We start from the raw sequence: 62256 nt of genomic DNA, 5'->3' as shown, positions 1-62256 counted from the left end.
GAACAACGCCACTCCTCCCCCCCGCCCCTTAGTCCGTGATTGGTGTACGACCGAGAACCCAGGCGGGGCAAGTTGGGAGAGAGCAACAGTCTCCCCGTCCCGCACCCAGGTCTCGGTCATGCACGCCAGGTCTACTTGCTGTTCCATGACGAAGTCCCGAAGGACCATCGTCTTGTTGTTAATAGACCTGGCGTTACAATACACCAATGAAGGAGAGGGGTTCATCATCCGAGCCCCACTGCTGACCTCCCTTGGGATGGGTCGTAGGCTGGAAGGGCACCGAGCTTTTCTGTTTCTCAGAGCCCTTCCCTTGATATTCTGCCTAGACCCACCGCTATACTTTCCCCTCCCCAAGAGCACCGGAATCTGCTGCGCCGGCATAGCTGTAACCACCGGTCAATTCCGTAGTCACTACTGCTGGTTTTAACTACAATCACCAACAGACGGCTTCCAACAGCGTAGGTCTGATCACGTTTAGTCAAAAATGGTCCTTACTCTGACCCCCCCTACTTTATACTAACTGGTTCCCTGCAGTACAAAAAATAAAAATAATAATCCAATAGTTCACTAGTGCACAGTATATAGCCCCGCTCTAACCCCACCAGGTCTAATCCTCAACCACTCCTAGGTTGATCTTCTAAAGACCGCTGCTACCCTATACCCCAACCTGCCCATTCATAGAAGGGTTATTATCATTACAACTTCATTCACAGAATGATCGTTAGCTTAATACAATAACTGAATTTAAAACAAATCGTTGCTAACAAATTAAACAGTAACGGTAGTAACAGTTCAACTTATCATAATTCATTCCTAAAAAACCTGGCAATCACAACCAATCATTCTCATTTAGCTACTGGCACTAGCGTCCCACCATCCATTCACATCCATTCTTCCATCCAGTACAACAGGAATCACTATCGGGCCCACTCATTAATTTCAAACAACAACCCCACTTCTCTCCCTAAATCACAGATCTTATAAGTCTAAACGTTCCCAGGCACTCCACACACTGGTATTCAGGCTCTGTCAGTCTTCGTCCTCTCTCACAGGACCACTCCACCACCACAGAACAGTACAGTACAGTAGGGGGCTCTCTCGATCTTGACCCTCTCTCACAGGGCCATACCACACCACAGGGCAGTAGGGGGAGGGGGAGGGGGACTCCCTCGTCCTTCGCCCTCTCTCACAGGGCCACTCCACCAGTCTTCGCCCTCTCTCACAGGGCCACTCCACCGGTCTTCGCCCTCTCACGCAGGGCCGTTCCCCTGCCACAAAACTGTGGACCTGACTTCGTCTCCCGACCTCCCAAGGGGCTCTGCTGGTCATCCTACCCCATCCACCTCCTTCGACTGCGCCCCAAAGCAGCGGCAGTTCCCTATCGACCATCAGCCGGCCAGGGGTCTCAAGGTCGGGGGGGGGCTGCTGTTCCGGGCGACTCCACTGGCTCGCTCCACCTCGCCGCGAGCTCACCACCGCCAGGGCCGCCAAACACCTCGGCAGCCGCTTCACACTCCCGGCGGTCCCAAGGTGTCTCCCTCCGCTGTTTCTGGTCCAGGGCCGTCCAGGAGCTCCGCCGCCGCCTCCACCAGTCACACCTCCGCGTCGGCCCGGGTCCCGTCACCCTGGGCCCTCTCCTGACAAGCCCCAACACCGGCCGCCGCTCCAAGCTCCGAGCCCGAGACCACCCGGGAGCTCCGCCGCCCTGCTAGTCGCGTCCGAGGTTCCGCCGCCCGGAGGCCGCTCTCGGCAGCCGCGCCCCCCTCGAAGCGCCAGCCGGCCGCGTCTTCGCCCGAGGGCCCACCGCTGCTCCGAGGTCACCCAGGGGCTCCGCCGTCGCCTCCCCCGGCCGCGCCTGAGGCTCCGCCACTCAGGGCCTGCTCTCAACGAGCCGCGCCCCAGAGGCGCCGGCCGTCAGGGGCCCGCCGCCGGCCGTATCTCTGCCCGAGGGCCCGCCACACGGCACCACGCTCCACAAGCTCTGCAGGCCGCCGGCCCAGGGAGGCTCCGCCGCCAAACCCTGCGGCACTGGCGCTGGCGCTGACACAGGTAAGGGGATTTGCAGCTTTCCCCCATATACCGGGAGCCCAGAGTTTTAATTCGGCCAGCTCTGGAGTGCCCAAACGCTGTTTCTCGGCACATTTTTTAGATTTCCTCGGCGGGCGTGCAAGCACAAGCACCCCGCCGCGCCGCCATCTTAATTTGTTGTTGTTGAAACTCAGTATCCCAAAAACTAAGATTATGGCATCCAACCCCATCACTCCTTGGCAAATAGAAGGGGAAGTTTTGGAAGCAGTGACAGAATTCACATTCCTGGGATCCAAGTTCACTGCAGATGGTGACTGCAGCCATGAAATTAAGAGATGCCTGGTCCTTGGGAGGAAAGCTATGGCAAACCTAGATAGCATAATAAAAGGTAGAGACATCACCCTACCAACAAAAGTCCATATAGTCAAAGCGATGATATTCCCAGTAGTAATGTATGGCTGCAAGTGTTGGACCATAAGGAAGGCCAAGCACCGAAGAATAGATGCTTTCAAATTATGGTGCTTGAGAAAACTCTTGAAAGTCCCTTGGACTGCAAGGAGATCAAATCAGTCAATCCTAAAGGAAATCAACCCTGACTGTTCCCTAGAAGGCCAGATACTGAAGCTGAAGCTGAAATACTTTGGCCACCAAATGAGAAAGGAACACTCACTGGAGAAGACTCTGATGCTGGGAAAGATTGAAGGTAACAGAAGAAAGGGATGGCAAACGATGAAAGTGTTATTGATGCAATGGACATGAAATTGAGCAATTGGCTTTAATTTAATTTGGCACAAGGAATAAACTAGTTATCTGTGGCAGCAGCAACATTGCAGAGAAAGACCCACAAGCATGCAAAGATTACTTCCATCTCTCCTGCCAGATCCTACTTGCAATTTCTTGCTTTCGAACTGCTAGGTTGGCAGGAGCTTGAACTAGAGACGGGAGCTCACTCCGTCATGCGGCACACTCGGGTCTCGAACTGCTGAACTAGGATCAGTGTGCTTTCTTCTGTGAGCACTTCTCCACTGTAATTCCATTTTAGTAGTGTAATTTGAAGTTCACATCCAGTGCCAGTGAAGGCTACTTCACAAATACATTTATTAGTTGTACACCAGAGATGTTTACGTGTACAGCTAAAAGTTGGAAAATGTACTGTGACTAATCTATACTTGTCATGAGTGATGGATGCATATAATCTGTAAACTGGACTTGGACAATCCATGGGAGGGATTTTAATAGCTTCTATTTTAATATTACCTATTTTACTCATTTTGTTTTATTGTACTTTGATAATATATTATTATTTTACCCGTTTAATATTATTTTATATGTAAGCTGCCCAAAGTTCTTTTTAAAGTAGGATGCTAGTAGAAAATCTTGATGTTACTAAAAAATGTAGTTTAGGGATTCACTGATTCACTGTAAGTACAAATGCAGTACACTAGACCAAAATAGGAAAAAAATACACCAATACTGTTTAATGAAGTGTAACTTACCAGGGCAGATATATCGGAGACACTGTGGAATGGTCACCAGTGCCTGCCAGCAGGTGAGGGATACAACAAAAGGAGAAGGAAATTCTGTCCTCTCCTCCCATCCCTATATCCTTCTTTCAGCCATGTCTCCAGGTTTTTGCAACTGAGTCTAGGATATATTTGGCGGAATGTTGGCAGTAAATCCTCTTGCACGCCATTTCCATGGAGATAACTTTTAAAGACATCAAGAACTACTGGAGGTTCCTGTGCCATTTGTACTCTGTAAGCACTGCTGATAAGTTGCCCTCAAGACATCCTTCTATAACTTGGTGTTTAAACTTGCTTTCTCTGTAGCAAACAAATGGATTGTGTGGATTGTGAAGGGATCATTGTTATATACATAAAATAACCACAGATCCACTTATATTTCAAAGCATTTCATGTATTGCCAAAGAATCCTAAAACTTTCAGATAACCCTATGATTAAAGATGTGTTAAAAATAGACTCACTTGTTCATGTTACAGTTTATTTCATTCTATGATAGTACACAGAATATGAAGAATTGAGCTGAAACAGGCGGTTCCTATTTGCAAACTAAATGGCTAGCCCAATGAATAATAAAGTATTATTTTATTGTGAATTTGTAACAAGGACTTTTTACAAGTTTTTTATGCTAAATGACAAAGTTCTGCAGTCTAGCATATGTACTAAAATATTTTAGGGATAAAATAAATTAATCCTTGTCCATTATGTAATGCTCTTATTGTTTTCCTGAATTGTGAAACTATTGCACAGACATACAAAGAAGATAATCAGCTAATCAAATATTGAGGGTTTATTTAAGCTGTTGTTACTACCACAGCAAGCGTTCCATGATATCCTGTGGGCTCATTATATTCTGTGCAAATAATTTGAAAAACTTCCAAATAAATCAGAAAGCCGTAAATTTCTGTGGAGAGAACATAGGACTCTACACAGGATGGAATTCATATGTCTCCTTCAGTCTAAAGTGCTTCTGCACATATAATGGGACCTCCCCCCCTTCTGTCACAGCTCCTAAACTGAATTAAAGATTGCCCCCACAAGTTCTCTTCATTTTTAGGTGACCCCATAACTCCCCTTTCTGTCACGTATAGAAGTTCCCTGTGCAACTCTCTAGTTCCAGAAAGCTTTATTAATACAGATTCAACTATATTCCAGATCAGTATCCAATGTCTCCATAGTTACATTTCAGATATTGTTTTATTTAGAAGACATATATTGTCTGCAACAATGATAAAAACTTGAACCATGTAGAACTAGCATTGTAAATTACAGGTTTTGGGATTATTTGATACATTATGTAGTGCAAATCAAATTTAAAAATACTGACATTCTTGAAGGTTTTATTTTGCACAGCACGGAGGCGTAAAGATTAGCTTGCTCCAGATGATTCTACTAACAGTCCTCTGCAGCAAAGAGTTTTGCAGTACTAATGTTTCTCTGTTGTTCTTATGTACTCATAATGGTTTATTTACTAAACCACACAGTCACGGTTCCTTTGAGGACTTTGAGGTTAAGGACGGCTGGAACATAATGGCAGTAGGTCCAAAATGTTTATTCATTTCATCCCACTGCTTCCAAGAAGCATTGAACTAGTTATTTTACAATGCCTTTTTACTGTCCGCTGTCCATTTATCTTGAGATGGTAATGCTGATGTTAATGCTTACTATGTACATATTTTAAGTGTTCAAAACTTGCCTTCACCCTTCAAGTGCCATCAGAAATTGACCATCATTCAAAAGGAAATGGTATTCCGTGTGTTCTCCTGACCATGAGAAGAAAGGAAAAACATATTTAAAACAATTCCTTTCTGAAATTGTTAATGATTTTGGAAAGTCGGCTTTGGGTTTCCATCTAGTGTGTTACAATGCAACCCTTAGGCATGTTTACTCAGAAATAAGTTCCACTCAGCTTAATGGGGCTTACTCCCTAATAAGTGTATTTAGGATTGCAGCCTTAGTTACCAATTTTTTAAAGGAACCCTGAAAAACAGGATTGGAAATTTCATTATTATGCTGCTTATAATTAGTTATTCATTTTTTTCATGAAAAACTCCCTCGTTGTGTTTAATAACTTTTCCCAAGCAAAAGGGAAAAGAGCTCCAGTTTTACCTGATTTATATAATAAGCTAATTTCATAACATGTCTCTGCAGTGAGGTGCAGATGCACTGAACAAATGCATAGGGGTCATATATGGTTTATGTTAGGGAAAAGCATTTTTAAAATTATAATGCTATGCTTTGGCTATATTTTTTTCAGTCAACTTCAGAATCTATTGGAATGTCCTATAAACCATCAGCCGCAGAAGTATCTTCCTCTAGTTCTTGCAGCTCTCAGACCGAAGGTTATTTTGACAACAAAGCAACTTGTACTTCTCTCAAAGAACTTTGTGTGCAGTGGTATCTGCCATCTGTGGAGAAATCATCAAAAGGAGAGACTATGGTATGCGTTCAAAATAAGAACTGCCATGATACTTACTTTTGAATGATGTGCGTATGCAGTAAAATTTAAATGCAGGGGGTGCTGGATGCTGTATTATTTTCTAGACAGATCAAACATTAAAATTGAACTGTTCTTTTTTTAAATTCTACATTAATTCAGCTATGATGTAAGATATTCCAGTTAATCTCTTCATATCCATATGCTGATACTGCTTCTTAGGTACTTGAAGGATCACCTCCATGTATATCAATCTGCATGAACCTTGAGGTTGATGAACCCATCTTATCCTTAGTGAGGTTGACATTTACTTGTGGGAGGACCCTTTTGGCTGCCTCAAGCTGTGGACTCTCTCCTGGAGGTGAAATTGGCACCATCCCTGCAAATTTTTTGAGCAAGCTTGAAGCTATTTTGTGTTCTGGAAGATTTTTGAAGGGCTAGCTGCAATTGTCTTCCTGTATAATTGGACTGCATTTTTAGTATATTTTATGTTGTATTTGACTTCTGCCTGAGAAGGCAGAAAGATGAGATTGTAAATACTCATAAATAAATAAGATGAGGAATAATCACAAATCAGATTGTAGATAGGGTCATTGACATTTGTGGTCTGTTCCTGTGTAGTAACACTGTTGCTGTTTTTGTAGGGGAGACCTAGCTGAGTGCTTGCAGACGTTTGCTTGCAGAAGGTCACAGAGTCAGTTCCTGATACCTGTAGTTAAAGGATCTCAAATAGCAGAGCTGAGAGGGACCATTGCCAAAGACTTTTGAGAACTAATGCTAGAGAAGACTGTGCTGGAGGTGATGAATCCAATAGTCTAATAGTATCAGGGAGAGAATCAGCATCCATTGTGTTATGTCTGCTGACCGCCACTAGGTGCCAGCGGTATGCAACCCGAACTTGGTTCCTTTAGACAATAGGGACTAGGAGCCTAAGCTTTCCAACTCGCACCTATCAGAACTGTGGCGGGAAGTTCAAACCTTCCAATGGGACTGGTGGGTGTGCCCCTGGGATTGTATATAGTTGGCTGCTCTGGCCAGTATTGTTGTTGTTGTGTTGTGTACAGTAAACTATGAGCTGATAATCACTGAGCGTCTGTCGTTTCTACGCGTCGAACCCAGTATGCAACAATGGCGATGAAGGTGGGATCTCGTTGAGCAGGCCGGGTTGCTGGGGCGCCAGAGGAAGACCAGGAATTGCCGCTGCTCCAACTGATGAGCACCAAAGGCGCGCAAGCCGCTTCCCTGCCACAACCACGCAGCATGATGGCAGTCACTCCGGGAGCGGGACTAGTCCATCCGTTTGACCTGAGCAAGCCTCATCACTGGGAAGCCTGGGTCGAGGGACTCAAGTCCCTCTTGGCATTTTACGAGGTCACCAATGAAGGAAGGAAGAAGGGCCTCTTCATCAGCTCCTGCGGCCCTGCCGCCATGGAGCTGGCTCACAACTTGCTCGCTCCCACCAAGCTGTCCGAGTCCACATTCGAGGACATCATTAAGAAGCTCCAGGACAACTTCGTTCCCCAGCCATCGGAGATAGCGTGCCACATGGATTTCCACTCCCAGCAACAGCAATCGCGTGAGTCCATCGCGGTGTACCTGGCTGAGCTCTGCTGGCTCGCCTCAGAGTGCACCTTCGGAGCCCAACTCGACACAATCCTCCATGACAGACTGGTATGTGGGCTAAGCGACGAGAAGCTCCAGCGGCGGATCCTGGAGGACGAGAAATGCATCCTCGCATCAGCCCTTGCCACCGCCGTGGCTTGGGAGAGGTCGCACCCTGTTGCATCGACCACCGCACACTGGACCAGCGCTGACCCATAGACCAAGTGGAGGAAGAGGTACATTGGATCCAGCATTCTGGCTGGAGATGTGACTCAGGACCTGCACCATGCCAAGGAGTATGGTCGACAGAAATGTGCCAAATGTGAAGACTAGCACGACCGAAAAATGTGTCGCTCAGGGACACGGTATGCCGGAGCTGTGGCTGCAAGGGCCACATTGCCCGGGCCTGCTGTTCCTGGGGGTCCTGGGCCTCATCATCGCAACCCCAGCAGGACTGTGGATCTACCGCTCACTATGAAGATGACGCATCCCAGGAAGAGCTCTACCTCCTTGCCAGTGAACTGGAGGCACAGATACTTAGACTCCCCAGCCAGACCTCAGCCCCTAAAATCCAGGTCCGGGTCAAGACAAAATAAAGGCCCAGGACAAAATAAAGGCCATCGTGGAAGCTCCCCTGCCCCAATCCAAGGCGGAACTCCAGGCGTTCCTGGGCCTTTTGAACTTCTACCATGTCTTCCTTCCCCACAAGGTGGCGGTAGCTGAGCCCTTGCATCACCTCCTGGATAAGCAAGCCCCTTGGACTTGGAATCCCCACCAGGCTGCCGCTTTCAAGGGGGTCAAAGCGCTGCTAATCTCTAATAAAGTCCTGGCGCATTTTGATGAATCCTTGCCAGTGGTTCTGGCTTGTGATGCTTTCCCCTATGGCGTCGGTGCTGTGTTGCCCACCGGCTCCCAGATGGGTGGGAAGTGCCCGTCGTGTACTACTCCCGGACACTGTCGGTGGTGGAGAGGAACTACACCCAGAACGACCGCGAGGGTCTAGCTATAGTGGCAGGCGTTAAGAAGATCCATGACTTCATCTATGGCCGGCCCTTCACCATCGCCACGGACCATTGCCCACTTCTAGGCCTCTTCGCTGTGGACCGTCAGATGCCACAGGTCCTCTCACCATGGGTCCTCCGGTGGTCCATTTTTTTTTGTCCGGCTACAATTACACCCTTGAGCACCAACCTGGGAAGGCTATGGGTCATGCTGACACCCTTAGCTGCCTACCCCTGCCATTAGTCAAGGCCGACCCAGCACCGGCGCACCACGTCCTGCAGGTCGAGGACCTCCCAGAGTCTCCCCTTCAGGCCAGGGACGTTGTTTGCCACTCGGCCAGGGACCCGATCCTCTCCCAAGTTCTGGGCTGGGTGGTGAGGGGGTGGCCCATGGTCACAGCAGGCCCCAAGTTACCGGCCTACACAAGATGCTGGGATGAGTTGTCCGCCCTTAAGGGATGCTTGCTATGGGGGCAGGGTGGTCGTTCACAGCGCCCTGTGTGATCATGTCCTAAAGGCCCTACATGAAGCCCACCTGGGGATAGTTCGCATGAAGGCCCTGGCCAGGAGTTACATATGGTGAAGCTTGGGTGAAGCGCTGCCAAACGTACCAAACCGTCTGGCCGTCTCCACCGAACACACCCACACAAACTTGAGAGTCCACCAGGACTCTGTGGTCAAGGTTCCACATCGATTTTGCCGGACCATTCCATGGACTGCTATTTCTGGTCATGGTCAACTCCTACTCGAAGTGGCTGAAGAACAGCCCTGTCTTCGCCACCTTCTCCAAGATCAGTATCCGGGCCCTTCGTCGGATCTTCGCGACCCACGGGCTGCCAGACAGCATCATCTCGGACAACGGGTCGGCGTTCACATCCATAGAGTTCCAGGAGTTCCTCCGCAGCAACCTGATTAGACACATGATGTCTGCCCCGTTCCACCCCGCCACCAATGGACAGACAGAACGGATGGTGCACACCGCTAAAGAAGCCTTGAGTCGCCTGACGGAGGGGGACTTGGAGTTCCGTCTGGCCCGTTTCCTCTTGGTGCAGTGGATCACTCCCAACCTGATCAACGGCCAATGTCCGGCAGAACTCCTGATGGGCCGGCGGCCCGCAATTCTCTTGGACTGACTACACCCTGATAGGGCCCCGGAGTCGTGCAGTCTGTCCGAGCAGAGGGAGGTGCTGCATGGGTTCTTTCCGGAGGATGCCATATACATCCGGAACTATGGTCAAGGCTTCCCATGGCTAGCTGGCCGAATACTACATGTCACTGGTCCCGTGTCCTACGAGGTTTCCATGAAAGATGGCCAGGTCCTGCGGTGGAATGTCGACCAGCTGAGATGGCGTCTGCTCCCATCTTCAGAGAATGCCCCACTCCAGGTAACCTTGACGCGGACCTGCCAGACGGCCCCAATGTCGAAACCGCAGATGGCACTTCGCAGGAGCAAGCTTACAGGCTGCCTGCCTCTGCACCGGTGCCAGAAGAGGCTCCTCCACCTCCGCAGCTGAGCCCTCCAGTACTGCCACCCACCAGGGCTCCCGATGCCCTGGTTCCTGCTCCAAGGCATTCCACGTGAGAGCACCGACCCCCAGCCTATCTCAAGGACTATGTCACCTAGGCTGGGCTCGAACTATGGGGGGAGGGGTGTTATGTCCGCTGACCACCACTAGGCGCTAGTGGTATGCAACCCGAGCTTGGTTCCTTTAGACAATAGGGACTAGGATCCTGAGCTTTCCAACTAGCCCCTATCAGAACTGTGGCGGGAAGTTCAAACCTTCCAGTGGGACTGGTGGGTGTGCCCCCGGGGGTTGTATATAGTTGGCCGCTCTGGCTGGTGTTGTTGTGCTGTGTACAGTAAACTATGAGCTGATAATCACTGAGCGTCTGTCGTTTCTATGCGGAGAACCCAGTACGTAACACATTTTGTCATAGATAGTCAAGATTAATTTGCATTGATTGCACAGGTTCTGTAAAACTGGGTGTTGGTGGCATTCAGAAGCACATCAGTAATCAAGGAACTCTGTACCTTTGAAATAAGACAATTACAAATGCCTTGCACAAGTGTGCTGGTATAAATTATTGATGGCCTCCCTTAGATTTGCCCTTTCTATTGTGGCTTGGTGGACAATGTCACTACACAGCTTCACAGAAAACTTTCTGATGTAATAGAGAATGTGCAAAAGTGTCGTGATGTAATAATTTCCTACTGTCACTGTGTTTCATATCACAAGGATTATGCATATAGAGAAATCAGTATAAGGAAAAACAACTGGTTCAAAGCATGCCCTGATCTTAAGACGACAGCCATTTCTAAGCAAGCAAAGGATATGAAGACTACAGCTGGCTTACTATGTGGAATGCATTTGAAGAAATACGGTTTATGTAGAACCAAAGAATGATGAATTTGTGTTACAATATTTTTTGATCTCATTGGAGTTAATCAGTTCATCTTCGTGACTTCTGTGCAGGCACCCATGGGACTGTGCTTCCACAGACTGGCCACGGAGAGGAGCTAGTAAGCTATATCAACAAGTTTCTTGAGTCCCAGGAGTGCTCCTCTCCCTTCAGCGTGCCTCATATAGTTTCCTGCCCAAATGGTCACATGATCTTGGGGGGAGCACTTCTCCCTCAGTTCTCTTCTTGCCACTGTAAGGAGACGACAGCTTTCAGCAAGCTGGACATATGATGTCCCAGACTGACTGGCTAAAAATCACCTCAACTTTTTGGTGAGATGGCACTTTTTGAAAAATATGAGGGCTGTGGTGCTAAAATGGCACAAAATAATGAACACAGATTGTGTCTCGTGCCTTGGAGAAGGCCATGATATGGCTTCGTGCTCAGCCTGCCACCACCTTAACTCCTAAGGCCAGGGAGGGAAGAGTGGCAAGATTAAAGGCAGCTTTGTGGGAAAAGGCGTTGGGAGCCACACAACTTACTGTAGAAAATGGCGAAGCAGGTTCTGAAGCAGTGACAAGGGCTCCTTCAGTGAGTTCCATACATCCACCCAAGACAGCTTCCCTAATGCAATCCAGCTCTGAGCCACCTGCCAAAAAGGCGAGAAAGAAGTTAAAAAATGCCACAAGTCGCTGGCATGTTCTCTGTGGTCTGCCATCTCAGTACTGACCATTCCCAATATCACCTTCACAACTATCAACTTCTCCTTGAGGTCAGAAAGCTTTCCGCATGCGACACTGGCATCGGGAGCAATCTTGAGACTGACGTACAGTTCTGAAAGGGCCAATGTTGACACCCCCTCTCCAGCAATCCCTGAGTCCAATTGATGCCGAACTCTCCTCAGTGCCAAAGACTCCATCACTGTCAAGATGGCACCAGGGATCTCCACCAACGTTGGACAAAGATGTCTTCAAAATTCAACCTGCACAGCCTCCTATGCAGGAAGCCAGACCGTTACTGAAACTTGCATACATCGACATCTCCAATGTTTACATTTGTTTAAAGAATTAACAATGTTGCACAGAAACAAGCTAGTGCAGACTGAAAACAGCAGATGGGTAAGTCACGCCTCTCAATGAACAAATACAAAAAGCATTGTTTCCAGACGCCAACTGTAAAATACAGATAAAAACCTTTCTCATAGAAATCCAAGCAACTGACAAGCATCTGGATTTCCGCCCATTTCATGAGGTCTTCTTCAGAGTCGCAGTTTCCACTGCCTGCAAACTTCTGTTATTAGCGATCATCAGTCTGTAATACTTCAACACAGTCTGGAAACAATTCTTTTTGTATTTGTTCACTGAAAGTTGTGACTTACCCATCCGCTGCTATTAGTCAGCACTAGTTGCTTTGTGTGCAACATTATTAATTCTTTAAACAAATGTAAACATAGGAGATGTTGATGTCTGCAAGTTTCAATAATGGCCTGAATCAATGAGTGTATAAAACATTTCAATTTATTTATTGATGTAATAGTACAAGTATCATTTGCTACACGGTGCTTGTTGTTTTCCTTTTTACAGTTAGTCTAATTACATCACGGTCCCTTTATTTTTGTTTCACACAGACAACACAACGGCAAAACTTTATATAAACAAATGGGGTCACAGGATCCATCAAGCTATGCATAGAAGCATCACAAATTTGGCACTGGGCCATAGAACATGATGTCCACCTCTCAGCAATTCATATAGTAGGGATACACAGCACTCCAGCAGACATCTTGAGCAGTGATGTCTCTGTGTCCCACGAGTGATTAATCAAAATCAAGCATCTCATTCCCAACTTCCAGAAGTGGGGTTTCCTGGAAATAGACCTGTTTGCTTCTGCGGCCAATGCCAAATGCAACCTTTTTTGCTCCAGGGCAGCAACAGACCACAGTTCAACGGGAGATGCGTTCCAGTGGCATGGCCACCTTTATTAGATGTTTCCTCCATTTGGACTCCTCCGCAAAGTAGTGGCTAAATTTCAGACAGACAGACAGAACACCCTGCATTCTCTTAGCCCCATACTTGTCCAGGAGAGTGTGGTTCCCTCTGCTATGGCACTTAGCTCACATACCCCTCCCTCAAAAGGGCACCCTCCTCCTTCTGCTGCTAGGCTGGGAAGGGGAGGAGTGCTCCATCGCCTCATTGCTGCTGCCCTTTACATCACCCACCCTGGGCACAACAGGGCACCAGGCAGCTTTGCTGCCGCTGCGGCCAAGCCACTGGGCAGGTGGGGAGGGGAGGGGAGGGGAGGGAAACCACCGAAGCAGCAGGAGGTGAAGGGTTAAAGCAAAGTGCCCAAGCCTGCCTTGCAGGGCTGGGTACAGAGAGGCAGAGCTGTTGACTGACAGAGAATGGCAGTGTTGCCCGGCTGTCTCCAATGTGTGTTCAGCCACGGGCGAGGTGGGGTTAAACATTTTCCCACATGTGGCTTTTCCCCTCTGAGTTCGGACCAGGGTACACAGCTCTCCTTTGACCATTTCTGCATCATGGTGATTAACAGTAGGCGACAGAGTAAGGAGGGAGGGCATCGAATGTTGGGAAGTTTGGAAGCCTGAACTGGTGCAGCGGGGCTGGAGCGTTGTCAAGTGCCATGTTCGGTATTCCAGTTCCATTTCAGCCATGAAAAACAGGCACCATATGAAAGCTTAAAACGTTTTTCTTTTAGCAGTATGGACCAGAGCCGGCTCAGGATGAGTCCTAAGATGGGTCTTCTGCTACCCTCTCTACCTCCTTTCCTTTGGCAGCCCCTTGAAAAATTTGAAAGCCCCCTGAAAAATAAAATCCTAACAATGGTCCTGCGAGGCACATTGAAGGGAGGGAGAGCACTCCTGGGACTCTAGAAACTTCTTGATATAACTTGCTAGCTCCTATCCACGGCTGGCCTGTGGAAGCGCAGTCCCATGGGTGCCTGCACAGAATACCACTCGATGAACAGTGGTTACACGTAAGTGCAACCTTGTTTTACATAGGATCCACATATATTATTAAATATCACTGACTTGAAAGATGTGTTCCATGTTTATGAAATCAGGTGTTTTTGGAGTAGTGCTGTTCAATGGTATAATGAACTAAAATGAGATTCTCAGGACTGGTCCCTTGACAATCCAGATACAGTCCTACGGAAAGCTCTCCCTCCCCTATCAATGACTCTAGATGTGCCAGAGGCCAGCAAGGAAACAACAGGGTCCAAAGACTTCCAGTGGCAATGGAGAAGGCCTGGATGTTGTTGGCTCTTAGATACTGCTTTCCACATTCAGTTGTGCAACTAGTAATGCAGCAGACTAGCAGCTGTTTATATATTTGAGTAATGCTTTGACAAATTAATTTCTTTTAGTACTGTAATTGCAGCATATCAAAATGGGATGGGCAAAAAAAAGATATTACCCTTGAATCGACAAGTGTATTATATTGTGTATATTTTCTTTTTTCCTTTAGGTTTTGTTTGTTTATGCTTACAATGTAAAACCAGTCAAAATTATCAGCATCACAAGTTTCCATTCAGCCAATGTGTTTTGTGGTTATTTGTGGATTCCACTGAATAGGTAACTTTGTCCAGTCTTTTCAGCCTTTGTTGCATGTTTCATTGTACATGATAGAACATTTTTATATGCTTGCTGTGAACAGTTATATCATATATTGGTCAAACTGCATAGATGTAATAACTGTTTATTAGTATTTGAAAACAATGGCTAGCATTCAAAGAGCCCCATGTGCACGTGGAAAGCACTTTCACATTTCCAAGGGGGTTGCTGGTTCCCCCCATCTCCCACATCCCCATCATGTTGTTGTATCTACCACTTTCTGACTTTTAGGCTTGGTCTTTTGAGGGTATAAAGGGCTTCAATTGGATGAGATGGCTGGGGTGGACACAATAGACAAAATGTAAGACTCTATTTCATATATAGCTCCTTTGATCTCAGCTAGGAGGGACCCAAAAGGGAGATTAATTGTAACTGCTGTACAGTTGGCAAAATTGAGAAGTAGTGACATGAAATAAAACAGAACAAAATAATTAGGGTTGGTATTAGGTGTCAGAAATGCTGAAAGACATGATAAAAAGTAGAGACATCACCCTGCCAACAAAAGTCTGCATGGTCAAAGCAATGGTATTCCCAGTAGTCATGTATGGCTGCGAGAGTTGGACTATAAGGAAGGCTGAGCGCCGAAGAATAGATTCTTTTGAACTATGGTGCTGGAGAAGACTCTTGAGAGTCCCTTGGACTGCAAGAAGAACAAATCAGTCAATCCTAAAAGAAATCAACCCTGACTGTTCCCTGGAAGGCCAGATAATGAAACTGAAGCTCAAATACTTTGGCTACCAAATGAGAAGGGAGCACTCACTGGAGAAGACCCTGATGCTGGGACAGATTGAAGGTCAAAAAAGACGGGGACGGCAAAGGATGAGATGGTTAGACAGTGTCACAGATGCAACGAACATGAAATTGAGCCAACTTCGGAGGACGGCGGAAGACAGGAGGGCCTGGCGTGATCTGGTCCATGGGGTCGTGAAGAGTCAGACTCAACTGTGCGACTGAACAACAACAAAAATCTAATTGTGAAATAATAATGTAATGGTAGCATCTATGAGGCTAGAGTGGATGAATTACTAGAAAACCAGATGAAGGAATATTGCAATTCCAGTACAAGAGCCCTTCTATGGAAATGTCCAGAGATTTTCTAATGAGAAACCTAATCTAAATTGAAAGACAAAAGTGTGGTATTAAAAAAGATAGTAGAATCTTAACATCCTACATTGGAATAAAGAAATAATTATAAATAGGAGAGGTTTGCTTATGTTCTTGTGAGATTTAAATGTTACTCCAGCACCATGGACAACCCATGGAACAGCAGCTTGCTTGTGAAGAGGTCTTAAGGAAGCCTTCCTAATACGGAAAGCAATGAAAAAGGAAAAGCCCATTCAGTCTGATGTTATTACTCAGTGAATTAATTTTACTATAATATTCAAAATATCATTCTACTAACAGTATTCTATTATTTTAGTGTTGTTGCTGTGCGTGAAAAATTGTCCAATCTGAAACAAAAAATTGAAATGTTAATGCACTCAACCGTGAGTTCTCGTCTGATAATCGAAACACACAGTTTTCTGTCACCAGAATCCCGTAGTACTATTGAAAGAGTGGTGATTGATAAAAAAACTGAGGTACATAATTTTTCATAATTGACATTCCTTAGATATAATATTTGGCATTTATTTTTGTCTTAGTGAACTTGAAAGTTGGGAAGAGACCTAAAACCCCACACGTGACAACTTTTATCTGCTTCAAGGCACAATTAGCCACTCTTAAGAACCTTAAGAATCTTGTATTTGCTTACTTACTCCTACCTTTTGTATTTGTTGGCATGTGCAGTACAGATTGCCCTACTTTGCTAGAGTCCTTCTTTCTCAGGGATGCTCCTGGACCATAACTTCCTGTGGACTGTTAACCCTGGCAGTGTCCTTTACCCTCATGTTTCCCTTAGCTTTGACTTTGCTCAAGACTGGGCTTCCGGAAGAGGGGGGAGGGCACCGTCCTTAAAAGTGCTGTAAGTCTGTTATATTTGCTAGGGCTTTGAGTAGGATTTAAGCTGCAGGCATTTTCTTGGACTGGGGATGCATGGGTAATTGGATTTTATTGCATTATGGATGGTTTAATTTAAAATTGTAAGCTGCCTTGAGCCACAAGGGAAAGGGGGGATATAAATAATTTAATAAATAAACATTTCTCTTCTGAATTTGCCTGCAGATTTGTCTCATGGTGGCTAGAAAACAGAACTACTTGAAAACTAACAAAATTTTCCTGATATGCTTATCCTCTTCAGATTCAATAAAAAGTATCCTGTACAAAAGTATAGTTATTTGTTCAGTATGTAGCCACCATTAGTATCATATTAAAAATACAGAGTGGGATAAAAAAGTAGATTGAGACAGAAATGCTAGCTGCAGTACTCTTTGATAGACTGGAGGTACTGGTCTTTGTGTCCAGATCAAGCTGGGGCTGTGGGCAGCTGTATGCAGACCAAGACAGGAGTGTATGTTTTTCATCTACAGTTCCCTGATCAACCTAAATTCAAATCTGTTATTATTTTGCAATGCATTCAATAACTGTTTGCCCGTCTTGGTATGAGATGGTCACTGGTTTCTAAAAACAGAAATATGGCATAGAAGCAGCCTAGAATTTCTTATTTTAATTTTTTTGTCAGCCCCATTTTCCTAGTCTTATTAACAAGCCTGAATAAAGTTTTGTCGCCAAAGAAATCAAGAGACAGCCCAGACCTTTCTGTGATGTGCAGTATTGCTACTGCATAGCTGTTGCTTGATGAATGCCAAGGCAAGCAGACGTTTATTTTCAAAGTAGGAGACCTTTATCAGGTGACAGTTGTTCCTCTGTATCTATTATAATAAATGATTAATGATGCACATGCTGTCATTTCTCCTGATGGATATTATGACAGCACAGACAATAGCTAACTGTTTTCATTACTGAAAAGCTATATTTTGAATGACTTGAAATACCAAATCAACTAGTCATATAGTACAGTAGGTTTAAATGGAAATAGCACTACTTTTTGAAGCTGTTTTAGGTCACTGGGAATTTTATACACATTTTCCGTATTCACTGACTAATCATATCCTAGTCTGAAAGTGCAGCACCATGATGCAAAAGGCTAGGATGAGATATGCCAAGGCTGTGCAACTGGAATGGCAGGGGGAAAGGGCTGCAGTGGTATGGCAGGACTCGTGGGACTATCTTCAGCAGCTAGGGGTTAGTACACGGGCACTTTTAATTATGTCAGAACACAAATAAGAATCTTTGCAATCCGGTATTTTAAAATCATATAATAATTGCATTTGTTCTCTTCCTTTGATACATTCAGGAAATGGTCAGGCAGTGTTTATCAGAAATCAAATCCTTGTTGTCCATTGGTCCAAATCAACCAACTCCAATTAGTGAGGTAAGTTATTGAGATAATTTAAAAAAACCTCACTGGAGAAGACCCTGATGCTGGGAAAGATTGAAGGTCAAAGAAGAAGGGGATGGCAAAGGATGAGATGGTTAGACAGTGTTATCGAGGCAACGAACAAGACATTAAGCAAACTCCGGAGCACAATGGAAGACAAGAGGGCCTGGCGTAATGTGGTCCATGGGGTTGCGAAGAGTGTGCGACTGAACAACAACAAAAACTATTTTACCAAATTGTATACATCTTACATGGAGTGGTGCAGAGAAGAGCGATGAGGATGATCGGGGGGCCTGGAGACCAAGCCCTATGAGGAGAGGCTGAGGAACTTAGGAATGTTTAGTCTGGAGAAGAGGAGGTTGAGGGGCAACATGATTGCTCTCTTTAAGTATCTGGAGGGCTGTCACTTTGAGGCGGGCAGGGAGCTGTTCCTGTTGGCAGCAGAGGATAGGACTCGCAACAGTGGGTTTAAATTAAGGGCAGGAAAGTGCTGGCTGGATATTAGGAAAAACTTTTTTATAGTAAGAGTTGTGGAACAGTGGAATCGGCTGCCTAGGGAGGTGGTGAACTCCCCCTCACTGGCAGTCTTTAAGTAGCGTCTGGACAAATACTTGTCAGGGACACTGTAGGCTGATCCTGCATTGAGCAGTGGTTGGACTAGATGGCTTGTATGGCCTCTTCCAACTCTATGATTCTACATCATGTTTTTCTTTATCATTAGTTTTTATTAATACATACATCTACATCCAAAAGTTACAAAAATATTTGTATTGGCATGATTATTTACTCCATTTCTTTATTGCCTGCAATATTACTGCCCTTCCTTAGGCAAGGAGTAGGAAATAAAATAAGTGATGTTAAAGGTGCAAATTTGATATGTTATTTCAGTAAATATTCTGGGATGATGCTTTTTAAATTTTCCCCTAAAACTTTTTAAAACTGACATTTCCTTTCCTTACTAGACTCAAACACATCCCTAATGGTTTTGCCACAATAATTGCTAACTTCACAATATCCTCTTTTTCCTCAGCATTATTTCTTGGAGAAAGTAAATATCCCTTTTCTGACCCTGAAGTAGGGACAAAGTAGATAATGTTGCATATTGGATAGTTTCTGACTCTTCCCAAGCTGTGCGCTCTAGTCCCCAGTGCAGGTAGGGTAGGCTTCCAGAGGAATCATCGCTCATGCTGTGGTGGTAACTGCGTTGCTGTTGTCCTTCTCAGGCCCTGCTTGCCACTGATACCCTCCTGACAGCCTGTTGGTCTTTCCTTCTAAGCTCTTTCATGCGCACAGAGCAGTAGTCTCTCCCTCTTGTTTAAACTGCTGACCAATGACAATATTCCTCACAGGGCCTGTCTTGGGACTGTACCTGCAGCATTACACATTTACATTTCTCATTCTGTTAAAATAATTTGTTTTGCTTAGCTCATGGTGGGTTTTTTTCTCCTTTTGGCAGATTCCATTTGACATCACTTTACCAGCAATAAACAATTTATGGAAATTATTTGATCCAGCTAATGGTTGTGTGATAACAGCAGGGAATATTTTCAACTGGATAGTTTCTTTGCTCTCTTAAGTGATCTTTACAGAGAAAAATGGATGTGCATTTAATGGAGTTTGATGGTGTTTTTGACTCACATCTTGTCTTAATGAAAGGGATAACAAATTGCCTGTTACAGGAGATTATCCTCTGTAATTTTCAAAATATATTTAGCAATACTATAAGTAATATGTTTGTAATGTTGCTGTTTACAGCTTATAACAATATTCTTTGAACTTAATTTTCCTATGTTCTTATTATTGTAAAAGGTTAAAGGCAAGCATTGTTCTTCATGAATTGTATGATTTTGTTTGTTGCACTGATACCTGTTTTAGTAGAACTATTTTTCCCCTAAGATTTTATAAGATTAACATGATCAACATGAACTAGGTTTTGATTTCCTTAAAGCTAATGAAATAGTTTTATCATTTTTAACTGTTTAAATGTAAATAATCTTAAATCAGTTGCAGCATTTTATTGTATATCTTTTATTGATTTCTCTTAAAATTCAGATGTTTGCCTTTCAATTTTACTGCCTTTGTAGTCTTCCTTGATTAAAAGCAACTGGAGTTTTGTAACAATGACTTTTCTACTTAAACAACATGAGCCATTAATTATTGGATATTTTGCTGTTTTAAAAAATGGGACATCCATGAAGAGAAAATAAATACGAGGATATTATGATAATCTAGAAATACAGAGTTTTTGGTATTATTCACATTTAGTTAGCTCCACTAGGATTCTAATAGAGAGCAACCTGCTTTCTGCTCTTTAATTGACACAGTTACTGGTTGGTAGAGGAACCATACATCAGCAGTGAGTATAATTTGCAGCTTTAGAGTAAAGATGGCTTGATGCTATTGATACCATACTGCCTTTTTAATGCTGAACACAGCCCTGATCCTTTTTTTGAGGACTAGAACTTACAGCAGAATTCGAGGGGATTGATGTTGGCATAAGGGCCATTTATGCCAGTGCAGGGCTTGAGCACCACTATTCCACACAGTTCCACTGGTACAGAGGCACCATGGCAGCCCAGTGGTGGACTGTCGGTGTGAACCCCTATGATAGCGTCGATGTAGACGTTCCAGGGTCTGTGTCACCAATCAGGCTGCCCCCAAAGTGTTTTCAGGGTGGGAATGCCCCCCAGAATAAGTGCAAAATTGCACTGGTAAAAATGGCAGCATAGTCCACTGGCACCCATGATGCGTTGAATAACACAACCCCCCATGCTGCCATGGCCACAAGAACACAAGCAGCACAGGATGCTGACCAAGTGCGCACCCAATTAGCACCCTTCTCTGTGCCGACCGCTCCTCTCTGCAGCACCCAATCAGGCCCCCTGTCTTACAAATAGTTCCAGTAGGTTGCCCCACAACCCCTGAAGCAGGGTGCACAGCACAGAATGCTGTAAGACAGCTCCCTGGTGTGCAGACTTCGAGAGTTCACCATGCACTGGACTGCTCTCATTGACAGCTGTTATGCCCCCCCTCCATGCTCTGGAGCGTCTGGCAGTTGGCGTGAGTCACCAGCTAGAGTGCTGGGTGATCCCACTAGATGGGCATACAAATTCACTTGCAGGAGCAGATAGCCTTGCAGGCGCTGATGGACTTGCCCTCATAACACATGACAGTCCAGACATAATGCTGATCCAGGTTGGGAATTGCCAGGTGCAACCGCCTGGAGGGAATGGATGATTGCACCGGAGCACAAGATGGAGGCCACCGAAACACTAAGGACAGACAAGTCATTGGCAGCTGCTCCACATTGTTCCCCTCCCCCAAGTGCATGTGCTGATGCTATGGGGAGAGCCCCCAGCCCCACTGTGGAGCCCAAAGCCTACAAGGTGCCATTCTCCCAGCAGAAGTCAGCCCTCGAAAGAGTGCTGAACCAGCCAACCTCCAAGTCTCCCCCTTGTGTGACCATCGAAGAGGTGTCCCTACCAATGGCCGATTGAATGGGTTCGCAGCCGAAAGCAATGAGAACCCATCCAGCTACTCTGCCGGCACTGGCTACCTTTAATAAAGTCCTATCTCCTATTCCCTCTCACAGTGAATTGCTGCCTGCCATCTGTGGGCCCCTACAGTTGGTTCATGGCCATTGCAGCAGCATAGGGGCAGGACAGAAAAGGGGAATCTGTGTCTTCCCACGGTAGGTTGGCTCACCTCTGCATTCACCTGTGTGTGGCCGTCATGGCAGCTGGCACATCTTGTGGAGTTGAAGGCATCGCTGTACAAGTTGGTGGTGGAAAATGTGAGTGTTGCCCTATCACCAGGAGCAGTTCCATCACCTGTTGGCACCATGCCTTCTAGTGCATGGCCATAGAGCAGGTGATTGGACATGCCATTCAAATTGAGATGTCCAGTTTGGTATAGTGGTTAAGTGCACAGACTCTAATCTGGGAGAACCAGGTTTGATTCCCCACTCCTCCACTTGCAGCTGCTGGATGAGATGACCTTGGGCAAGCCATAGTTCTGTCAGAGCTGTTCTTGAAAGAGCTCTCTCAGCACCACCTACCTCACAGGGTGTTTGTTGTGGGGAGGGGAAGGGTAAGCTGCTCTGAGACTCCGAGTGAAGGGCAGGGTATAAATCCAATAGAGTGGACTCTGCTTCCTCAGATGGTAGTAGTCCTGCTCTGCTGCTAAGTGGGGGATGGAACAGGTAGCAGTGGTGGGACAGCTTCCCTTGGACCTGGTGTGATGGCTGCTGGTGGCCCACGGGAGGGGGGATCCTGGACCCTCGCCAGGTCTCAGGGCATGGGGCCCATTTCTGGCCCAGTCCCTCCCATGCTTTTTTCCATGTGGGTGGCAATTGAGCAGGAGTGGTTGGAGAACTGTCGCGAGCGGTGGAAAGTCTTCACCAGGGGCCAGCAATGGATGGAGGGCCTGGCAGTGTCCATGACAGCAGTTGCCGGGCACATGGAGGGGCTTTTTGTGTCGCAAGGGACATTGGTTAGGGTCAGGTGTGCATCAAGAGGCTGCTGGGAGACCTCTTAGAATCCCTCTGTGCCCCTCCTTCACCCCCAACCCTGTTCGTCCCAGCCGGGGTGGTACGGGAGTGACACAGTGTGGGTGCCCTGCTGGACAGCATGGCCACTGGTGAGCAGGGGGCAACCACACATCCACTGTGTAACTTTTCCCTTTGAGAGGCTACTAGCAGTGCCACAGTTGCACCATGGCCAGCCACTGCGGCACAGGCACAGCACAGGATTGCTGTGCTCTTTTCCTGGTATTTCCATATTACATCCAATTGTCAGGTCAACCTAAACTTCCTAATATGTTAGTCCTAACCCAGTTATTTCACACAATTGATATGGTCATTAAAATACTTTAACAATTACAGTCAAGTGTTTACTGCAGGTAGGTTGAAAGCATCCTTGTATTAGATTGTTCAGTGATAATGTAAATGATCATTTTATGCACTGTAGTTAAGACATATAGAACTTAGTTGCTATATATATGCTATAGTTGCTATATATGCAAGAAGTGGGTATACATGGATTGCAACAGGTTGCCACATGGAAACTGTTACTGAAGATTAGATGGACATATCTCTTGCAAGAATCCCTTAGTTTTGAAGCGTCCAGTAAGCTTGGGTTTCTGTTTAATAGGTTATTAAGTAAAATCAATAATTTAAGGTGCTTCAATGGAAAACAGATTATTTAAAATTGAACCAATTCAGCTCAAATATATGAGAGGCAAAGAAGTAGAAGATTCAGTACTACAGAAGATTCAGCAAAAACTAAATGAAAAAAATAAAAGTCCCTCTACTTGTCTCTGGTGCTTTTCTCTGTGAGAAGGATCAAATAACTGACACTGTCAACATAAAAAAGATAGCAGAAAAAATCCCTTCTTTTGGAAAGGCACTTTAAGAAATGTTTATGCATCATAAGCAAAACGGACAGGCCCCAGTTTAAAACTACTTTCTCAGGAACATTGCATGTCTTAATTACTAAATACATTTGAAAACCTCAGATTAAAAGGTATATTAGCAATTAAATAAAATCCTATTTTAGAAAAGCTTGCTTTGTACAGTTGTCAGCATTGTACCTATTACAACTATATTAAAAGTACATAAGATACTAGGCAAATTTGTTTTTAAACATGTTTTTAAGATTTTTAATGAAATTAGTATTTCATCACATCTCAACACTGCTGCAAAATTGTAATGCTGAAATTTTGACAACACTGTAACCATAGCAACCGATGTTGCTGTCATAAATCCATGATTAAGAATTAACTGCAAGTTCTAGAAGAAAACTCAGCGTCCAGATTCTGGAACATCATTCCCTCAGCAAGAAAACATACAGAAGCATTTAGGCACCTGTCTCCTCACATTAGACATGGGGAAATTATCCAGCTGAGTGGTATCACTCCTGTTTTGCACACTACAATGTTATTTGACTTGTTTGGGGAAAAACTAAAAGTATTATCGATTATCGTACTCTTTCCTCACCAGTAAGGTCCCTTTACTAAAGAAATGTTGCCTCCTGGCCTTTCCCTGGAAAAATATACAGTAACGCTGTTAACATTTTAAATGTTTGTGCTGTGCAATAAACACGTAAAAGTGTCCTACCAAAGCCACTTGCTTTATTGACAAGCAAACTGATGAAAGACCTTTCAAGAACAAATACAGTTGAACCAATGCAATTTTTCTTCAAAATATTTTGAAACAAAGTCACTCTGAAAACAATTAAAATAGTTAAAACGTCTCTGTGATATCCTGCACTGGTTTGGTGCCAAGCGAAGTCTGTGAAAGCGCAAAGCCAAAGATTACAGGAACAAGGATGCTTGGGCGGAGCAGGCCAAAGAGCCCTCAGCTTATGCTAAACTAGAGATCCCTTCCTAGCTTTCCCCCTGTCAGATGCCGTTCTCAGATGGAGGCCGCGGGGTGTCCAGTCTCGAAGCGCCCCGCTCCTTGGTCTCGTTCTACCACAGCGCGGGGAAAGGGATGAATGGCAAAGGCCCACTGCTGAGTCTGGAAGGCCCCTGCAGGCCTCTCTCTTCCACGGCAATGACAGCAGCTTCGCTTGAGAGCCCCTGTTCGGAGTCCCGTTGCTTCAGTTCTGTCTTCCGAGGCGGCGGACTCTCCAGGGAGCAGCTCTGTTTCTACCGAGGCAGAGTTCTCCCTGGCCTCAGGCTGGGTCACAGGCAGGTTCGAGGCACTCCTCCCACAGTGCGGCCCGCCGGGAAAGGTGGAGCTGCGCTTGGGACGCAACCTGCGGGTGATCCAACACTAAGCAACTCTACCGTCGAAGAGTACGCATCCCCGCCCCCCAGAAGTGACCTCTCAATAGAACGACGGGCATTGCAGCAATATGAAGTAAGGCGAAAGGGGCGCATCTGAGCATCCCCAGAGCGCAGCCAGCGACTCCTGGTCACTTTAGAAACTAAACTCTTGGGAAGCGCTCATTGAAAGAGGGGCGGAGCATTCAAGCCAAGCCTTCCTCTCCCCTCTTCTCAGCGGGAGAAAAGAGGCACGTGACACAAACCGTCCGTTTTAAATTAAAGCTCCTCCCCTTTTCCTCTTTCTTCATACAGGGAGCAACAAAGCGCGCTTTGCTCTCGTTTGCCCTTCCTCGGACGCCGTACTCTGGATTTCTCGAGGGGGCTGTTGGGATGGGCAGCTAAGTTGGCAGAAGCGTAGAAAGTCCCTTCGGAGGAGTTCGTGGCGCTTTGGGGCCAGGAGGAGAAAAGTGCCTAGAAAGTTTTTTTGGGGGGGAGGGCGGGATGTTGCTCATTGGCCGGAGGGATGAGTAAGGCTGGGTAGAGGGCCCCATTCCGGGGTCTCCCGGCCAATCGGGAAGGTGAGGGGGGGGGGCGGGGTCCGTCGTTGTTGTGGTGCCGCGCGCGTGTTACCTGGCGGCTGGTCTTTTGCCGCAGTGGTTCTGTGAGGAGACCCCCCCTCCAATTGGCAGGTTTGTGCACCTTTGTGGGGGGGGGGGCGTACGGAGGGTCTGTGTTGACAGCCGTGGCTGAACAGCTCCTCCTCTTGCGATCATGTGGGAAGTGCGACCAGGGTCTCCTCGGGTGCCTTTCTCTGTTTCTAGCGTGTCCCAAGTAGGGCTCCCGCCTTCTCGGGAGTTAATAGAAGCAAATTGGTCCACGATGAGAAGTAGTCCAATATCCCCTCCCCTCGGGTCGTGTGATTGAACAGTTTGTCTTCGGTAACTAAGTTGGGTCCTGATAGTGTCAGAAAGTAGACTGGATCCCTCTCCTGCCTAATGTTGTATGTCACGATTATGGTTTAATTAAAAATCGACTAGACTAGGCAGTCTCAACGTACTACATGTGTCCCTATTGGATTCTAAATTACAAAGTTTCTAAAATGATATTGCCTTTGAGGAAAGCACAAGCACACTTGTATATGAATCCTGTTCTGACTATGGCCTCCCATCCAAGGGGCTATCAGAGCCCTACCTACTTAGCTTCAACAGTGAGGCACATCCAGACAATTTACTTCACCAGATAATGACATTTAAGTATTATTATGTTTAATCTTATGCACACATAGTTGAACTTGCTTTTGAATATGTTGGATTGGGATGTCAGAATTCAGGTCTGGATAAAACCAAATAATGTATTACACTGTCCTAACAGCATCTGTTAATTTTTTTAAAATGATTCATCTCTGTCTAACAAGCCTCGTGGAACTACACCAAGTCCTGCAGAACATGGATGTCACTAGGCAGGGAGTTCATCAGGCCGGCACCAGGGCTGAAAAAGCCTTGGCTCTGGCCAAAGAGAGCTGGATGTCTTTTGGGCCAGGGATCACCAGGAGATTTTGCTCCACAGAGCGTAATGCTCTTCGGGGGGGGGGGTGTGTGCCAGGAGAGGCAGTCCCAAAGGCATGTTGGCCGCAGACCATTTAAGTAATCTTTTATCTGTCATGCAAATCTATAAAAATCCTGCAGTTTGCATTTACCCACCCACTCCTAAAATATGCCTGGAAGTTTAGAGGTAATCTTTACAGTGTACTGGAATTGTTAAGATGCTAACATATAGAGTTTTTAAATCATTATTATCCGTATATCCTGTTCTTCCAAGGACATGAGGCTACTGTACAGAGGAGTAATCCTATTTATCCTCATGTCAGCTCTATGAGGCATGTTTGTATTTCAAAGAAACAGATAACTTAAGAATACTTACCACATAAAATAATTTATGGCCCTGGTCACATGGCAAAGTTGCCGCGGAAGAGGCACGGATGGTGGGCGGATTATCCAGGCACGATCACACCCCAACATCTGGGAAGTGGAGTGCACCGATGGCTTACCGCCGACAATGCGAGTTAAAAAACTAGTACCTCCAAGGTACTAGTAAATGTTTGCCATGGGCTGCCTCCAGACGCCAGTGGTGTGATTGCGCCGGTGCGCGGCATTCCCCTCCGGTCCCTCATTTACCCGCCGGCGCAGAGGGAAGGACCAGTGGTGTGCAGCCAGCGCGTCTGATCGCATAATCGCGGATCAAACTGCGCCGGGGCAATTCGCCACGCCTCCCCCCCGCGATATCCGGCCTGTGTGACTGGGGCCTATAATATGTTTCTAACTGAACTGTAGTAATACTGTTTTTTCCTCCCCCCCCCCCATGCCTACAGGTGCAGCCATGCAGGAAAGCATCCGTTTTGCTAGGAGATGATGATGTTAAAATATGGGACTCCTCATCTATAACTGTAGTAGAGCAGTTCAGTCCACATAGCGCCTCACATCCAGTGAGCTCTGTGTGCTGGGGCAGCAATAGTATCCTTGCCATTTCATGTGATGTATTTATATGTGTAGTTGTATTTCTACATTATTTGTTACTTGATAATCTTTAGCTGCCCTTGATTTGAATTCTTCATTTTAGTCTAGATAAATTTACATTGTGGTGTTTTAAGGTCCTGCAGTAGGCGCAAGTACTGAGAACCTGGAGTGTTCATATTCATAAAGACACATTTATTATAATAGTGTCCATGTTTCATCAGTTGTTAATAGGAAAACATCTGTGCATATATGGCAGAAAAGTCACAATTCCAAATGCATCTGAGCTCTAGCAAGAATAGAAGGTATAAGTGATGAGAAAGGATCCAGAAGTTAAACTTTATCCAGTAACTGAATGTATTTCACAGGTGCAATTTCCACTGAAGTGTGCAGTCTTTGCTTCAAATAACCCTTTGACAATCTGATTACTTCTGGGTAGCTTTTTTGTGTGAAAAAACAAACAGAACTTCACATTTCTTCAGCAATCATGACTTGTAATTAAATATAAGTACCTGTGGTAGTAATAGCTTATCTGAGGGACCGCCTTTCCCTGTATGTTCCCCAGAGAGCACTGAGATCAGGATCCCAAAACCGCCTGGCCCTCCCTGGCCCTAAGGAAGTCAGGTTGATGGTAACCAGGACGAGGGCTTTTTCGTTTGTAGCTCCGTCCTACTGGAACGAGCTCCCTGTTGAGATCAGGGCCCTGCGGGACTTGTCACAGTTCCGCAGGGCCGTGAAAACAGAACTTTTCAGGCAGGCATTCCGATAGGAGCGACGTTTTACTAGCTGCGCCCTGTAGTGAACTCCGATCCTATATGATCCAATGTGGTGGTACTGCCGAATGTGTCCTTAAATTGCACCTTAGTTTTATCGCCATCTAATGAATGTTTTAATGAATGTTTTATATTGATTGCTGTGTTTTAATTGATGTTTTATAATCTATTATGAATGTATACTGCTTGTCAGTTCTTGGAAGCCGCCCTGAGCCTGCCTAGCGGGGAGGGCGGGGTAAAAGTGAAACTAATAAATAAATAAATCTGTCTTTAATTGGATGGTACTTCAGCTTTGGAAATAATCAGGAGGGGCAGCCGCCATTAGACGTTTGCTGTTTTTCCATAGTACAATGCTAATGGCAGATTTACCTCTTTCGATCTCTGCTTGAAGTGGCTTATTGTACAGCCTTCTGAGTGGCAGACCTTTTTTCCTGGAGGTTGTGCATGCACGCTGTTTCGAACTTCTTACATGAGATGTACCCTAAACACTAACTTCATGGTTACTGCTCTAGTTTATCTTACTATCTTCTTATTTGTTGTGGTTGCTAGTGTCCACTTTGTGCTCCATGTTTGTAGAAGCTGCCTTACTTTCTCTGCGTTGAGGAGTGTTGTGTATGCAGAGGAAATTTCTCAATGTGTTTGTAAAGCTTCAGACATAGAAAAGATAAAGAGGTATTTGCATGTGCAGTGTTCCATGTTGGACCCAAAACACAGGGACTTTAAATTGTGCCTGTAATGATTAGTGAAACTACAACTTACTAGTGCACATAACTTGCTGCCAGCAGCATTGAATGATGACATGCATAAGACCAAGTCACAAAATTTCCATGCTCCCTCACATCACCTGAAATGTAATTCTTATTAAAGTATATATTTACCTGCTTAGTTGTATGTTGTCATTTGACAAGCAATCAGGTGGTTTATCTGTATTTATGATCTAGTTCTCTGTAACTGAGGTCACCTCTACCCCACAGCCAGGTTAGTGCTGAGTTTAAATCCAACTGTTCATTGTGGTGCACATATTACTGGCCCCCTGATTTGGGGTTCATATTCTCTTGTAGCTTGCATTGTATTTGCTTGCATTTTTTATGGAGTCAGAAGTGTAAAGTGATTGAGGCTGCAGAAAGGGAAGTACAGTGCTGGCCTGTCTATTCAATACTTGGCTTTCCCTTCCTTTCACAACATGGGACTACTAATAAACAACAGTGTAGTCTTTGTATATTGCAGCAAATATCACTGTTGTCTGCATGTAATTTTTACTGTATACCCTGAATGCAAATGAAGTAAAATTACACTGCTGACCGAAGTTTTCTATGCCTTTAAAATCTTTTTGTAGCTAACTGTGGTAAGGATAAAAGGTTCTCAGAAGAATAATTTGGAAAGGACCACTGATCCATCACAAATTCAATAAACCTTCTGTGGCAGGCAGTCCTGTGCTTTCTTGTAGCTGTCATTTGGTAACTTAGATCCTGTTTTTCCTTGCCACATAGAAGTGTCATGTAGCAGCAACCCACTTTGAACATATTTGAATTCACCCATATTTCTAACTGTCCAAAAATTTCTGGTGACTGTAGTATGCTTGAGCTGTTAAGTAGATATTGTTAGTTGTCGGGGATCAGATTGCAGCTTTCTCATCATTGTTGGCAGAGTTGATCCTAGGCAGAGTTAGGCTTGATTGAGCTCCCTTATTTCAGTTGGTATAGGTGTTCCAACTCTGCCTAGGATTGGGCTCTTAAAAGATACTACTTCTGATTTGTTTTCAATCATTATGAATTATTGCTAGGAACATAAATCTTTTTTTACTAACAGCTAAAGTCTAGATAAGAAAGTTATCTTTTTTTGCACTGTAGTAGGATGAATACAAAATCCACTGCACCGTAAGCCAGGCTCTTAAGGTACACAGCTCTTACGTCCCTTTCTAAAGATCATTGCTTTTATTAGGAAAGCCTTCATGACACAGCGTTAGCTGTTTTGTGTGATTGTTCAGCATTGTTCATACCTGAAGACTCTGAACATAGTGGTACATTTAACCCAGTTTATGTGCAGGAACTGTGGAACAGGTCCAAGCAAGAGCCCAGCAGACCATTGGATGGCCTGAAAGCTAAGCAGTATTGTGGAAGCAAAAAAATCTGCAGAGATATTGGTCTACTATGGAGCCAGGACTCTTACCTTATTCTAAAAATGGCAGTGGAACACAATTTTTTTTGGCTATTGTGGTGTTAATGGAGTTGTTTCATAATATTTAAAATAACTGCTATCATCTGTATTGTACAGAATACAATGAGATGTAATGCCCCCACATGAGATACAATTTTCTTAGTTGTGTTCATGTGGCTTGACAATGGTTCCATTTCCAGTTTCTGGCTTGTCTCTTATAGTTGAAATTGTGTGTGTGTTGGGTGGAGTGCCCTAGGGAAATGTTCAAGGTATGATTAATGTTGCCTAACTGAATGATTCTTGGGGGGTTGTGGGGGATATACTATCTCAGTTCAGGCATTATATTCCCAGTCCTCCAAACCATAATTTGCTGTGATGTGAAAACTGGCCAAGCTATGTAGTAATAGCCAGGATTTGTCAGCAAAGAACTATTTGTAAATCAGGGTTTGACAGTAATTCATGGTTAGTGCTAATCGTAGTTTGAACAACAAATAATAATCCTGCGTATCCAAAAAGGAAGACCTGAGAGATGGAGGAATGTGAGAGTCTACAGGACATACTTGTTCCGGACATTGACTGTGGTTTGCAAGATCAAGCATGTGGCATCTGAATTATCTACTGCCTTGTTCTGATTGGCATGATCTGCAGTTACCATTGTCGTTCAAGGGATTATTTGTTGCAAACACTGTTTTTCATTCCAACTGCAAGATTATTGACAGCAGCAAACACTGCTTTGAAATTTTGGGAAGATCTATATATTCAAGAGGAACAAATTGGATGTGAGGGAGAAGACTAGCGTATGCTGTTCTGTGGGGAAAATGTTTTAAAAATCATTAACTCTGCTTTGAATGGAGGCAAAGGGGAATTTATCTCTTGATAGGACAAGGTACTAAATTGTATATCATTCTGGTTCTTTCAAAGCCGGAATAATTCCTCATCCCTATTATATTTTCAGTTCACTGCCAAAAGCAATTGTGTAATTCTTCAGACCTGCTGTTTGTCCTGAAAGTACATCGCTTTCTGTTTTGAACTTTATGCTAATCTATATAGTTAAAGGGGCAAATTCTTTCTGTTGCCCACTATTGTGCAAAGTGTTTTGCCTTTTATGGTCCATAACTCTTGTTTCCAGATAACTTTCTGGTCACCGCATCTGCTCTTGGTGATAAAATAGTGATTTCCAATTGTAAAGGTAAACCGGTCCCACTGTTTGAACTAGCTGAAGGGGTAAGTGAAAGAGTCTTGTTTCTTGGACTGATAGTTTTTCTCTCTCTCTTGTGTGAATGTTTAATTTCCCCCCGATATTTTGATCCTAAGGCTAAAAGGAACCCTCAGGGACCTTAAAAGAGAATTTCCTATGTAATTAATTTAGGATCAAAGGATCTGTAATTTAAAAAAGGCTATATCCAATAATATTGCTTAAGATTTACATGGCTTTGACGAAGTATTGTGCAGAAAGTGTTTGTTACCCAATGCATCTACCATCTATATACATATACGTGATAATATAGGCTAGTAATAACAATACTGTTTGAGTCAGATGGGTAGCCGTATTGGTCTGGAGCAGTAGAACAAAGGTTGAGTCCAGTGGTACCTTTAAGACCAACAAAGTTTTATTCAAGGTGTGACTTGTGTGCATGCACACTTCCTCAGACACAGAAGTGTGCATGCACACAAAAGCTCAAACGTTGAATAAAACTTTGTTGGTTTTAAAGGTGCCACTGGACTCAAATAATGTTTGTTGTGACTTATTCATAAAAGTGCAGATTGCTGAAGGCTCTCTTCAGCTGACTAATTGTAAACTTCTAAAGTTATATTAATTCTGAGTGCAAAAACTTGAGCTTGTTCTTATTGTTGCATAGCTCCTGTGTTGTACTGGTTTAACTTGTTACCTGTCTTGGAACTACTTTTAGTTAGCAAATGCCCAAGGCTAATGAGCAATGATGGACAGTTAAGCTATTAATGTTCCTGGTGTGAACGAGCTACAAGAGATTATGTTACGTAATGCTCAGTATATGTCCCATGCTGGACAGTGGCATTTTCTTCCCAACCGTATTGTAGGGCTTTTGGTATTGATTTGTGCTTACTATATTGTTTGCTATGTATTGTGAGCTAATATAGCAAAACTTATCAAAATAACAGTCTTGCAAACTACTTAATCTGAAAGTCTTGCAATTGTTCTTCACAAAGTCAGTATGCTAATAAGAGCCAGTTTGGTGTAGTGGTTAAGTGCGTGGCCTCTAATCTGGGAGACCCGGGTTTGATTCCCCACTCCTCCACTTGCAGCTGCTGGATGACCTTGGGCAAGCCATAGTTTTGGCACAGCTGTCCTTGAAAAAGAGCAGTTTCTGTCAGAGCTCTCTCAGCCCCACCTACCTCACAGGGTGTCTGTTGTGGGGAGGGGAAGGGAAAGGAGTTTGTAAGCCGCTCTGAGACACCTTTGGGTAGTGAAGAGCGGGGTATAAATCCAATCTCTTCTTCTTCTCCTCTGTCTCATGCACAAAGATCACATTCCTTCTCAAAATTACGTGTAGCTTTAGCTGATTTGAAAGCAGTTTCTTCACAAATTTTGTACAGGATTGTTTATCTTTGTGCTCCTGGAAGTGGTGTGAAATGTGCAGGGTGAGTGAGGTTTTTTTTTTTCATGTTTCTATACAGTAGCCCTTTAGTCATTTGAGAGAAAAGTGTATTCTAAATTATTTAACATGACTAACCAGTTATGTTAAAAGCCGTTTGGATACAGCCTATTACTTCTGTGATTATTCACTGTATTCATCATTCCGTTCTCATTTAAAGAATAAGCAGTATCCTTTGTAGAGCAAGCAGATGAAAGTATTTCTTAATTCTTGTGATGCTGAATGTATCATTTGCCAACAAGTTACACGAGTGATTCAGATTCATAAAAATCTATTGTTCATATCTTCTAACCTTACTGTATGCCAGTTATAAATCACATGCTAGATAAGGTTGTTGCTTCCTCTCTCCACAAGCCATGCACAACTCTGTGTCCTCACTGGCTCCGGATGGTACTAGCAGAATAATATTGTGCATTGAACACTTCATTGGAACTGACTGCAAAACTCCCATTGATCTGGGTTGGATTCAGACAAATGTTTTGTGGGCATAAAGATTGCTGCCCATAGAGCATCATTATCATGCCTCCCCCATCCAAAAATGCCTCCTGAAATGCTGTTCCTGGGGGTTCTCTCTCCCCATAGGATGGGGGAGCATTGCAGGCTGCTGGAGAGGTGGGAAAATCTCACTCCTTGGTTGGAAATCCTTACCTGCAGGAACATCTAGTCTGGATCCAAGCTTCTGATTAAGATTGTTGTTTTAATTCCTGTGATATTAAAACTGGTATGTTGTTGTTTTAATTTTGTTTTATGTAACCAGGCAAAACAAACATGTGTAAGTCTCAGTTCCAATTCAATGTATATTGCAAGTGGAGGCATTGATAGCACGGTTAATATCTGGGATTTAAAGTACCGAAAGCTTTACAGATCTCTTAAGGTAACCAACTTCCTTTTGTCTATTAATTTATTTTTAAATTGATCTCAAATCCTCTGATTTTAGACTCTTATAATTAATTTCAGCTCAGGCACTTTAATTCATGTGAAAGGTGTTAGTATTGACAGTGCACTTTGAGATTATAGTATTAAATGAGAATCCTAAAGCCTTTTGAGACTGTTGTAATATTCAAGGAATTCATCATTTTTCTCAGTTGTATGGGAATTTAATATTTCCACCGCATCTCTAAATGTGGACAATAAACGATTAGTTACTGTTCTCATCCCCTTGTGTACCCTGTATTCTTCCCCTCCCCCTGGTGGATTAGGAAGCCCTTGCCAGTAGGGGTGTATGTTGTGCGCACTGAAACACCGCTAAAAGTAACAGTTCAATCACGGTAATAGTATATTTTTGTGTGATAATTAAAGTACAGGATTCTCTAAAGCTAACATAAAAAATAGCATTGAAGTAGCAAAATACAGTTGTGGCTAAGTTCCTTACTTGTTTCTATTTTTACTAGACAATCCTTTTTATCTCTTGATAATTCCTGTATTCTTTGCCACTATAAATATGGAACTTGGTTTCACTGCTAATGTTAAGCTTTCTAGCTTTATAATTGCCATATGGTAATAAAGCTTTTCTTTAAAGTAATGTTGTCTGAGAATGCCTTGACATTTTAGGAACATTAAAATGTATTTATTTATTTATTTGATTTATAGCCCACCCTCCCCTGTATAACAGGGCTCAGGGCAGGTAACAACATTCATAAAACAATCCATAGAGCTAAAATATTAAGCAATTCTACAGTACAACAACAACTAATAGATGCCATATAAAAGGAGCACAACCTGGTGCTCCTTATTCTGGGAGGGAAATAAATATCCTAGAAATAATCTGGTAAGAAGGAGAGGGGGAAAGGAAAAGGAAAGCGGAAAGGAAAGGAGGAAGGAAGAGAGGCCAATTCAGAATGGACTCTGTTGCTGCCTTCAACCATAGGCCTGGCGGAACAGCTCTGTCTTGCAGGCCCTGCAGAACTGTATCAAATCCCACAGGGCTTGGATCTCAACTGGCAGAGCATTCCACCAGGCCAGAGCCAGGGCTGAAAAAGCCCTGGTTCTGGGTGAGGAAAGCCGGACACTTTTTGGGCCAGGGATCACTAGTACGTCATTGTTTCTGGAGTGCAGTGCACTTCAGGGGATTTATTTATTTATTTGCTTTTTATCCCACCCTTCCCCGCAAGTGGGCTCAGGATGGGGTAGGATATACCAACAAACACATAAAAACAATTTATATAATTTAAGTTAAAATTTTAAAAAAACCCAACTAAACCTACGTGATGGCGCGATGGTAAAGCCTAGACCTCAGGTATATAACTGAGTGTAACTCAGGAAGGGCCATCAGGGTAATAATTTGGGCCAGCCCCCAGCCTATGATAGATACAAATTGGTGTAACAAACAGCATAGGCTGGGGGAGGGTGGTGGTGGTTAGAGCAGGGGAAGCCAAATATAGTGAGACACCCACTGCCTCAACCAAAGGCCTGGCGGAACAGCTCCATTTTACAGGCCATGTAGAATTGCCGTAAGTCCTGCAGTCCAAAGCTCTGGCTCTGATCGAGGTTAGGTGGATGTCTCTTGGGCTGGAGATTACCAGTAAGTATTGTTCTGCGGAGTATAAAGCTCTCTGGAGATGTACCATGAGAGGCACAGTCCCAATGATATGCTGGTTCCAGACTGTTTAGGGTTTTAAAGGTTAATACCAAAACCTTGAACCTGATCCGGTATTCAACCTGGAGCCAGTGCAGCTGGCAGAGCACCGGTTGGATACAGACTCTAAGGGGAGTTCCTGTAAGAACACATGCAGCTATATTCTGGACTAGCTATAGTATATTTTCTAAAATGTATAAGACTTGTGTACATTGCTGTAACTGATTTTGTGCTGGTCAGAAACCGTATTAATAAATTTGATTTGATTTAACCAGCTGCAGTTTCTGGGTCAGTCTCAAGGGCAGTCCTGCATAGAGCGAGTTATAGTAATCTAATCTGGAGATGGCCGTTGCATGGATTACTGTAGCTAGGTCAGGGCAAGACAGGAAGGGGACCAGTTGCTTAACTTGGTGCAGGTGGTAGAACACCAGTCTAGCTACATTTGCGATCTGGGCCTCCATTGAAAGGGAGGCATCTAGAATCACACCCAAATTTAGGATTATGTGGGAGATGGGATAATTTTGTGTATGCTACACTGGGGGAAAATAGTATTGCAAGTACAGTGTGTCAGAAGGGCATCTTTATGTATGCTGGAGAGTTCTTTCATATATGACCCTGATGACTCTGGAGTTTCATCCAGCTGGTTAGGAATAAGCAGGAATGTTTTGTTTTTAACAGCTGATCTGAATGCTCAGAATCTTCGAGGCCTGTGCCACTTCAGAATGCAGGGAAGGCACTGCATGACTGAATGCTCTGCCTTGTAAGAAGAATTTGTCAGCATAAGCCAGGCTTATGATACACTAGATGTTCCTGCCCAGAATTTTAAGTGTGGAACAAGCTATCATGGGATTTCTCCACACCTGTAAAACAGTACAGTTGAGAACAAACAGTACTTTTAACTGAATGATTTTTTACTTTTAGAGATGGGGTATGTAGAATTCTAAATAAGATCTTGCTGACTACCAGCCTTTGAGAGAAATCCTGGCCCATGTGTAAAATAACAAGGATCATGCAAAATTAGTGTTTCCCATTGCTGCTACTCCATGAAACTCTTAAGGTGTTAGGAAGAACAAGGATTAGAGGAAGTAAAACTGAGCTGTACCTGGAACGGTCATAGTATTATAGTACTACAAACCTGGTAGAATGTAGAACTGAGATGGTGGTTATAAGGTGTTCTTATGCTCACACTGTAGAGCTTTTATGCTTGCCAGGTTCAATCTCTTCTTTACAATGAATCTCTTCTTTATTTTTCTTTACAATGAACCTGACTCTGTTTTTTTACTATCAGACAAATCTCCTGAAATCACTGCAGCTGTTGCTGAGTTCCTATCATGTGTATGGAAGTTAAGGGTTAGAGACTGTAAAACTTAGATTTACTCTTTTTCCCTCCACTTTATTAATCCCAAATGGCTTCTGTTTGGTGGAGACCTTTTTCGCACTTTTTTTTTTGTGTGTGTGTAATTATTGGTGTCTAGTTTTTGAATTTTTGATGTACTGTATTATTATGCCATTAAAGGTTTCTCTCTCTCTGACTGGAGTTCTTATGCCATAGAATAGTAAAAGGCCCAGTAGCACCTTTAAGACTAACAAACTTTATAATCTTTTGAGAAACACAGCTCTCTTCGTCACATATGACAAAGAGAGTTGTGTTTCTCAAAAGCTTATGCTACAATAAAGTTTGTTAGTCTTAAAGTTGCTACTGGACTTTTTACTATTTTGCAGCAACAGACTAACATGGCTAACTCCACTGGATCTATGACTTATGCTGTAGGTCTTCTAAAACTTGGTAACAAATTGAGATTTGCATTTGTGTTTTCTTATTTCTTAGGATCACAGAGATGAAATAACTTGTGTAACATTTAATTGGAATGATTGCTACATTGCTTCAGGGTCCATGAGTGGTGAAATTATCCTACATAGTCTTACTACGAATTTATCCAGCACTCCATTTGGACATGGTAGCACGCAGGTATACAATCTGTGACATTGTGATGCATTTCCAATTCTGTCATTTAAATATCTTTTTATGGTATATAGAAAAAATGGCTTTTATCAAATCTAGTAATCACTGTATCTCACTATTTAGGGGTGATTGTTAGACAATGTGTTCTTTCCACTGATCCATCAATTCCTTCCTTACTTGGGTGGCATTCAGGAAGCCTATCCCAAAGCTTATAAGTAAGAAATATATTATCCTTGAATCTTCTGCTTCCACATTTATAGTGTACTGGGGAAGCTGTATGTAGAGTGTCTTCCCACCTGCACACCGGAAGTCCTTTGGGTCTTATCAAGGGGTCCCACATTGCTACCTCTGTGGCTGCACACTGATTGTTGTGATTGTCGTGACAAAAAGCCACTGTGTACTTTTCTTTAGGGAAGAGACCACATTTCTATTATTTGCATTAATGCAGAATTCAAGGGTTTAAACATGAAGTAATTGTTCCTCTCCTCCTTCTTATTGGTTTCATTCAGCGTTAGCCATTTGTTAGCATTATGGTTAGCAATGCAGGGAAAGCTGCCTTCCAAAGTTACATTGGCAAAGCTAATTATAATTGACAGATATGGCTGGGTTTTCTCTGAAATTTTTTTCCAGTAGGCTATAGAGGTTTAGCGTTGTGCAGATATAATATGGGAAAGACCTTGTGTTCATTAGAACCAAAATCCCAGTGTCAGAGCTCTTGATGCTTTGATTCATTGTTATCATCCGTCAGTTATATTGATGCAAAATTCTTTTTAATAGTCAGTTTGCTCTTTTTTAAAAAAGCCATCTCACTGCAGAACTAATAAAGTTGTCATAGCTGAGCTTTACGTGTGGCTTATTTGGGAAACTGTCTCTGACAGCTATTGATGGACAATGTGCTATCATTTAAAGACCACAGCAATAAAAGCAGGCAGGGTGGGTGTGAGATGCGCTACTAAGGGACCAGAAAACTTACAGCTAGATTACATTGACTGATACCTTCTGTGTGTTTCCAGTGGGGTGTAGTGGTTGAAGTGTTGGACTAGGATCTGGGAAACCCAGGTTCGAATCCCTTCTCCACCATGGAAGCTTGCTGGGTGACCTTAGGCCAGTCACACCTGCTCAGCCTAACCTGCCTCACAGGGCTGTTGTGAGGATAAAATGGAGGAGAGGAGAACAATGTAAGCAGTTTTGGGTTCCTACTGGGGAGAAAAACAGGATATAAATGAATAAAAATTCCTGCACTTTTTGTCTTTACTGCTGATTATCCTGCCATTTGTAACTTTTCATACATCCTACTGAGAAATGATTAGATGACTTCTTTGAGCCCATGGCTTAAAACTTGAAGATTATTAATAGAAGGCACAACAATTTACAGTTTATTTATGGAGATTAAATCTAACATGAGGCCAGATACTGTTATGGTGAATTAGCTATGTGTAAATGGGGCTTACATAGGACACATTGCAGTCATGCTGCAGTTTGTGAAAAACGCAGTTCTTGGTGTAGTACCATATAGTACAAAGGTTGTGGTTTCTTTCCTATCATCTGTTTAGACTTTTGATGTTGTCCTGTGTGTGTGCAAGAGAGATTCACAACTGTAATGTGGAACAAAAAAACATACAAAAACAACTGCTTAATGTGTTTATTTGCATTCTGTAAAGTCTTTAATAAAACCAATAAAAATAAGTTAAAAAAAAAGAACAGAAAAATGAGAGAGGCAAATAGAAGCAGTGGGTTAAAGACATGAGGGAAGGTGCTTGGGATAACAGAGTTATGAGGGCATCAAAGGACAGATAAAGAAGACTGTTTCAATTTTTCTCCAGTGTGTACTTCTCCCCTGCCTCCCAGCCCTTATGAAATATAAGAGACTTGGCCCAAGCCATCTAATTCAAAATTATGGCAGGTTTTGAAACTCATTTGTTCTTTATCAAGCAGTCTCTCTCTTTTATCTTTTCTTGAAGCTTAAATGCCTGGTAGCACACCCCTGGGTTTCACTGGTGTATATCTCCCTGTCCTAGCTTTGCTTACAAATGGAGGGAAAATTGAACTATATTCCTGAGAGATGCATATTTTTGTTCTCTCTCACGATTACCAGGCAAAGATGCTCTGGTGAGAGGATTCAGGGCTTAAGATAGTACTGTCTGTACAGTCCTTCCTGTCTGAGCATTTTGCACATTAGGTTTACCATGTCTAGTTTGGTTTGATATTTATTTATTTAATGTATTTCTATGCCTCCTTTCTGTTCAAGGGGGGTTATCCAAGATGGCTCTTAGATCATACAGTATAAGATACAGTAATTGTAAAAAGCCCTGACCTGGATAGCCCAGGCTAGCTGATTTCACTGGCTCTTGGAAGCTAAGCCGTGTCTGCCCTAGTTAGTACTTGAATGGCAGTCCACCAAGAAAGTCCAGTGGTACTACGCAGAGGCAGGGAATGGTGAACCAACTCTGAATGTCTCTTGCCGTGAAAAACCTACATAGTTGCCATAAGTCACCTGTAACTTGATGACACTTTCTACCACCAACCGTAAAGTACAAAAATGTCAAGAAAAACAAAACAACTAGAATCCCAGGCATAACACGTTTTCTTAAAAAACCTCCTAGAAGAGTATATCTTCAGAGAATGTTAGAATGTCTACAATGGTGGTTTCAGTAATACTTCCTGAGAAGGGAGTTCCATAGTTTATTGATGACAACCAAGAAAGCCCTCCCACAGGTCCTCACAATTTCAGAGACTGCTGGTTCCTTCCAGGATGGTACCTGAATCTAGGCAGATTCATGTGGGTAAAAGTAGTCCTTCAGCTGCTTAGGAGTTAAAGGGTCTAAAGCAGGACCAAGTTAGAGAGAGAGAGAGATTGATATAATCAACATATGGATGACATTTCCCTCCAAATCTCTGAATAATCATTTCCCAGCGATTTCATGTAGATATTAAATAACACTGGGAACATAGTGGAACCTTTCAGTATCCCATTGGCTAATAGCTGAGAGGCAGAATTGAAGTTTGCCAGAACTGTCTTCTGCAGCCTGTCTTCTATAAATGCCTGGGGAAACACAGAACAGTGCCTCCTAGGTCTCACCCAGATAGGAAGTCCAGATAGCTACCATAATTGATGATATCAAATACTGCCAAGAAAAGAAAATCAACAGGGATAAACTACCCTGTCAGCTGACTAATGTAAATCAAGGTAACAAGGTAGTTTCCATATAGTACCTAGATTGAAAAGGATCTGTAAAATCTCTCATCTAGAAACAACTGATTTTGTGATGTCATCACCCTCCTATGAATTTTGCCTTCAAAAAGGCAAATCAGGCCTTGATCAATAATCTGCTGTATCAGTACATGGTTTTGTCAAAAGCCATCTCTCTACTGCTTCCATTAAAACCAAAGGGATCAGATGGCCCCCCTTACTAGTCAGAAAGGACATGGCTCCAGTGGGAAGGTCATGTGGGCCTCTGTGTCTCCAGGAATTTTGTCCAAAGTCTCAAGCTGCTCTAAACAGAGACCTCAGGAGCATTCAGTGTCTTTAATTAACAATGTCAAAATTGGATTAAATATAAGAGGGGGAATGGGGATACCAAATTGGCAACTTTATTATAAAGCCACAGCTATGATGTGGATTAAAGACTGGCTGTTACTAGAAAATAGAAGACTTTTAAATCTGGAAGGTCATAATCTTGTTATGGGATGGCATGCGTATGTATGGTATGATAAAGATACAATACATAAAAGTTTTCATCAACATACAATACGTGGTGCTCTAATTAAAGTATGGAAGGAAGTGAAAGAGCAGTATTATAATAAAGCACCCAAATGGATCTCATCAATGGAAGCGTTTATAAAACCAATGTTACTAACAAAAGATAAAATAGAAAAATATTAAACTTTACTAGATAAGAATAATAGGTTGAAAACTCAGGAAGAACTTTGTTCACAAAATATTAAAATGACTTGGTGGGAAAATATACAATTAATAACTAGCTACAATAAGGATAAAAAAATTAGATTCCAAGATACGAAATTAGAATTTAAAAAAATCTGGTTGTCTTCAAGCGACAAGATGATCCAAAAACTTCATAATTTTCTCCTGCAAGAATATTTACTAGATGAAGTAGTCAAAGTGCCAATGATATCCTGGATGCAAGACTTTGGTTACAACATTGACATAGATGAATGGTCCAAAATATGGAAAGTTATACAATATACACAAGCAATACCATACAAAGAAAGCATATATAAGATGTTCTATAGGTGGCACTGGTCACCAGATAAGATAGCTAAGTGTTATGAAAAAAATTCAAAAAATTGTTGGAAATGTAAACATAGTGTGGCCACATTATATCACATGTGGTGGAGGTGTAGTGTGACACAAAAATACTGGCATAAAATATGGACTCTTATACTGGAAAGTCTAGATATAGATTTACCTTTGTGTCCGGAAATCTATTTGTTAAATATATTACCAGACAATTGTAATAAAATAGATCAATATGTAATAACATATATGCTAACATCAGCTCGTATGATATTTGCTAAATATTGGAAACAAGAAAAAATCCCTTCAAGAGAAGAATGGGTACATAGAATGTTGGATATAGCCGAGATGGACATTTAACATTATGTATACAAGCTAAAGACGAGGATGTGTTTAATAAGAGATGGCATAGGTTTTATAAATGGTTAGAAAAGAACTATCAAAATAGACTCATGATAATTTGAAATCTGTAATGTTTGCGAGGCATCTGTTATGTATGATGTAAAAAGTTATAAATAAAAAGTGGGGAAAAAATTTGATTAAATATGAATTTTATCCAAAAAGCGCTGAACAAACTTGTCACACATGCAGGAGCCAATAATAATTACACTGAAATTAGTTTTTCATAGATTGGAAATTTAAATAATTATTTGGAAATTTAAATAATTATTTAGAATTAAATAGTATCAAACATCACATTCAGTTTGAAGCACATTGTGCAATCAGTTTTAGGTCCCCGGTGTCTTGTAGAATCATTGCCCCTGGTCTTAAATTCTCAGCAGTACCGACTTAGGCAGAACTTGGCATTCTGTCAGGATTCAAAAGTTTCCATTGTTCCTGCAAAAATGCCTTGCTTGAATTTTTTTTTACTTTTTTAATTGGATGTCACTCCAGTAAAGTCTAGATGGCAGACTTGCTGACTAAACATCTGAAATGGCTGTTCTTGTAATAAAGAAGGGGTATCAATGCTGACGTTCACTTACAGGGTTTTTCTGTTTCTCACTGCAGGATATTTTGTCAAATCCAATCTTTTCAATAGTAGGCAATTGTACTATAGGAGCACTTATTGAGTTGAACCAAAGGGCAGAGCAATTTTGTGAACATATTCAATCCCCTGAAAAAGCAACCCCCTTTTGGCTGACTTGAGGAGAGGCATGGAAAGTTGGCAGGGGACAGCTGGGCCAGTGCTTCCTGTTGCGCTGTGGTGAAAACACCACACTGTAGGATGACAAGGAATGTTGCCCTGTTCCCTTTTTCTCTCCTCTCCCCCATTCACAGTGAATGTGACATTGCCCATAGCCAAATCTGATCAGCCTTGTGATGTAATCATGCTAGCTATGTGGTCTCTGATTGTTCAGGATCATGTAGTTAGCAAGAGTATCATTTTTTACCAGTGCTGCTGAAGTCGATGAATAGGTGCAAGAATGATAAGCTTGGTGGGGGGGATTAATTTTTCTAGTGAACAAGTGCATATCTGACGTTTGTGTGTAAACTGGTAACCATCCTCTATTCTACCTTTTTCAAGTACCTTCCAAAGAGTAACGTCGTTTTATGCTGGGTAAACTTGTGAAAAACAATTATTATTCTCTTTGCCCAAAACAGAATCATAGAACAGGGGTTTTCTGTGACACAACAAGTGTTTTCTTAAATGACTTTTAGTTTCGGTACACAAGATAATTGTATTTGTAAATGGGAAAGCCTAATTTAGACGTGAAAGGCTGCAGTTGTGATGCACTGTTATGTCAAGAACCGTCTGTTATTCTCAATGGAATCAACCTATCAAGGGAAGTAAAGTTGCATTATAATCAAAATTGCTAAAGTACTTGGCCCACTTCATTTTTTACAGCATTAAATGTATGTTGCTGATTAGAGCAGTTTCTGCTAAAAGCAGCTTACTGGCATTGTCACTAAGAATGACAGAGTGTTCTGAATGTAAAATTGTGTAAGTTATGGAATAACTGTTTTTAATAAGTAGAGTTAACCAATATCGCTTAAACTTCAATAGCAAACTCCTTTACTAAAATTTTGAACAGTATTCTGATAGCTTTTTGGCTGTAAATTCTTTATAACATGAAATGACTTTAAGTGCTTGTGAGTGATGATTCACACATATGATACAATTACTTCTGTTGTATAGTACAGTGATTGAAATGGTTCGCACAAGCTTGTTGTGGAATTTGACCCTGAGCCATAGCCAAGAACTAAAATCCAACTTTTGTTAATGGCAGCCGCTAGTGAAACCAGAACATTTAATACATATTCCCAGCTGTCCTGTTGCCCTCCCTCTTAGGTTACTGGGTACAAATCTTCATTTAAAATCTCCGTCCATTCTCATACCAACAAAACCTTGTAAGCTGTGATTGCTTTAGCTTATAACATTCATAAATACAAATGGAGCTAAACTCTTAGCCAAGATTTTTAATTTTTTTCTTGCAGCCCATTCGGAACTTGAAGTATTCCCCCTTTAAAAAGGCTTTGTTGGGCAGTGTCTCTGACAGTGGGACTGTCACTCTGTGGGATGTAAACAGTCAAAGCCCATATCATATATTTGAAAATGCTCATAAAGCTCCCGCGTATGAAATTTGTTTTTCTCCAATCAGTGAGCTGCTACTTGTAACTGTAGGCCTGGATAAAAGAATAATTCTGTATGACACTGCAAGTAAAAAGTAAGTATATGTCTCCCCAAACATTTACTGAGATTACATTTAGTCTCTTTTAATTGTACAAGCAAGCTGAAGTACTTAGGGTTTCTTTACAAAAATGATTAGGATTAAAACTTTAATGTGCCAAAAAAATCAATGCTGTGAAAATTATAAAGTGTCTACAATATCTAGGGATCTAGTAGAATTTTAGCTATTAGGATAGTTACCTTCTGTCTATCCAAACAAAAACAGCTATGACTCACTTGCTGATAGGTATGTTAAAACTGCTACAGTGCTTCTCCAGAAATTGGTATGTATGTAGTCAAAGACAGCTAGATTACTAGGAGAACTTGAAAATAAAACATTTTAACATTTAGTGGTCAAAACTTGGGAAATTAACTTTACTACATAGTAGAAGCTGGTGCTCAAGACTAGAGCAAGCCAAGCCACACAGGAAACAGACTGCAGGAGTCTCATTTCCTGTCCACCCTTTGAACCAGCTTGAAGTTTGAGGCTGAGGTTGGTTAGGGGTTCCTGTAGTTGAAAGAGTGCATCTGTGCTTGAAGAATGCAAGCTCCTACTAATATTATACCTATTACGTGCACATTTCTGAACTGCAGAATTAATAATTTTGTATGAATTTGGCCCAGAGAGATGTGGTTTCAGTGATGAAACTAACTGAATGACCCATGTCTGGTCATTTTGTATCCTACCTCACAGTTCTTGTGAGGATAAAATGTATACCCCAATGAACTCATGGAAGGCTAGGACAAAAAATAAATGTTTTGAAAACTCTATGTAAAACTATATATTTTCTTCAACATTTTTCTATGTAACATGAAGGCAGTTGCGGACATTGGTAGCAGAATCTCCTCTGACTGCAGTAGACTTCATGCCTGAAGGAACTACCCTTGCAATTGGATCTTCTCGTGGAAAGATTTACCATTATGATCTTAGAAAACTGACAGCACCTGTAAAGTCAGTCAGTGCTCACAGAACCTCTGTGAAATGTATAGCACTGCAGTACTGTAGTAGCTTTTCAAAGGTAAGACATTTTTTGTGCATAAAGGACTCAAATCTAGAGTACAAAACAATCCAAAGCAAGCTGAAGAGCACAAGAAACCTTTAAAATGACGACTGTAATGTTCTCATACACTGGGATGAGAACATGCCAGGAAGTCCTCAGGTTAGCCCGCACCCTCCCTCCTCTGCTATGGGCTGGATACTTTCTAGTCTGGAACTAACCCCAGTTTGTTTTGATGTCCATGATTAGTTAAAAAACATGCCTGTAGGTCTGGATTCTGAACCGTGGTTTAATCTGCATCTAAAACCCTGGTAAACTGCAATTTGCTAAAAAAAACAACCCATTTTGATGTCACAATGAATAGCTCTTCATTTTAAACCAGGAAGTTTTCACTCTGTGTGCATGATGGAAGGACGGAAAGAAATCATAATCCTATGGACTTCCTGGTTTGTTCTCAACACGATCTGTTTGTGACTGATTTGTTACTGGCATCTGAGTGTACCTAGTTAAGGTTTAAGTACTGTACTGGCTCTATATCATAAAATAGCGTAGTTTTCATTCTAGAGAGTGATTCATATTTTGGACTTTTGATGGCTTGCTCTCTATTTAGAATTTTTATAAGCCATCCTTTTAAATGGAAAGGCAGGGTATACATTTCACAGACTTGAAAAATAGTGCTTGTCCTTGATGTTAGAGTCATCAGCAGTGTTACAGGAAGAAATGCAAATCTCTTTTTCTTTCAATGAATATTTTTGACATATTTCTCTTACAGCCTAGTCTCAAAACATCTTCAAATAAACAGGTAAACAAAAGATCTGATATCAAAATGGCAAATAGCACTGCAGGACATCAGAATGCTGGTATGATCAAAGCTGTTTCTTCTAATATACCTGCTACATTCTTGCCCCAGTCTACGCCGATGGTGGAGAGTAAAGGAATAGATACCATTCAGGATAAATCAGGTAAAGCATTAATGCCAGTGAACCCGCAGAACTACGGAGCTTTAAGAAATACTTAATTGGTCTTTATAAAATGCTGAAATTCTTGTGCCCCAGTTAATAAAAAAGGATGGTATGTTGGTAGAATTTTTTTTTAAGTCTGGTCATCATCACTTATACATATAGAGCCCTTGGACCCCATCAGCCAAAATGGCATTCTTCTCAATGTAAGGAGAAAATCAGTGTTCCATTCTGCCCTATTTAATGTTAACTTTAACAATTCCTGAAATCTGTGTTCTTCTAGTTTCAATGTTGAAAACTGTCAAAATTGGCAAAGCTGCTATGAGGATGGGGTGAGTTTGCCTCCTGGAGTGTGGCCGTGCCTGTTGTTGGCAGCTCTGGTCATGCCCCTTGGGAGGCTGTTCTGTGTTTTGGAAGGCCCAATGAAGCAGTATTAATGGCTGTCACTGCTTTGGCGCTGAGTTCAGATTTCTGACCTGTGCCCTTCTTTTAGTGTTGACACCCTGCTTTTGTCTTCCTGGATATAGAGCTGCTGATTTAGAATGGTTGGTCAAAGTGTCTCTTCAGTCCACAGAAGAAGTGATAGTTTGTTCCTACCATACAGAACATTTTCTTGTAAAACGTCTTGTCTTAATTGGTGGTTTTCTATGGAACTGGAGTTTTACCAACACTGGTAAAACTGGGGCCGGTACTATTTTCAGTTACAAAACAATATTTGTGGAACAACCTTTAATGTTGTCACTCAGCCTGAATGCTCTGGCCTTTTCGTAATGTGTATACAAGTATACAAGTTTCAGATAATGAAACTGAAGCTCAAATACTTTGGCCACCAAATGAGAAGGGAGCACTCACTGGAGAAGACCCTGATGCTGGGAAAGATTGAAGGTCAAAGAAGACGGGGACGGCAAAGGATGAGATGGTTAGACAGTGTCATAGATGCAACGAATATGAAATTGAGCAAACTTCAGAGGACGGTGGAAAACAGAAGGGCCTGGCGAGATCTTGTCCATGGGGTCGCGAAGAATCGGACTCGACTGTGCGACTGAACAACAACAAAAATACAAGTTATGTGACAAATTTACCCAAAGCTTTCTTACTAAATTGAAGTAATCAGGTTAATGTGTCTTGAATTATAGAAAAAGCTTCAACATGTGCATTTTCACTTCTTTATGGGGAAAGATGGGGGGGGGGGGTTGTATCCGACACAATGAAACATCCCTTACTAGTACTTACTGCTAGGTTTAGAGCTTGTGCGGTGTAGTGCCAGACTAGGAGACCCAGTTTAGAATCCCTACTCTGCCATGGAAACTTGCTGAGTGACCTTGGTTCCGTCACTCTCTCAGCCCAGCCCTCCTCACAGAGTGGTTGTGGGGATAAAATGGAGAAGGGCAGAATGTTGAATGCCACCTTGGGTCTGCACTGGAGGGGAATGTGGGGCATAAATGAAGTAAATAAAATTAAGGAAGATTAGTTTTGTAGTAGTTCTGGGAATGTGGATGATGATCATCAGTAATTCTTATTGCCTACATTACTGATGTGATTGCCATAACAAGGTTTTCATTTTTATCTATTTTCAAATTGATATTTGTAAAAGCAGTAACTCTTGTTTGCATTCCAATCTAAACCATGTTTGTTGAGAAGAATTTCTCATTGGTTTCAGTAGGATTTATTTCCAAGTAAACATTTGTAGCCTTTAAAGATATTCTTTTTCTCATATGTACGCCTGATAGGTGTTGAATTGTGTCATTATCTTTGTTGTAGGATTCTTCAATTTACAGAAGTTATTTTGTTTGCAGAAGTGGCTAGTGCTGATAATCTAAAACAATTTTTGAAAAAAAGGCATTGCTGTTAAAACAAGACATTTATTCAAGAAAATGGATGTGTTCCTTTTTTCTAGGAGTTCCTCGCAGCAGCAGTTTGGATGTAATTCCTTCCAAAGAAATTGATCAAGGGAATACTTCTAATCTAACTAATTTTGAAGATGTGGGGAGAAATAGTTTAGGTGACTTGTTTTCTCCCCTTCGAGATGGTAAGTAGTATCTGCATAGAGACTTCGCAGTTACTAGTGAGAACCTTTTCCATAGTCTTAGCACAGTCTTCTGTTGCACCCTACATTTAAGCTATGGAATACTTACAATGTTTCTAACAGCGTGGAGTGTATATTGAAGCATTATCATCTTTTTCTTGATTTAGAAGGCAATAGCCTTGAAGGTCTTTTTCATTGTTAGATGCACAAGATCATTTCTGCACAGATGTGCACCCACGTGAACAATAGAGATGATTTGCCCCAGTCAGATTCATGGAAGGCAACTCTTAGGATGTGGTTGTGTGGGAGAAAGGTCACCTGGGAACTCTTCTGGCAGCTCTGAATCAGGCAAGATGTGTACACAGCTCTAAAGTGGTGCGCTGGTAGGGAACCCTTTCATATTTTTAAGATGCTTTATATGAAAGAGCTATTCTGAGAAGCTTTTTAAGTGGAGAGAACTGTTGAGAGAGCCAGAATGCTGGTGACACTTTTAACATTTTAGAAAAACTCATTTTGCTGCTTTTATTTAAGAAGCCACAAAATTTGGAAGCAGTCTTAGAATTTCTCCCAGATATTAACTGCTGAATTTCACATTGTTAGCAGAACTCATGGGAGCATTGTAAATCTTCCTGCTGCTGCCATTTTCTTCATTTTCTGTATTAATGCCAAAATACCACCTGTGAAGAACAGTCCCTGTAGGGATTGAGGAAATGCCAGCTGTAAACGAGCCTAAGAAAATATCCCCCAATATAAAGGCAGTGCTATCAGCCATATGCCTTACTTTCTACCCAACGATGCATTAAGTGTTGAGTTGCGAATGTTTTTGAGCCTTGCAGCTAATGACCTGGGGGGTGGGGTGGGTGGGTGGGTGTCCCTCCCTCATCCTCAACCCTTCTGCCAGCTTCCAGGACTTCCATGGATCCCAGGAGCTTCTCAGCCAAGGTATCAGTGCTGCTGCCATATTGCTGCCACATGGTCACCATATTGGGCTGTGCACACAGCTTTTTCTTCAGGGTTTTAATCTCCTGAAAGCAGGCAGCATAGAACCAGTCATGAACGCAGCAGCCTAATGTGTGTCTGCACTCTCTCCGTCTCTCCCACTAGCAAGAGATTATTGTAAAGTCTTTCTCCTTGTGAGCTGCGTACGGCTTGTGAAATCTGCTTGTTTGCAGCTCCGTTCCAACTCCCTACATACTTCCTCTAACTTGAAACAAGCTTTCTTTCTCATGCTATCTACTGAGAAGGCGTTGGGTTCTTGCCTATGGATTTTTTTACTGATGGAATAGGGGAGGGCGGGTGACCTTGCCAGACCTTGCCCTTTTTCACTGCTGCTCCCAGCCTGCATTTGCATTTGTCAGTTGCCCACCCAACTCTATCAGCATTGCCTCTTGGGGGCTCACAGAAGGTGGCTGGGAGAAGGGGAAGTGTGGAAAGATCTGCTTCCAGCAGCATCTCTAGCATGTGGCCTCTGTCAGAATGTGATGTGTGCACTGTCAGTGAGAGCTCAGTCATCTCCTAATAACCTCAGACACCGCTTCAAAATTTTGAATGAATGCAGCAAGCCAGCCCTGCATCTCATGTGGCAGCACAATAACTCTCGAGTCCTTCTTTATATTAAAATGACACAGCCTGTCTTTCTAAAATTTGACATTCCTTGAGAATAAGAATGTGTAAACCATGTTCTGGCAGGGATTCTCCACTCTGATCTCCAGCATCCTCAGGTACCTAGCCAGGAACATGAATGGCTGTGGAGACTTTTCAGCACCCTCATTGTGTGGTTATGTGGTTATGTGAAGTGACAGTGTTGCACAGGACAGGACCAGGTTTGTTTGCTGAGCTGGGAATAAGAAGATAACAGTCGGCCTCAGTATGGCTAGAAAGGTCTCTGGTTGTTCAGGTCTTTTGTGTATAAAGTGTATAAAAAAATACAACGTATCAGCTTTTGCCCTCTCTCACCTCCCTCCCCTCCTTACTGAAGCATCCATTCCATGTGGTTTTGGTCCACCTGGGTTCCATGATCCCGGCACATCCTCAAAAGGGGTTCCTTCATCCTGTTTTACCAATGGGGGAAAAGGATACAGCACATTGTCTGTTTATGCTCTAAACACTTTAATTCCCCCCCCCCTAGTGTGCACTTTCAAAATAATTATATTTTGGTTCTCAGTTCTACACTTCATGTCCTAGTAACAGTGTCCCTCGTGCATACAGAATTGTTACTTAAAATGATGAAGTCCCTAGGCTTTACCTTCTCGGTTTAAAAACTTGAACAGCAAAGGGCTAAAACCCAATGCCTCCCCCCAAAACATGTAAAACTATGATTTCAAGTTCTACCTACATAGGTTATCTTTCTTTTACAGTGTGTTTTATTGTTTTGATTTCTTGTAGATGTTGCAGCTTGTAAAACAAGTGAAGATGCTTCAGGAAAGGGTGACGGTAAGCACTTCTTGTAATATACTTTTTATTGAAGCAGTAATAGTAGCTCAGTGGAGCCAGCCTGATGCTAAACAGGTATGCTGCAGCTTGAAATGTGATCAGGGAGTAGCAGTAAGTCAGATTGCTTAAAGGAAAGCTTTTTTATAATAATTAATGTGCTGTGCATGTTAAATTTGTTTTCTAAGAGTATCTTGTATATTAGCATTGCAAGAAATATGTGTTTTTTCATTTGTCTTCCAGGTTTGGATTTTCAGTCTTACCTTTCAAGTTTGGATTTTCTTTCTCAATTCAACACATTTCCTTCAAGAAAAATCCCAGCAGGGTCTGCCTCGCAAATAGTACATTCTAGTCCACTTAATGTGTTTGTTGGCTCACCTATTAAAGAGGAGGATGAGAATCCAAATCTGGATCTTGATGCTAGGAAATCAAATCTTGGAAGACAGGAGTTGAGAGAACACTTGAAACAGGTACCTTATGGTGCTTACTGTGAGTGACTCATAACATCTGTCCTGGTTTTTGTTTTCTTTGTCTGGTTTTTGCCGCATACCAGTGGAATGCAGGGGTGCTACAGATGTAGCATGTCCTGATGTTCTAACCCCAAGTTACCATTCAGCTTTTTCTTCCTTGCCTATACATTCTGCCCTTCCTTTCACTTGCACAGCTAGCTATAGTCAGCGTTACACCTGCCCTAGGTGTTTGTACTACCAATGTTTAGCACAAAAATACAGTTTGCAACCATAGCTGGAAGCATGCTTCCAAGCAGCGCTTTGGCACTGATATGGTTAGCAAAAATACTTGTGTAGATTATTTATTTATTTATTCAATTTATACCCTGCCCTCCCTGCCAAGACAGGTTCAGGGTGGGGAGGGCGGGGTATAAATTGAATGCTGACTATAATGAGTCGTGAAAATGAGGGAATGGGCAGGTGGATGAACTCATTGCAAGGAGGTACCTGGAGTGGCATGTGATGTTATTTCTTAACCATAGGAGATGAGGATACCCGTGTTGGCCCACTGATAACCAAAGCCTAATCATGCTGCCTAACAAGGAGTTTTCTTTTCTTACCTCTCAGTATGTAGAATGTTGTTGTATTTGATAAATACTTGGCTCTCAATCTGTAGTTATCCTAGGATAAGAACATGAGGAAAAGCCCTGCTGGATCTGGTCAAAGTATCCAGTACTGGTGGCCAGCCACATGCCTTGTGGAAATCAGTGTGGAATTTTTGTATTTTAAGACTGTAGAGCTGTATATCTAAGCAATGGACCAAGGAACCTTACCTGGTCAGATCAGTCTTAAGGAAGCTCCACACTCAATTCAACTGAAGTTTAGAGTATCCTTTTTATATGCTCTCTGCACTTCCTGTAGCTTATGTGACTGGTAACAGCCCCACCCAGGCTCTTCCTACAAGCCTGTGGGGGGGGGGGAGTGTTTACAGAGGGTGCATAAAGGGATTCTGCTGAAACAATAGCTTAATGGGGTCAGAGAGCTTCCCAGAGCTCTGCTGCTTCCAGTACTCAGAGCTGGTCTGTGTGGGTTAGCTCAGAAACTACAACATTTTCTGAAGCTTTGTGCTTTGGGAGTATTGCACAATTCAGTCTGCATTGTATTCACCCTGAAATGATTGGAAGAAGCAGAGAAACGCGCTTTGAGTTTTGTGCCATTTACTTTGCTGTTTGATTTTAAAATCTTGGCTGCATTGATGTTGCAAACTTTCACATGAAACTTGAAGCTCAATTTTTTTTAGCTGTGCTCTCCTTCAAACCAGGATAGACTAGGAGTGTGCAATCAGCATAAACCGAGCAGAAAAAATATCCAAAAATACCTTATTGGTATTTTGAGGGTATTTTTTCAGCCAGTTAGCCAGTAGGCTACTTATCTGGCTATCCAAAAATATTTTCCAGATTTTTCGGGTCTGTTGGATAGTTGCATTTAAAGGGTCTCCAAGCACTTTAAAATGCCTTTGGAGTTCACGCGCTGCGGAGTTGCACAGCTTGGAGAAAGCATTTAAAGGGACAGCGATCCATTTAAATTCCTTTTCCCACCTCCATTGGAAACAACGGTGGATTGGGGCACCTTCCTCTTGGGCCCATAGATTTGGACCCTCTGGTCCAATGTTTTTGAAACTTGGGTTTGGGGTTTTTTTTAGGAGAAGCACCAACAACTATGCTGCAAATTTGGTGCCTCTACCTCAAAAAACAGCCCCTCCCCAAGCCCCAGTTACCCCCAGATCGGTTGTCCATTATAGCCTATGGAGACCATTAACTATAATGGTCCCCATAGAGTATAATGGAGCCGGAAAAAATGGGCAAACCTGAGTATTTCCCAAATTGATTGTTGATTTTAATTTGTATTTTTGTATGTTTTATCCTGTTGTAGATTGCCCAGAGCTCTTGTGTACGCAGGGATGGGGTGATTCAGAAATTTAATAACTAATAAATATGAATACCATACCAGTATTGGGATTTGGGAATATCGGGAAATACCGATATTTTTCAGAGTCAGTATACCTGAAGCTGAAAAATACTGATTCTTTTGTACACCCCTCGTATGGACTCATTTGTCACTTTAAAGAGAGATTATGTTGTGTGTATAACATTCAGATGATTACATTTATACTGCATCTAGGAGCGCTATAGACTTTTGTATAAAGGGTTTTAATGACAATATAAGCAGAATGCATGCTATTACCAGTAGTGTGGGTTTGAATGCCTGAAGAGTTCCAACACATGACAGGCTGTATCTTTTATTCTTTCAGTAGGCTAGTGGGGTGCATCTTTTTGTGAGCTCAGTGACAGTCTGTCTGTAACAAGTTGTGCTGTCTTGATTTCTCCCTTTCCCCATTCTTTTTTTTTTAAAAATACTGGGTTCTAGCTATTAGTTACTGAGGATTTTTCTCCTCTTACAAGTTGAGCTCCTCGAGTGCTGATTCTGGAAGTCTAAGTAGTCCCCCACTGGTCAATATAGTCAAGAGTTCTGATTCCAGAGAGAGATTTAGTAAGAACATTCAGGGACAACTGACATACGAATCACCCATGAATGGTACTACCTCAGCAAGTAAGTTAAATACTACTTTTTGTCAAAGTAAGCTAGCCAATGACTTTCTTTGTTTATATAAAGTACTTATATCCCGAGTGTCAGTTCAAGGAGTTTCCAAGATGGCTAATAAATATGGTATGCAATGTCCATAGTTGGGGGTGGGGGGAAGATCCCTGGTGAATTGGGGTTGCTGGTTAGCAAAACTTTCCCCCGCTTGCTGCTGAGGGAGTGGGCTGGTGCCCATCCGAGTTGCTGAGTTGGGTGCCAGTTAACTAATCTTTTACACTATAATTTTGTGTGTCATATAATAATCATATTCTATCTTGGGTTCCTGCTATCATGGAACTGAAGGCTGCATGCACAAGAGTTTCCAGGATTCTCTCATTCAGGCACAGAGTAAAGCCACATTTGCTCAGCTTCCATGTGCTTTCCAGCCAGACTCTGCAACCCTTGACTTAAATGGAGTATAATTTTTTTTTAAATTAACTGAATGTTCTTGGCCTGACGCCCGAAAGAAATAAAGTAGGCACCAGATAACTGTATCTAGGTGGTTCTTCCTTTCTGCTTCTGCAGCCCATTCAGATGATCTCTGGAAGATCATTCCTAGGGATGCAGGGTCCATATGGAGGAACAGCAGAGGGTTACTGGGCTACAGTGAAGTGGAGGAAAGGGGTAAGATTGCCCTTCATTCCTTTTGTGTGAGTGCAACTGTGCTGACACAACATAGTAGAAGGCAGTTTCACTTTCTTTCCCTTCTTCCTGCAGCTCCCCTAAACCATGGAGCTATTTCTCCACACAGGAATTACCTTTCTGGAAGTCATAAGGGGCTTAAGGAGCAGAGAGGAATGCAAGGAAAGTAGCATTCTAGGGATATATTATTGGATAGAAGCTACTGTTCTTCATCACTTGGCAAATCCAGATGAGTTGAAATCACTTGACTGAGTGCTTTGGTGTGCCCCTGATACCTGTTTATGTACTAGTTGTCAGGTTCCCTTTTCTTGCCCTGTGTTCTTCTTTCCTTACTTACATAGGTCCAAAGATAACTTCTACAGTAGCTGCAGGAGTTGCGAATTCACTGTCTGAAAAAATAGTAGATACTATTGGAAGCGGCAGATTGAATGCACCTTTATCATCAGTTCAAATTCATTTTATTCAGAATATGATACAAGAAACTCTGGAGGATTTCAGGTAAATAATGTTGAATGGACATTTTGACTATATTTTAATCAGCTTATTACTTTGAGCTTTAACTTGGCATCAGTCAGTGCAGGATTTATAAACCTTTAGAATGCTACTGTAGTGGTGCAGTTCTCTTATAAGTGCCATTATAAAAGAAGCAGACACTGGAGCAGGTGGCAAACATTTCAATTTGAATAGCTCACTTACTACTAAAGTGTGTTGTATTCTTTTCCAGTTCACTTGCATGGACTTAGCAGCCTTCTGTATTGCAGTCTAATATACTGAACTTGCTGTCTTCATAGTCAGGGAGTGCTGCCTTTAGAAGATGCCCCTGTAAAACTCCAGAATTGCAGTGGTACGTGCACTCAGAGCTTCATGTGGAAGTTCTTGTGCCAGATACAGTTTGTTTTTGTTATATTGTTAAGGAAGATTTGTTGGAGCCACCACAGATCCAGATCCCCAATTATGTTAATTTTGAAGTTACCAACCAGGGAGGGCTTTTTCAGAGATGGGACATACTGAAGCTTGTGCAGAATGTGCCCCTCTGCTCACACTGGTTTTAGCAGTCTAAGTGTAGGAACCACAGCATCCTATCCCTTGAGTAGGAGGCATGTGGCCAAAATCAGCCTCTGCAGGGCACGATGTTTACCTCCTTCATGGTAACACTCATGTACTGCAGAGTCACAACCCCACTCCATCTCCTGCTGGTGAGGACAGAGATGCTCCTATTTCTGATGGCTACATTCAAAGTAAGAACTTTTAAATGTTACCCCAGGGTAGGTGGGTAGAGGAGGCAGGGAGCAGGGCAGGTGAAGAATCAGGGGTGTTGTGTTGTATCCTGCAGTGACAATCTGTGAATCATCAGATAAACTTTCCCTCTAAAGTGCTTGATGGCAGCTGAGTCCTTACTAGTGTTGTGTGGACCTCTGCAGTTCTGATAAGCCTAAAAAAAATCATAGGGTTACTAGAAAAAGGACTAGCAGCCCCACATCAGGGTTAGATTTTAAAAAGTGGACATGTCCTGCTTTCCAGCATTCTTTGTTTCTGCTCCAGGAAAGCAGAGTGGCCAGTGTTTTAAGTAAAACAGATCAGATTTTTGCTTGTGATAAACACTACTTCTGTTCTCACAAAGCGAGATCTTTGTGATATTTTTTTCTATCCTTTCTTAACAAAAACATTTTGTGTAATACATCTGTGATTCTAGCATAATTCAGCACTATTCAATTCAGGATGTAAGCTAGTCCAGGAACTCTCTTTTGAATATGGTTCTGACAATTTTCATCCATCCTTGAAAGCTCGTTTCACAGCCACAGTAGTAGATTGAAAACAGAGGTTTGGGTTGTCTCCTAATTGAGCAAACTTGATCAACCAAAGAGTAAAAACTTACAGGGGCACCTGTGGGTTCATGATGTGAAGCCTGTATTGTAAAATGTATTTTTGTTTGCTTCCTTAGGGAAGCTTGTCATCGCGACATTGTGAATCTGCAAGTGGAGATGATCAAGCAGTTTCATACACAGCTGGTATGTATAAAAATGTAAAGTAGTAGGGGTGTTGTGGTATGTGACTCAGCTCAGTCATTTAAATAAAAAAATTCGCCATGTATTGTATGTGACTCAGCTCAGTCATTTGAATAAAAATCTTTCCTATGTATTGCATAGCTTGGTTTTCTAGAGATCTCAGAAGAACAATAAGAAGCAATAATCTGTTTGCTAAGATTGTATCATTTCAGGCTAAAGAAAACTGAAGGTCCCCTTTGAGCTGTCTGAAATTGACTATTCTGTCTGGTTCTTATGCAGGTGCAAGATAGCTTTGTTTGAAATAAGAGAGCAATAAAGGGTATATAGGGTGAAGGGGAAAACTAGTGGTTGAGACAGTAGTTCAGCCATCCTACAGTGGGGGACAGTGCATTTACAAAAGCTGTATAGATTTTCTTTCTGTGCAGGAATTACTGTAACTTCTGACCATCTTGATGCTTGGGCTGGGATTTCAGTGAAAAATGCAAACAACCAGATCTGGGAATTGTAAGGTTTTTCCTCTAATAATAATAATTTTTCTGTTCCTTTTTTCTTTCTAGAATGAAATGCATGCCTTACTTGAAAGATACTCTATAAATGAAAGCTTAGTAACTGAAATTGAGAGATTACGTGAAGAAAATAAGAGACTGCAGGCCCACTTCTGACAAGTCCCTCTTCATGCCAGGAAAATTAGCTGAACTCGATCATTGTGCTTGATGAGGGATCGTACTGTCATCTGGTCAACACTGAATTACTGTAAATTTTACTCAGCATTAAGGAACTTTTAAAAATGGTAGAAAAGATACTAGGTAACAGATTAATACAGAAAAAAATATGCACTAATGTTTTGTATCAGTATTTTCATTGGTAAACTTGAAATACATTGGTTGTATAAAAGTATCTAACAGGAGCAACGTTGTTAACCAGAATTTTAGCTGTATACGAAGTGCCTTTTTATTAATGGGAAACTGAACAGGAAATGTATTTTCTATAAAAATTTATCTACCTTCCCCATTTCCTGATAATTTTTTTTCAAAATGTCATCTATTTTTGTGGTGAAGTCTTTCTAAGAGTCATGTATTCTTTTTGGCTGGAAAACACTCTTATGTCTGGCCTGACAGGAGGGATGCTCTTTGCCACTGACTTTTTCCTATGTTGCTTTGTAAGTACAGAGTGCAATTTTAGGAATTTTTTTTGTTACAACTGAGTTACATATTAGTCTGCATAAGTACATAATTTAATGGCACACTGATTAACTTAGAGTTAATAAATAGAATTTGGACTTTGGTATCTTTTGAGTAAATATACTTGGCTAATAATATTATCATATTAATGGGTTTCAGTATGATTCTCAAGATGTTCTTCTGGCAGAAACGTGGTTGTCTTCCATGGGAGTATTCACCGAAGCCAAGTTGAAAAACATAAGCATCACTGCCTTCCCGCAAATCTGTCTGAAAGGATGTATTTATTGTCTTCTACCCCTTTATGACTGGTTTATGTCTCTTGTCAAAGTGGAATACCAAATTGATAAAGTTTGTCTTGCCATATTTTCCTTTTTAACTGCATTTTGTAAGTAATGGACATAAACCATTACTGCTGTAAATGCTGTTGTTGACTTTATCGGGCTTTACTGGACTATTTTTTCCCCATTATGAATCGACACTCAATGGTTTCCCTTGAGGCAGATATCCATGTGCAGCTTGTTCAGATAATAGACAAAGCTTTGTAAAAAGGGAAGAGAGGTTAGCCTAGGCTTAGATTATGTTTTGAACTATTTAAGACTCTAGATTTCATTTGAAACTATCCCTCAAACTGACTGGAAAAACATATTTTGAGAAATTTTTATGAATCTAACCTAAGAAACAGCTTTCCAATCATTGAAGTTTTTGCCTCAGGGAAGAATCTAGATAGAGACCTCTAATCATTTCTAATACTCAGCTTCCTCACATGGCTAATCAGCAGCATCACAATGAGGAAAAGACTTTAGGTTTGGATCATGTTATTAGCTTTTAATCTCTTCTAGCCATTTGAATAAGCACAAAAATATGCAGCCCACAACTTGCTGTCGTCTCTTAACCATCAGAGGGTAACATAACATGAGTGAAAGACTGCGTTGCCACTTTCATTGCAACATAACATGTTTTTTGTACAAATAGCAGAATATTGATAATTAAATTTATAAACAAACATTATTGGTTTTAAGTTCTGTTACTAAAAGAAAATGCTGTATGGTTTGCTTTGGTATTACTGAAGGGGAAAATATCTTAGTGCAGCTTATGGTATTGTCCTTGAATAAACAGTGGCCACAAAATGCTTACAATGGGCTAAATCTTTTAACAATCACTCAGTGTAGGCCATGCTCTGGAAACCTATATGGCCAGCTGTCTGAGTGCAGGGGATCCATCTTCCTTCATTTCCTCCCAGAAGTCCCACAATGCTTGACAAGTCTGAGTTTCCATAGTGATTTGTGTAGTGCATGGAACTGTTTTTAGGTGGTAGAAAGTGGAAAGCTCTGGCATGTATATGTGAGCTCTAGGGAACTTTCTGAATAGTGGACCCATCATTCAGGTGGCTGTCTAAAGCTCAGATAAATTAGCATTGATTTAACTGTGAGATTAGAAGAATGCTAAGGTATTTCATCTGTAGAGATAGCTGTAACATGCCGAGTAAGATGGGAATTTGCAGGTTTCTGACCAAGCCTGGGCTTTTGGGGGCTCTGACCCCTTTCTTAAAGGCACAGCCCCACAAGAGTTTCTCCTGTAAATGCTTTTTTCAATCATTTAAAAACATTTTTAAAGGCATGGGCTCCTTTAAGCAGAGTGGGGTACTGTAGCTGACTAATTCCCACACTTAGCAAAGGAGTTGGAGTAGGTAACCTCTAGGATCCCTTCTAACTCTGTGTCAAGAAACTGGTCTCCTTTAAGAGAGTCTTTCTGCCTAAGTGTTAGCTTTCTTATAGAAGTCATCACCCCCACCTCCCAGCTTGTTATCAGAACTGCTGCTTGGCTGGCAGAAGTGATTCACTTGCAGCAGCTGAGAACTGTCATTTAAAGTGGTTGACAGCTTGCAATTTAGAGATCTATCCTGGTAACAGCTTTCTATTGGCTAATTGGTTTTTCTTTCTGCACTGAGAACTTCAGCCCCACCAGAAAAAAAATTGCCCCACAAGTTTCTGACATACCTGATCCTGCCATTGGTTTGAATTGTAAAATAAAATTCCCTTTTCAAAAGCAAAACATTGAAATCATTGATTTTCTTTTGTGTAATAAGATAGTGGGGATGTTTGTTTCCTCTACCAGACTCTAGGGTTGCTTCTGCATTTGGGTTGGCAGGTGGAGGTACCTAACAGATCAGTATAGCAACTCTAGTGAAATAGCATCTGATGAAAACTAGTTGGGCTTCCCATTCTTAAAACTGTAGGGAATATTTTCAATGAGAACCATCTGAATTCTCCTTATGCTATTAAAGCAATATCTCAGTGACGAACTAGGATCTGGAGGGCTCAGCTTCAAAATCCCCCCTCACGTGAAGGTTGCAGTGAGCCAGTCATATATGCTCAGCCTAATCTACCTGCAAGGGCGGTTGTGATCATAGAGAAGAGGTAAAGAGTGCACTCTTGCCCTGAGATCCCTCGAAGAAGGGTGGGATAAAAACATAATGGAAACTATTCAGTAATCATGTGGCTGCTTCATATGGGAGTTGTAGTAAATTCATCAGCTAGATTCAAACCCAGCAGCACCTTAGAGACCAACAAGATTTTCAGGGTATGAGTTTTCGAGAGTCAAGACTCCCTTCATCAGATACCTTCATCTAAGGGGCAACTGGACTCGAATCTAGCTGTTCTTCCTGCAGGCCAGCACGGCAGCCATCTGAAACAGCTACTAAATGGGTGTTTCCAAAATTCAGGAATAGAAAATGACTATATGACACTGTTGCCTGTGGGGGATTGTGAAAGGAAAGGGATTTAAGTGCATGAATCTGCTTTAGCTTCTCACACCGAGAATGAAGATTATTTTGGCAGAGGATGCAAAACACTTGAATAACACATGTCAAAACAGTACTTGGCTGCCACCTGTACCCCGCATTTCAGTATGCAAAACATTGTTCAATTTCAGCCTCCTACTACATACAAGGGAACTTGTGTGATATGCTCGTTTGCTTTTTGCATGATCAAAATCAGACTTTCAAAATGTGCTTGTTAATGCCTTGGACATAACACTGGGAAATATTCTAATAAGCATGGGAAATAGAGTACTTATTTTTAGCTAGATGTTCATAGCAACATTAAATGGTTTTATTAGGCTTTTATATTTAAGCTGAAATTAGCAAGGCAATTGCACCTAACTAATGCATTCTTTTTGGAAATGTAATTGCATGCATAACCTTAAAAAGCTAGATTTTGATTATATTGTCCATTTTTATTGCCAAGTAACCAGGCAGGGGAGGTGCTTCTGCTTCCCTATAAGCTCTTCAAGTATTTATGGAGAATTGTAGGTTAATTAGTAGATCCCTCCTGCAATGCCTGTAAAGTTCAGCAGCATTCAAAAGTGAGGAAAACATCTGAGGAGCTGCAGGTCCTGGTTAGAAGCTGTTCAGATCTGTGGGAGCCTAAAATCTTTTTGACTCTTTAGGGCCAGTTGCCCCTTTGAGAAGAAGAAAGCAAGAATAAAAAGATGGCCATTTTCACTATGTAGGCTCACTGTCTTCAGAATATCGATGCAGGCATGTTTATGTTTAAAATATTTTTGCTGTTTTAAGGGATTAAATGGTAGTCATACCGAACGAATGGGAGACCCACAAGGGCTTGCAGAGAGTTTCTCATTTTCCCGTCCCTTGCTACATCCTCTTTCCCTTTTCCTGCATCCTTCTTTCCACCAACCAAAACTACCTTTATGAGCCCCCTGTCTTCAGCTTTCCTTCCTTCCCTCCCTTTAGAAGACCATCCCCAGTTCCAGCTAAACTGGGCCCATTTCCACACTGGGGAACCTGCAAGGACTTGTGGGGACACCTTACTTTGTCCTGCAACCCCTTCTCACACTATTTCCTCTTTCTCTCATCCTAACAACTCCCATGTCCACCAGCCAATCTTTCTCTTACTTGCTCTCCATCTTATTTACCTTATTTATATCCTGCCTTTCTGCCCAGTGTGGGCCCAATACAGTCTACATCGTTCTTATTGAGGCAGACTCAGCATGGGTTCTATAAGGGAAGATCTTGTTTCACTAACCCGTTAGTGTTCTTTGAGGGAGTGAACAAACACGTGGACAAGGGGGTCCCAATAGATGTAGTTTACCTTGACTTCCAAAAAGCTTTTGATAAAGTTCCTCATCAAAGGCTCCTAAGTAAGCTCAATAGTCACGGGATAAAAGGACAAGTCCTTTTGTGGATCAAAAACTAGCTAATTAATAGGAAACAGTGTGAGTATAAATGGGCAATCTCAGTGGAGGGGGGTAAGCAGTGGGGTACCACAGGGATCAGTACTCGGTCTGATGCTTTTTAACTTGTTTATTAATGGTTTGGAGTTGGGAGTAAGCAGTGAAGTGGCTAAATTTGCAGGGTGGTGAGAACCAGGGAGGATTGTGAGGCACTCCAAAGGGATCTGTCGAGGATGGGCGAGTGGGCGTCAACGTTGCAAATGGGGTTCAATGTGGCTAAGTGCAAAGTGATGCACATTGGTGCTGTCATGATCTGGGCTGTGCCACCAGAGGCCTACTAGGCCCAGGGAGCCTGGCTAGCAGTAGGTGAGGCTGGGCCTACAACTCCCAGAAACCCCTGAGAGGTTTTGGAGCCAAAATTGACCAATAGGGA

General features: G+C 42.4%; 2 protein-coding genes across 3 annotated transcripts in view; both read left to right on the top strand.

Moving 5' to 3' along the window:
- Positions 1-19575, top strand: part of CFAP54 (cilia and flagella associated 54) — a 219965-nt gene extending 200390 nt beyond the window's left edge. The window contains exons 63-67 of the mRNA XM_015416272.1: positions 5807-5989; positions 14475-14581; positions 16041-16200; positions 17916-17993; positions 19456-19575. Coding sequence (XP_015271758.1) covers positions 5807-5989; positions 14475-14581; positions 16041-16200; positions 17916-17993; positions 19456-19575 — 648 coding nt within the window. The remainder of the gene's footprint in view (positions 1-5806; positions 5990-14474; positions 14582-16040; positions 16201-17915; positions 17994-19455) is intronic.
- A 5665-nt stretch (positions 19576-25240) lies between these two features.
- On the top strand, positions 25241-59188 carry NEDD1 (neural precursor cell expressed, developmentally down-regulated 1). Of its 2 annotated transcripts, none has more exons than XM_015416277.1 (15): positions 25241-25456; positions 27136-27277; positions 31337-31431; positions 33598-33714; positions 37244-37384; positions 44070-44299; positions 45119-45320; positions 46072-46261; positions 48156-48287; positions 50670-50717; positions 50958-51184; positions 53626-53773; positions 54787-54943; positions 56388-56454; positions 57009-59188. In XM_015416277.1, exons 4-15 carry the CDS (start codon positions 33634-33636, stop codon positions 57111-57113), a joined length of 1728 nt encoding a protein of 575 aa, XP_015271763.1. In that variant the 5' UTR covers positions 25241-25456; positions 27136-27277; positions 31337-31431; positions 33598-33633; the 3' UTR covers positions 57114-59188. The 2 variants fall into 2 exon arrangements, with proteins under 2 accessions (XP_015271763.1, XP_015271764.1); XM_015416278.1 differs by having other exon boundaries at positions 25245-25345.
- The last annotated feature ends 3068 nt before the right edge of the window (positions 59189-62256 follow it).

The sequence above is a fragment of the Gekko japonicus genome, unplaced genomic scaffold (genome assembly GCF_001447785.1).
Source record: "Gekko japonicus isolate JY-2015 unplaced genomic scaffold, Gekko_japonicus_V1.1 scaffold648, whole genome shotgun sequence".
NCBI classification, from domain to species: Eukaryota; Metazoa; Chordata; class Lepidosauria; order Squamata; family Gekkonidae; genus Gekko; species Gekko japonicus.
Note: the sequence above shows the minus strand (reverse complement) of the source record. Positions and strands in the feature narration are given on the sequence as shown.

Bases quoted from the DNA above. Each gene is read 5' to 3' on its own strand.
- NEDD1 (XM_015416277.1), top strand. From the start codon at position 33,634: ATGTATATTGCAAGTGGAGGCATTGATAGCACGGTTAATATCTGGGAT. The intron at 33,715-37,243 runs GTAACCAACTTC...CTTATTTCTTAG, and splicing joins AGCTTTACAGATCTCTTAAG to GATCACAGAGATGAAATAAC. The intron at 37,385-44,069 runs GTATACAATCTG...TTTTTCTTGCAG, and splicing joins TTGGACATGGTAGCACGCAG to CCCATTCGGAACTTGAAGTA.